Genomic DNA, 72089 nt, shown 5'->3' with positions numbered 1-72089 from the left:
CTCCTTGTTTTTAACTTTTGACAAGTTAATTATAATGTGTCTTGGTATGGTTCTTTGGGTTTATTTATTTGGGTCCCTCTCTAGGATTCCTGAACCTGGATATCTTTATCTTTCTCCAGGTTAGGGCAGTTTTCAGCCATTATTATTATTAATTTTTTACATCTTTATTGGAGTATAATTGCTTTACAATTGTGTGTTAGTTTCTGCTTTATAACAAAGTGAATCAGTTATACATATACATATGTTCCCATATCTCTTCCCTCTTCTGTCTCCCTCCCTCCCACCCTCCCTATCCCACCCCTCTAGGTGGTCACAAAGCACCGAGCTGATCTCCCTGTGTTATGCGGCTGCTTCCCACTAGCTATCTACTTTACGTTTGGTAGTGTATATATGTCCATGCCTCTCTCTCGCTTTATCACAGCTTACACTTCCCCCTCCCCATATCCTCAAGTCCATTCTCAAGTAGGTCTGTGTCTTTATTCCTGTCTTACCCCTAGGTTCTTCATGACGTTTTTTTCTTAAATTCCATATATATGTGTTAGCATACGGTATTTGTCTTTCTCTTTCTGACTTCACTCTGTATGACAGACTCTAGGTCTATCAACCTCATTACAAATAGCTCAATTTCGTTTCAGCCATTTTTAAAAATAAGGTTTCTGCTCCCTTTCTCTCTCTTTTCTCCTTGTGGGACCTCTATAATGCATATATTGGTTGGCTTGATGATGTCTTCTATCATCATCAGGCTATATTCACTTTTTTTCATTCTTTTTTATTTACTCATCTGATTGGATGAATTCCACTGCCTTGGAATTCTTTCCTCTACTTGGTCTAGTCTGCTATTGAACCCTTCTAGTGAAATTTTCAGTTTAGTTATATTTTTCATCTCTATGATTTCTTTTTGTTACTTTTTAATATTTTCTATCTCTTCATTAAAATTCTCCCTTTGTCCTTGCATTACTCTTCTGATATCAGTGAGCATCTTTATGACTATGATTTTGAACTCTCTATCAGGTAAGTCACTTATCTCCAATTCATTAAGATCTGTTTCTGGAGATTTATCTTGCTTTTTTGTTTGGTACTTACTCCTCTGTTTCTTCATCTTCTTTGACTGTGCTTGTTTCTGTGCATTAGATAAAACAGCCACCTCTCCCCATCTTGATAGAGTGGTCTTTTATAGGAGACTGAACCTCATTGATGGCTTGGCCTGAGCTCCTAGCTGTCTTTCAATCTTCTGTGACTGTCCAAGCCTCTGTCTTCATTTTCAGTGGCTCCCAGTAGTTTAGGGTATGCCAAGACATCTCAGTGTCCCAAAAGGGAGGATTTCAATCAGCATCTAGATGCAGGTTGATTAGAACCTGGATCCTCAGGTAGCAGCTGGGAAAGTATGCATTTAAGCTCCTCCAAGGGAGAAACTGGGAGATGGCCATTTTGCCTGTCCCTTCTGTACTGATCCTGATGTACAGCCACGGAGAAGGGGATGCTCCTACACCTGTTAAGAAAGTTTTTCTATATTTGTTACAGTCCTGTGGGACTCATGAATGCAAGCAGCACTAGCTATAGAGCCAAGTGATCCAGTGACCTATCCCTCATATGGGACCTGCAAATCCTGGGGCACTATATGTGTGTACAAGCTCCTTTCAGGAAGACGCAGCCAACTTCATCTTGTTATTGGATCAGGGTGTACATAAGCTTTCTTGGTCTCTGGGGAAGATGGCAGCCAGTCCCTAGTGAATGCTAAGTTAGAAGTCTGGCATTCAGACAATAGTTTTTAAAGTATGCAAATAAACCTCTTTCAGGGAAAGTTTTAGAGATGTATGATTTTGCCTGCTCCCTTTGCACTAAGCCTTGAAGGATAGCCTGTTAAGAATTGTTTCTTTATATGCTGTATGAGTCCTGTGGGACTTTTGAAGGAAGTCTCTTTGGTTATCAGAGCCACGCAATCTGGGGACATTCCCCTTTTGTGGAAGCTCTGAAAACTTTGTTGCACACATGTGTACAATCTCCTTCCAGTCAGATACTAATAATTTGGAATGGGCTGAAGGGAGATGGTGGAATGGGTGTCTGCCATTTTCCCTGGTTTTTGGGGAGAATTGCAGCCAGTCCCTAGTACCTGCAAAACTGGAAGGCTGGCCCTCAGATAGTAGATTTCAAAGTATTCCGATAAGTTTCTTTCAAGGAAATACTAGGAGATGCATGATTTTACCTGCTTCGTCTGTGCTGAGCCCTGGAGGGAGAGGCATGGTGAGTTCTCATGCACCCATTAGGAATTGCTTTTTTTTGTTTGCCATTGTATTGTGGGTCTCTTAGACACAAGCCCCACTGGGTTTCAGAGCTAGATGTTTTGGGAACCTGTCCCTCTGATGGGAGTCTCAAAAGTTGGGGTCCAAACTTTTGTGGGGTCCAAACTCTTCACTCTTTGAGAAGAATCTGGGAGTTGGGTGTTCCCTCCCAACTGTATGGCACTGTGCTAAAGGTGGGATTTATGGTGTAAGAGAGTTTCTCAGTCTTTCCTACCCATTTCAGTGTCAGTGTTTTCTCATTAGTCTGTTGTGTAGAAATCACTCAGCTAGTTTCTGGATCTCTTTCAGAGGGAATTTCTATGTGTGTAACTGTACATTCATTGCATCCATGGGAGGAGGGAAACTCAGGATCCTCTTATGTCACCATCTTGTTGAGTCCCAATCTAGAATTTCTTTTAATGAGGTTTTTCTGGTGATAAATTCCTGTATTATTTTTGCCTCAAATTGTCTTTATTTCACTTTCATTTTTTAGATTGCAAAGTTTATTTTAGAGCAGTTTTAGATTCACAGAAAAATATAGCAGAAAGTACAGAGTTTCCATATACCTCATGTCCCCATACATGCACATCCTCTCCCCACTGTTGGCACCCTTCTCCGCATACTTCTCCACAGTTGTACATTTGTTAAACTTGATGCACCTACATTGACAAATCATGATCATCCAAAGCCCATAGTTTACATAGTGTTCACTTTGGTGAACATTCTATGGGTTTTGGCAAATGTATAATGACGTGTATCAACCATTATAGTATTGTACATAATGGTTTCACTGCCCTAAAAATACTCTTTGCTCTGCCTATTCATCCTCCTTCCCCCCAACCCCTGGTGATCACTAATCTTTTTTACTGTCTCCACAATTTTTCCTTCTCCAGAATGTCATATAGTTGGAATCATACAATATGTAACTTTCAGATTGGCTTCTTTAACTCTGTAATATGCATTTAAGATTCCTCCATATCTTTTCATGACTTGATAGCTAATTTCTTTTTAGCACTGAATAATATTCTATTGCCTGGATGTACCACAGTGTGTTTATCCATTCACCTACTGAAGGACATCTTGCTTGCTTCCAAGTTTTTGCAATTATGAATAAAATTGCTATAAACCTGTGCACAGGATTTTTTGTGGGTATAAATAAATTTCAACTCCATTAGCCAGGATGTCTGAGTGACTTCAGTGAGGAGTGGCCCTCTCCCAACAATAAATATGTAATACAAGCAAGAAATAAATCTGTGTTGTTTTCTGCTAGTGTAGAATTATCTAGCTTATTCTAATAGATGATGCTCTTATTATCTGTTTAATGTCATTGAAGCATCTGTAATGATGTCCCCTTTTCCATTCCTGGTATTTGCTTTTCTCTCTGGTTCTCTCTCTCTCTCTCTCTCTCTCTCTCTCCCTCTCTTTCTCCTTTCTCCCCACCCCACCCCTAAGTCTCACCACCAGAAGTTTGTCTTTTCAAAGAACATACTTTGGACTTTGCTTATGCTTGTTTTTTTATTTTTTAACTTCTGCTCCTTTGTTTAATTTTCTTCCTTCTGCTTTAAAAAAATGTTTATGTTCAATTACTTTGCTTCTCTTTTTCTAACTTCTTGAGACGTTAGCTCATTAATTCTCATCGTTTCTTTTTTTCTAATATATGTATTTAAGGCTGTAAATTCTCTCCAAATTGCAGTGCCTTCTCATAGATCATGATATATAGTATTAGTGTTATCATTCAGTTCAAAATATATTCTAATTTATGTTGGAAAATTTATATTTAATATATATTTCTTCTCTGTTCCATGGGTTTCTAGGAAGTGTACTTCTTAAATTCTAAATGAATGGAAGTGCTTTTTTGTCTTTCTTTAGTAGATTTCCAGTCTAAATGGATTATGAGCAAGGGACATATCCTATATATTTTCATTCCTTTGAAATTTTAGATATTTCTCTTGAAAACAATATATAATTTAATGTTAAAAATTCAGTATGATAATTTGTCCTTTGACTAGTTAATATCATTCATTTACATTCAGTTTAATTACTTATAAATTAGGGTTTCTTTCTACCCTCTTATTTTGTTCTTTACATTTATCATATATGTTCACTCTGTTTTTTTTCTTGACTTTGCTTTAATTGACTAAATATTATTTTATCATTATTGTATTCTCTTGGAAGACTTAAAATGTTATTTCTCCTCTTATGGTGCCTACCCTATAAATTATAACTTGCACACTTTACTTTTCAAAGTCTGAATTTAAAAAACTATTTATCTACTTCCTAGATATACAATGAACATTTTAACTCCATTTATCCTCTTTTTGACTTGTTGTTGTCTAGTGTTTTAAATCTATCTCTTTTTCCACCCCAACAATACATTATTATAATTATTCTATAGAATCAATGGTCATTTACATTTACCCACATATTTACTATTATTTTTTTCTCCTTGATTCTATTTGTATTTCAGACCTTCAATCTAGGATCACTTTCTTTATGCCTGAAATTTATCCTTTAGAATTTTCCTTAGTGAAGATCTGCTGATGACAAATTCTCTTGACTGTTATTTCTCTAAGAACATTCTTATTTCAAACTCAGCACTTTGAAGTCCACTGTCTTCGGAGAGATTTACTGCTGATCAATGGTCAATCTGTCATTTCTTCAGAAATAATCTTTCTTTGGCTGCTGTCAAGATTTTTCTGTCTTTGGTTTTCTTCAGTTTTCATATGATAGTCATGACTGTGGATTTATTTTTACTTATCCTTAAAATTAAATGGACCTTTTCAATCTATACATTGGAGCCTTTCATCAATTCTTAGATATATTCTCTTCAAATATTTCCTTTGGCTCATTTCTCTCTATTCCTTCCAGGACTAAAATCAAATGAACTCAAACTGTATTTTATGTATCTTTTGTCCTCTGTACATTTTCTATATTTATATATATCTATGCTGCATTCTCAATATATTTTTCTCTTCTATCTTCCTGGTCACAAATTTTGTCTTTTGTTTGTATTCAATCTGTTACCACATACATCTGTTGAGGTTTTTAATTTCAGTTATTGCTTTTTGCATTTCTAGATGTTATTTGGTTCTTTTTAAAGTCTGTGGGGTTTTTTTTATAGTTTCCTATTTCTGTTAGAAATTTTAACATTTGTGACTTACTTTTATAACATGGTAAACACAATTGATTTAAAACATGTGTCTGAAAATTTCAACATCTGAACTCTGTCTCTGATGACTCTGGTTTATGTTGGTTCTTGCTCATGTTATATTGTTGCTTTCTTTTTTGGCTCAGAAACTTTGTTTGCTTTCTAGCCATTGTCCTTGAAAAATTATTTTGGGACATTTCTTGAGGCATAAGATGGATTTTACCTCCTCAATATATGTTTTTGATTTACCTCTCTTAGGTCTCTGGGCATGTTTAATTGGGACAACTTCAAACCAAATTTAAGTTCTGCGAGTCATTAGTCCACCTAGACCTTGCTTACCTAGTGTGAAACAACATGGGAGACTTGGTCTGCTGTTATAACCACACAAGTATGTTTCTTTTGCTTTTCCTGTTCTTTTTCCTTTCCTACTTGGTTCAAAACCACAGTAGTCCATTACACAGTTAATCAGAGTTTGAAGGAAATATAGTGGGTCAACCTCTGGTTTGTTATGACTGAGGGTGTGATTCAATATAAAGGTCTCCCACAAGACTTTTTCCCCACCCCCAAAAAATCAAAATGCAAGTACTTGTGGCATTAGTTCAGACCTTTGGACATAGGCAGCTTTGGTGTTCTAATATTATACTTCTGTTTGCCCATTACTAGAACCACAACTTCTATGGCTGCTTAAAAGTTCTTTTCTTTATTTTCACTGGGCGTCATCATGCTATGTCTAGGTGTGAGTTTCTATTTTCCCTCATGAAAATAATTCATTGGACTTCTTATTTATTAATTGTATTTTTCAGCATTTCTGGAATATTCTCAGCTGTTATCACTTCAAGTATTGTGTCTACCATGCTTTGTATCTCCTCTCTCTGGAACTCCAGTTACATTTACGTTAGACTCTCTAACTCAGTCCTCATCATTTCTTAACTTCACTTTTATATTTTTCACTCTTTCTGTGTGATACTGTGTTCATTTGCTAGAGCTGCTGGAACAAATTTCCATAAATTTGGTGCCTTCAAACTACAGAAATTTATTCTCTCATGGTTCTGAAGGCTAGAAGTCCAAAATCAAGGTGTCTTCAGGGTTTGTTCCTTCTGGATGCTCTGGGGAAGAATCTGTTCCATGTCACTCTCTTACTTCTTGTGGTTATTGGCAATTCTTGGTGTTCCTTGGCTTGTAGACCCATCACTCCATTCCCTGCCTCTGACTTTACATGGTCTTTCCTTATGGGTCTTCTCATCTGTATCTGTGTTTCAAATCTTCCTCTCCTTTCTCTTATAGAGACAACAGACATTGGATTTAGAGCCCACCCTAAATTTAGGATGAACTCATCTCAAGATTAACTTAATCACATCTGCAAAAACCCTATTTCTGAATAAGGTCATATTCATAGGTGCCAAGGATTTTTTAAAAGATTTGTTTATTATTAATTAATTAATTAATTAATTAATTTTTGGCTGTGTTGGGTCTTAGTTGCAGTGCACGGGATCTTCACTGAGGCATGCGAGATCTTTCATTGCAGCACACTGGCTTCTCTCTAGTTGTGGCATGTGGGTTTTTTCTTCTCTAGTTGTGGTGCACAGGCTCCAGGGTGCGTGGGCTCTGTAGTGGTGCACGGGTTCCAGAGCATGTAGACTCTGTAGTTTGTGGCACACAAGCTCTCTAGTTGAGGTGCGCAAGCTCAGTGGTCATGGCACGCTGGCTTAGTTGCCTCATGGCATGTGAGATCTTAGTTCCCTGACCAGGGATTGAACCCATGTTCCCTGCATTTGAAGGCAGATTCTTTACCACTGGACCACTAGGGAAGTCCCAGTGCCAAGGATTTGAATATATCTTTTTGGGGGACACAATTCAACACACTGCAGCTACATTCTTATTAATCTACTTGTATGAATCTTCCTGTTTATTAATCTATCTTTAGTTGAATCAAATCTGCTGTTAAACATATTAATTTATGTTTTTAAAATTTCAATGATTAAATTTTCATTATTCAAAATGCTTAGTCTTTTAGATTCTTCTCTGCACATTTTTAAAAACTGTCCTTAATTTTTGTAAATATATAAAAACATGACTATATTTTGTGTCAGGTTACTGCAATATCTGAAGTTTCATGCGTTCTTTCCTATTTTGTTTTTTCTCTTGGTTAAGAGTGCCTTGTTTTCTCATATGTTTAGTGAATCTTGTCTATGAGTAGTTAAATTTCATTGAAAATTTGCTTTTAAAGATTCATGGAGACCTGGTATTATGTGGGATCCTTCAGAAATTGTGTGATTTTGTTTCTGTTAGAGCTAAAGATAACATTTTATTTGGAACTACATTAAATTTTTAGTTTGAGAGTTTAAGAATGATTCAGACAGTATAAATTTGCACCTTAAGTGCAAATTTAATCTCACACCTTAAGCCAGATTATGAATTCAGTTTTTTAGGGCTGTTGCCTTCCTCTGGTAAACTGCCAAGTTTCAGACAGATTTTCATGTAATCTTTGGTGAAAGTGAGCAGTATTTCTAGTTCTCTCTTACACTAAGGTGAAACCCTTTGGGGTCTTTGACGTAAAGGAAGAAAGATCTCTTCTTATACTCCCCATTTTGAGCAGATCACAAAATTTTCCTCACGTACTCCATGTGCCATGAGACTACGAAAACTGATACCCAAGTTCACCTAGTTTGGCAAAGGCCCTCAAATTCCTTTTACGTCTCTGGTTCACACCATAACTATATCCCTGGATTGAGAATTTCTTACTTTCTTTGCATCTCAAAAGTGCTTTTTTAAAAAATATGGAATGCTTCGCAAATTTGTGTATTATCATTGTGCAGGGGCCATGCTAATCTTCTCTGTATCATTCCAATTTTAGCATATGTGCTGCCAAAGCAAGCATTCAACAGTGCTCATAATAAAACGTTTTAAAGTTTTTATCCAGCATCTTAGTTATTTAAAATAGGAAATATAGTCTAGTAATATTGTCTGTTGTCTTATCAGAAACAGAAATCCTCTTTTTCTTTTTTAATCAATTTGGATGATTTCTATTATTTTAGAAAATTATCTCCACCACCTACATTTAAAAAATTGATTGGCCTAATTTTTTTTTTTTTACCATATTCTCTCAAGGGCTGTAAAATTTTAACTATATCTGTGGTTATGGCCCAATGTATATTTATAGTTAATTTTTACATTTCCCCTCTCTTTTTCTAATGTGATCAGACCAATATAATTAATTTAGACAAATAATTGATAAAAGAAAATGTGATAAGAACTATGAAATTTCTATGAGTGTGTTATGGAGATAAACACAAGAGACATTTTGTTAAGATTTAAATAGGAATATGTATGTAAACCTCTTAGCACACTGTCTCATACTTGATAAAACCTCAATAGATATTGATGCCAAAAGCTCAGCCTCTGTGCACCAGTGCCAAATTGAATCTTGGAGACAGAGTTTTGGTTGGAGTAGAAAAGAATAGCTTTATTGCTTTGCCAGGCAAAGGTGGACACAGTGAGCTCCTGCCCCAACAGCTATGTGTCCCAACAGGGGAGGATTTGATGAGGAGTTTTATAGCAATGGTTCAAGGGTGAGGTTGCTGATAAGATTAAGGTGTATGCAGGGCCTCCACTCCTCTAATCTGATCTCAGGTAATCTTCTTGATGAGTTTCTCTGGTTCCTTTAATGTAGCCTCAGGGGGTCTTTCTCTGGTATGAAGAATGATGACATGTTAAAGAGCTTAAAGACATTGTTATGTGCATTCCTTGAGGTGGAACCAGGACCATGCCTTAAGGCTGCACTATTGTTTCCTGGCTGCCCCTCCCTTGTCTTTGCATCCCTTCCTTTCCCAGATTAGAAACTGTTGGAATCTGCCCTTTGGAACACAGGGAAGGTCATGGAGCCCAAGTCAAGAAACAGGAGACAGAAGGGCTTTTGTGCCCAGGAGCCCCTCCGGGTTCTGCTCAATTTCAATATTAAACTTTACAGTATTAAGGAAAACTTTCTTAGAGAAAGCAGAAGGTAAGAATTGTCCAGACAAAGGGTATCAGTGGATGAGTGGGAAAAGTTTAGTACTGATAAAGTTTAGAGCAACTAAATAAATTTTAACGTAACTAAAGCATAGAATAAAAGAGTGGTAATGGCAGGGGTTGAGGTTGAAGACCTAAGAGTAAAGCATATCATGTAGAGCCTGGTAGGCATAATAAGGAATCTGGACTTTATTCTAAGAGAAATATAATTATTGAAGGGTTTCAAACAGGAAAAACTCCTGATTTTTTTTATTGTAGTAAAAGTCACATAATATAAAACACATGATTTTAACCATATTTAACTGTACAGTTCAGTGGCACTAAGTACATTCACATTGTTGTGCAAATCTCACCATCATTCATCTCCAGAATTTTTCAACTTCCTAAACTGAAACTTTGTCCTCATTAAACACTAAATCCCCATTCTCCCTCCCCAACCCACCCATCACCCCGGCCCCTGGCATCTTTCAATGTACTTTCTGACTCTATGAATTTAACTATTATAGGTATCTCGTATAAGTGGAGTCAAACAGGATTTGTCTACAGCTACTGTATATTAGAATGCATTTTTAAGGTTACCTTAATATATGTCTTACAAACAGATGGTATCTTCTTTTTCTTTTCCCCTGTGCTATAAAGTAGGTTCTCATTAGTTATCTATTTTATACATAGTAGTGTATATATATCAATCCCAATCTCCAAATTTATCCCACCCCAACCCCTTTCCTCCCTTGGTGTCCATAAGTTTGTTCTTTATGTCTCTGTCTCTATTTCTGCTTTGCAAATAGGATCATCTGTACTATTTATCTACATTCCACATGTATGTGTTAATATACGATATTTGTTTTTCTCTTGCTGACTTACTTCACCCTGTAAGACAGTATCTAGGTCCATCCATGTCTCTGCATATGGCACAATTTTATTCCTTTTTATGGCTGAATAATATTCCATTGTATATATGTACCAGAACTTCTTTTTCCATTCCACTGTTGATGGACATTTAGGTTGCTTCCCTGTCCTGGCAATTGTAAATAGAGCTGCAATGAATATTGGGGTGCATGCATCTTTTGGAATTATGGTTTTCTCTGGGTATATACCCAGTAGTGGGATTGCTGGGTCATATGGCAGTTCTATTTTTAGTTTTTTAAGGAACCTGCATACTGTTCTCCATAGTGGCTGTCTCAGTTTGCAATCCCACCAACAGTGTAAGAGGGTTCCCTTTCTCCACACCCACTCCAGCATTTATTGTTTGTAGATTTTTTGATGATGGCAATTTTGACCAGTGTGAGGTGATACCTCATTGTAGTTGTGATTTGCATTTCTCTAACAATTAGTTATGTTGAGAATCTTTTCATGTGCCTCTTGGCCATCTGTATCTCTTCTTTGGAGAAATGTCTATTTAGCTCTTCCACCCATGTTTTGATTGGGTTTTTTGTTTTTGTGATATTGAGCTCCATGTGCTATTTGTATATGTTGGACATTAATCCCTTCTCAGCTGCTTCGTTTGCATATACTTTCTCCCATTCTGAGGGTTGTTTTTTCATCTCATTTATGGATTCCTTTGCTGTGCAAAAGATTTTAAGTTTCATTAGGTCTTATTTGTTTATTATTGTTTTTATTTTCATTACTCTAGGAGGTGGTCAAAAAGATCTTGTTGTAATTTATGTCAAAGAATGTTCTGCCTATGTTTTCATCTAAGCGTTCTGTAGTGTCTGGTCTTACATTTAGGTCTTTAAACCATTTTGAGTTTAGTTTTGTGTATGGTGTTAGGGAGTGTCTGAATTTCATTCTTTTACATGTAGCTGTCCAGTTTTCCCAGCACCACTTATTGAAGAGGCTGTCTTTTCTCCACTTATATTCTTGCCTCCTTTATCAAAGATAAGGTGACCATATGTGCGTGCAGTTATCTCTGGGCTTTCTATTCTGTTCCATTGATCTATATTTCTGTTTTTGTGTCAGTACCATACTGTCTTGATTACTGTAGCTTTGTAGTATTGTCTGAAGTCAAGGAGTCTGACACCTTCACCTCCATGTTTGTTTGTTTGTTTTGTTCCTTTTTGTTTTTTTCTCAAGATTGCTTTGGCTATTTGGGGTCTTTACTTTTTCCATACAAATTGTAAAATATTTTGCTCTGGTTATGTGAAAAATACCATTGGTAATTTGATAGGGATTGCACTGAATCTGTAGACTGCTTTGGGTAATATAATCATTTTGACAAACTTGTTTCTTCCAATCTAAGAACATGGTATATATCGCCATCTGTTTGTGTCATCTTTGAATTCTTTCAGCAGTATCTTATAGTTTTCTGCATACAGGTCTTTTGCCCCCTTAGGTAGTTTTATTCCTAGGTATTTTACTCTTTTTGTTGCAATGGTAAATGGAATTGTTTCCTTAATTTCTTTTTTTGATTTATTTTTTACATGTTTTTTTACATCTTTATTGGAGTATAATTGCTTCACAATAGTGTGTTAGTTTCTGCTTTATAAAAAGTGAATCAGTTATACATATACATATGTTCCCACATCTCTTCCCTCTTGCGTCTCCCTCCCTCCCACCCTCCCTATCCCACCCCTCTGGGTGGTCAAAAACCACTGAGCTGATCTCCCTGTGCTATTCAGCTGCTTCACACTAGCTATTTTACGTTTGGTAGTGTATATATGTCCATGCCACTCTCTCACTTTGTCACAGCTTACACTTCCCTGCCCCATATCCCCAAGTCCATTCTCTAGTAGTTCTGTGTCTTACCAGTCTTACCTGTCTTACCACTAGGTTCTTCATGAAATTTTTTTCTTAAATTCCCTATATATGTGTTAGCATACTGTATTTGTCTTTCTCTTTCTGACTTACTTCACTCTGTATGACAGACTCTAATTCTATCCACCTGATTAAAAATAGCTCAATTTCCTTTGTTTTTATGGCTGAGTAATATTCCATTGTATATATGTGCCACATCTTCTTTATCCATTCATATGATGATGGACATTTAGGTTGTTTCCATCTCTGGGCTATTGTAAATAGAGCTGCAATGAACATTTTGGTACATGATTCTTTTTGAATTATGGTTTTCTCAGGGTATATGCCCAGTAGTGGGATTGCTGGGTCATATGGTAGTTCTATTTGTAGTTTTTTAAGGAACCTCCGTACTGTTCTCCATAGTGGCTGTACCAATTCTCATTCACACCAGCAGTGCAAGAGTGTTCTCTTTTCTCCACACCCTCTCCAAAATTTATTGTTTATAGATTTTTTGATGATGGCCATTCTGACCAGTGTGAGATGATATCTCATTGTAGTTTTGATTTGCATTTCTCTAATGATTAATGATGTTGAGAATTCTTTCATGTGTTTGTTGGCAGTCTGCATATCTTCTTTGGAGAAATGTCTATTTAGGTCTTCTGCCCTTTTTGGATTGGGTTATTTGTTTTATTGTTATTGAGTTGCGTGAGCTGCATATAAATTTTGGAGATTAATCCTTTGTCAGTTCCTTCATTTGCAAATATTTTTTCCATTCTGAGGGTTGTCTTTTGGTCTTGTTTATGGTTTTTTCTGCTGTGCAAAAGCTTTGAAGTTTCATTAGGTCCCATTGGCTTATTTTGGTTTTTATTTCCATTTCTCTAGGAGGTGGATCAAAAAGGATCTTGCTGTGATTTATGTCATAGAGTGTTCTGCCTATGTTTTCCTCTAAGAGTTTTATAGTTTCTGGTCTTACATTTAGGTCTTTAATCCATTTTGAGCTTATTTTTGTGTATAGTGTTAGTGAGTGATCTAATCTCATACTTATACATGTACCTGTCCAGTTTTCTCAGCACCTATTATTGAAGAGGCTGTCCTATCTCCACTGTACATTCCTGCCTCCTTTGTCAAAGATAAGGTGACCATATGTGCGTGGCTTTATCTCTGGACTTTCTATCCTGTTCCATTGATCTATCTTTCTGTTTTTGTGCCAGTACCATACTGTCTTGATTACTGTAGCTTTGTAGTATAGTCTGAAGTCAGGGAGCCTGATTCCTCCAGCTCCGTTTTTCATTTTCAAAATTGTTTGGCTACTCGGGGTCTTTTGTGTTTCCATACAAATTGTGAAAAAAAGTTTTCTAGTTCTGTGAAAAATGCCAGTGGTAGTTTTATAGGGATTGCATTGAATCTGTAGATTGCTTTGTGTAGAAGAGTCATTTTCACAATGTTGATTCTTCCAATCCAAGAACATGGTATATCTCTCCATCTGTTTGTATCATCTTTAATTTCTTTCATCAGTGTCTTAAAATTTTCTGCATACAAGTCTTTTGTCTACATAGGTAAGTTTATTCCTAGATATTTTAATCTTTTTTGTTGCAATGGTAAATGGGGGTATTTTCTTGATTTCACCTTCAGATCTTTCATCATTAGTGTATAGGAATGCCAGAGACTTCTGTGCATTAATTTGGTATCCTGCTACTTTACCAAATTTGTTGATTAGCTCTAGTAGTTTTCTGATAGCATCTTTAGGATTCTCCATGTATAGTATCATGTCATCTGCAAACAGTGACAGCTTTACTTCTTCTTTTCCAATTTGGATTACTTTTATTTCATTTTCTTCTCTGATTGCTGTGGCTAAAACTTCCAAAACTATGTTGAATAAGAGTGGTGAGAGTGGGCAGCCTTGTCTTGTTCTGATCTTAGTGGAAATGCTTTCAGTTTTTGACCATTGAGGATGCTGTTGGCTGTGGGGTTGTCATATATGGCCTTTATTAGGTTGAGGAAAGTTCCCTTTATGCCTACTTTCTGCAGGGTTTTTATCATAAGTGGGTGTTGCATTTTGTCAAAAGCTTTCTCTGCATCTATTGAGAGGATCATCTGGTTTTTCTCCTTCAATTTGTTAATATGGTGTATCACGTTGATTGATTTGCGTATATTGAAGAATTCTTGCATTCCTGAAATAAACCCCACTTGATCATGATCCTTTTAATGTGCTGTTGGATTCTGTTTGCTAGTATTTTGTTGACTATTTTTCTGTCTATGTTCATCAGTGATATTGGCCTGTAGTTTTCTTTCTTTGTGACATCCTTTTCCGGTTTTGGTATCAAGGTGATGGTGACCTCATAGAATGAGTTTAGGAGTGTTCCTCCCTCTGCTATATTTTGGAAGAGTTTGAGAAGGATATGTGCTAACTCTTCTCTAAATGTTTGATAGAATTCGCCTGTAAAGCCATCTGGTCCTGGGCTTCTGTTTGTGGGAAGAATTTAATCTCAGTTTCAATTTCAGTGATTGTGATTGGTCTGTTCATATTTTCTATTTCTTCCTGATTCAGTCTTGGCACATTGTGCATTTCTAAGAATTTGTCCATTTCTTCCAGGTTGTCCATTTTATTGGCATAGAGTTGCTTGAGTAATCTCTCATGATCTTTTGTATTTCTGCAGTGTCAGTTGTTACTTCCCCTTTTTCATTTCTAATTCTATTGATTTGAGTTTTCTCCCTTTTTTTCTGATGAGTCTGGCTAATGGTTTATCAATTTTGTTTATCTTCTCAAAGAACCAGCTTTTAGTTTTATTGATCTTTGCTATCGTTTCCCTCATTTCTTTTTCATTTATTTCTGATCTTATATTTATGATTTCTTTCCTTCTGCTAACTTTTGGGGTGTTTTTGTTCTTCTTTCTCTAATAGCTTTAGGTGCAATGTTAGGTTGTTTATTCGAAATGTTTCCTTTTTCTTAAGGTAGGATTGTATTGCTATAAACTTCCCTCTTAGAACTGCTTCTGCTGCATCCCATAGGTTTGGGTCATCGTGTCTCCATTTTCATTTGTTTCTAGGTATTTTTTTATTTCCTCTTTGATTTCTTCAGTGATCACTTCGTTATTAAATAGTGTATTGTTTAGTTTCCATGTGTTTGTATTGTTTACAGATCATTTCCTGTAATTGATATCTAGTATCATAGCGTTGTGGCCAGAAAATATACTTGATACAATTTCAAATTTCTTAAATATACCGAGGCTTGATTTGTGACCCAAGATACGATCTATCCTGGAGAATGTTCCATGAGCACTTGAGAAAAATGTGTTTTTGGATGGAATGTCCTATAAATATCAATTAAGCCCATCTTGTTTAATGTATCATTTAAAGCTTATGTTTCCTTATTTATTTTCATGTTGGATTATTTGTCCATTGGTGAAAGTGGGGTGTTAATGTCCCCTACTATGAATGTGTTACTATCGATTTCTGCTTTTATGGCTGTTAGTATTTGCCTTATGTATTGATGTGCTCCTATGTTGGGTGCATAAATATTAACAATTGTTTTATCTTCTTCTTGGAACGTTCCCTTGATCATTTTGTAGTGTCCTTCTTTGTCTCTTCTAATAATCTTTTTTTAAGTCTATTTTGTCTAATATGAGAATTGTTACTCCAGCTTTATTTTGGTTTCCAGTTGCATGGAATATCTTTTTCCATCCCCTTACTTTCAGTCTGTATGTGTCTCTAGGTCTGAAGTGGGTCTCTTGTAGACAGAATATATATGGGCCTTGTTTTTGTATCCATTCAGCCAATCTGTGTCTTTTGGTGGGAGCATTTAGTCCATTTACATTTAACGTAATTATCGATATGTGTGTTCTTATTCCCATTTTCTTAATTGTTTTGGGTTCCTTTTTGTAGGGCTTTTCCTTCTCTTGTGTTTCTTGCGTAGAGAATTTCCTTTAGTATTTGTTGTAAAGCTGGTTTGGTGGTGCTGAACTCTGTCAGCTTTTGCTTGACTGTAAAGATTTTAATTTCTCCATGAAATCTGAATGAGATCCTTGCTGTGTAGAGTAATCTTGGTTGCTGGTTTTTCTCCTTCATCACTTTAAATAAGTCCTACCAGTCCCTTCTGGCTTGCAGAGTTTCTCCTGAAAGATCAGCTGTTAACGTTATGGGGATACCCTTGTGTGTTATTTGTTGTTTTTCCCTTGCTGCTTTTAATATGTTTTCTTTGTATTTAATTTTTGACAGTGTGATTAGTATGTGTCTTGGCATATTTCTCCTTGGATTTATTCTGTATGGGAGTCTCTGTGCTTCCTGGACTTGATTAACTATTTCCTTTCCCATATTGGGGAAGTTTTCAATTATAATCTCTTCAAATATTTTCTCAGTCCCTTTCTTTTTCTCTTCTTCTTCTGGAAACACTATAATTCGAATGTTGGTGTGATAAATGTTGTCCCAGAGTTCTCTGAGACTGTCCTCAGTTCTTTTCATTCTTTATTCTTTATTCTGCTCTGCAGTAGTTATTTGCAATATTTTATTTTTCAGGTCACTTATCCGTTCTTCTGCCTCAGTTATTCTGCTATTGATCCCATCTAGAGTATTTTTAATTTCATTTATTGTATTGTTCATCATTGCTTTTTTCCTCTTTAGTTCTTGAAGGTCCTTGTTAAATGTTTCTTGCATTTTGTCTATTCTATTTCCAAGATTTTGTATCATCTTTACTATAATTATTTTGAATAGTTTTTCAGGTAGACCATCTATTTCCTCTTCATTTGTTAGGTCTAGTGGGTTTTTATCTTGCTCCTGCACCTCCTGTGTGTTTTTCTGTCTTCTTATTTTGCTTATCTTACTGTGTTTGGGGTCTCCTTTTTGCAGGCTGCCGGTTTGTAGTTCCCGTTGTTTTTGGTGTCTGTCCCCAGTAGCTAAATTTGGTTCAGTGGGTTGTGTAGGTTTCCTGGTGCAGGGTACTAGTGCCTGTGTTCTGGTGGATGAGGCTGGATCTTAACTTTCGGCTGGGCAGGTCCACATCTGGTGGTGTGTTTTGGGGTGTCTGTGGACTTATTATGATTTTAGGCAACCTCTCTGCTAATTGGTGGGGTTGTGTTCCTGTCTTGCTAGTTGTTTGGCATAGAATGTCCAGCACTGTAGCTTGCTGGTCGTTGAGTGGAGCTGGGGGCTGGTGTTGAGGTGGGCATCTCTGGGAGATTTTCACCGTTTGATATTATGTGGAGCTGGGAGGTCTCTTGTGGACCAGTGTGCTGAAGTTGGCTCTCCCAACTCAGAGGCACAGCACTGACTCCTGTCTGAAGCACCAAAAGCCTTTCATCTACACAGCTCAGAACAAAAGGGAGAAAAAGTAGAAAGAAAGAAAGAAAGAAAGAGAGTAAGAAAGAAGGGAGGCAGTTGGTCAGAGCACCGGGAGAGGACTGGAGTTTGCGGCGTGAACACAGCCTGAAGGGGTTAGGGCACCACGGCTGGCCGGGAGGGAGTCTGGGAAAATGTCTGGACCTGCCGAAGAGGCAAGACACTTTTTCTTCCCTCTTTGTTCCTTGGTGCACAAGGATAGGAGGTTAAGAGTGCTGTTAAAGGAGCTCCAGAGAGGGGCGCAAGCCACGGCCAAAAGCGTGGAACCCAGAGACGGGTGTGGGAAGCTGAGGCTGCTCCTGCCGCCACCAAGAGGCCTGTGTGTGAGTGCAGGTCACTGTCCACGCCCACTTTCCGGGGAGCCGGTGCAGCCCGCCACTGCCAGGGTCCCGGGATCCAGGGACGGCTTCCCAGGAGAGCACACAGAGCGCCTCAGGCTGGTGCAACGTCTCACCGGCCTCTGCCGCCGCAGGCTCACCCTGCACTCCGTATCCCTCCCTCCTCCTGGCCTGAGTGAACCAGAGTCCCCGAGGCAGCTTCTCCTTTAACCCCGTCCTCTCTGTGCAAAGAACAATGCCCTCCGGCGGCCTACACGCAGAGGTGGGGCCAAATCCAAAGCTGAGACCCAGGAGCTGTGAGAATAAAGAAGAGAAAGGGAAATCTCTCCCAGCAGTCTCAGAAGCAGTGGATTAAAGCTTCACAATCAACTCGATGTACCCTGCATCTGTGGAATACATGAATAGACAACGAATCATCCCAAATTGAGGAGGTGGACTTTGAGAACAAGATTTATGATTTTTCCCCTTTTCCTCTTTTTGTGAATGTGTATGTGTATGCTTCTGTGTGAGATTTTGTCTGTATAGATTTGCTTCCACCATTTGTGCCAGGGTTCTATCTGTCCGTTTTTTTAATATGTATTTTTTATTGTAATAACTCTATTATATTTTATCATACTTAATTCTATTTTACTTTATCTTCTCTCTTTTTTTCTACCTTCCCTCCTTCCTCCCTCCCTCCTTTCTTTCTTTCTTTCCTTCTACTTCTACTACTTCTTTCTTTCTACATTTCTCCCTTTTATTCTGAGCCGTGTAGATGAAGGGCTCTGTGTGCTGAAGCCCGGAGTCAGTGCTGTGCCTCTGAGGGGGGAGAGCCAACTTCAGGACACTGGTCCACAAGAGACCTCCCAGCTACACATAATATCAAATGGTGAAAATCTCCCAGAGATCTCCATCTCAACACCAGCACCCAGAATCACTCAACGACCAGCAAGCTACAGTGCTGGACACCCTATGCCAAACAACTAACAAGACAGGAACACAACCCCACCCATTAGCAGAGAGGCTGCCTAAAATCATAATAAGTCCACAGACACCCCAAAACACACCACCACACGTGGACCTGCCCACCAGAAAGATAAGATCCAGCCTCATCCACCAGAAAACAGGCACTAGTCCCCTGCACCAGGAAACCTACACAACCCACTGAACCAAATTTAGCTACTGGGGACAGACACCAAAAACAACGGCAACTACGAACCTGCAGCCTGCAAAAAGGAGACCCCAAACACAGTAAGATAAGCAAAATGAGAAGACAGAAAAACACACAGGAGGTGCAGGAGCAAGATAAAAACCCACTAGACCTAACAAATGAAGAGGAAATAGATGGTCTACCTGAAAAACTATTCAAAATAATAATAGTAAAGATGATACAAAATCTTGGAAATAGAATAGACAAAATGCAAGAAACAGTTAACAAGAACCTAGAAGAACTAATGGTGAAGCAAGCAATGATGAGCAACACAATAAATGAAATTAAAAATACTCTAGATGGGATCAACAGCAGAATAACTGAGGCAGAAGAATGCATAAGTCATGCGGAAGTTAAAATAGTGAAAATAACTGCTGCAGAGCAAAATAAAAAGTAAGAATGAAAAGAACTGAGGACAGTCTCAGAGACCTCTGGGACAACATTAAATGCACCAACATTTGAATTTTAGAGGTTTCAGAAGAAGAAGAGAAAAAGAAAGGGACTGAGAAAATATTTGAAGAGATTATGGTGGAAAACTTCCCTAATATGGGAAAGGAAATAGTTAATCAAGTACAGGAGGCACAGAGAGTTCCATACAGAAAAAATCCAAGGAGAAATATGCCAAGACACATATTAATCAAACTGTCAAAAATTAAACACAAAGAAATCATTAAAAGCAGCAAGGCAAAAACAACAAATAACACACAAGGGAATCCCCATAAGGTTAACAGCTGATCTTTCAGCAGAGAGTCTACAAGCCAGAAGAGAGTGGCAGGACATATTTAAAGTGATGAAGGAGAAACAGCTGCAACCAAGATTACTCTACACAGCAAGGATCTCATTCAGATTTCATGGAGAAATTAAAATCTTTACAGTCAAGCAAAAGCTGACAGAGTTCAGCACCACCAAACCAGCTTTACAACAAATGCTATAGGAACTTGTCTAGGCAAGAAACACAACAGAAGGAAAATACATACAATAACGAACCCAAAACTATTAAGAAAATGGGAATAAGAACATACATATCGATAATTACCTTAAATGTAAATGGACTAAATGTTCCCACCAAAAGACACAGATTGGCTGAATGGATAGAAAAACAAGACCCATATATATTCTGTCTACAAGAGACCCACTTCAGACCTAGAGACACATACAGACTGAAAGTAAGGGCATGGAAAAAGATTCCATGCAATTAGAAATCAAAGAAAGCTGGAGTAGCAATTCTCATATCAGATAAAATAGACTTTAAAATAAAGACTATTAGAAGAGACAAAGAAGGACACTACATAATGATCTAGGGATTGATCCAAGAAGAATATATAACAATAGAAAATATTTATGCACCCAACATAGGAGCACCTCAATACATAAGGCAAATACTAACGGCCATAAAAGCAGAAATCAACACTAACACAATCATACTAGGGGACTTTAACACCCGACTTTCACCAATGGACAGATCATCCAAAATGAAAATAAATAAGGAAACACAAGCTTTAAATGAGACATTAAACAAGATGGACTTAATTGATATTTATAGGACATTCCATCCAAAAACAACAGAATACACATTTTTTTCAAGTGCTCATGGAACATTCTCCAGGATAGATCATATCTTGGGTTACAAATCAAGCCTTGGTAAATTTAAGAAAATTGAAATTGTATCAAGTATCTTTTCCAATCACAATGCTATGAGACTAGATATCAATTACAGGAAAAGATCTGTGAAAAATACAAACACATGGAGGCTAAACAATACCCTGCTCAATAACGAAGTGATCACTGAAGAAATCAAAGAGGAAATAAAAAAATACCTAGAAACAAATGACAATGGAGACACTACAAGCCAATACCTATGGGATACAGCAAAAGCAGTTCGAAGAGGGAAGTTTATAGCAATACAATCCCACCTTAAGAAACAGGAAGCATCTCGAGTAAACAACCTGACCCTGTACCTAAAGCAATTAGAGAAAGAAGAACAAAAAGCCCCCAAAGTTAGCAGAAGGAAAGAAATCATAAAGATCAGAAATAAATGAAAAAGAAATGAGGGAAACGATAGCAAAGATCAATAAAACTAAAAGCTGGTTCTTTGAGAAGATAAACAAAATTGATAAACCATTAGCCAGACTCATCAAGAAAAAGAGGGAGAAGACTCAAATTCATAGAATTAGAAATGAATAAGTAGAAGTAACAACTGACACTGCAGAAATACAAAAGATCATGAGAGATTACTACAAGCAACTCTATGCCAATAAAATGGACAACCTGGAAGAAATGGACAAATTCTTAGATATGCACAATGTGCCAAGACTGAATCAGGAAGAAATAGAAAATATGCACAGACCAATCACAAGCACTGAAATTGAAACTGTGATTAAAAATCTTCCCACAAACAAAAGACCATGAGCAGATGGCTTCACAGGCGAATTCTATCAAACATTTAGAGAAGAACTAACACCTATCCTTCTCAAACTCTTCCAAAATATAGCAGAGGGAGGAACACTCCTAAACTCATTCTATGAGGTCACCATCACCTTGATACCAAAACCGGAAAAGGATGTCACAAAGAAAGAAAACTACAGGCCAATATCACTGATGAACATAGACAGAAAAATAGTCAACAAAATACTAGCAAACAGAATCCAACAGCACATTAAAAGGATTATACACAATGATCAAGTTGAGTTTATTTCAGGAATGCAAGGATTCTTCAATATATGCAAATCAATCAACGTGATACACCATTTTAAAAAATTGAAGGAGAAAAACCAGATGATCCTCTCAATAGATGCAGAGAAAGCTTTTGACAAAATGCAACACCTATTTATGATTTTAAAAAAACCCTGCAGAAAGTAGGCATAGAGGGAACTTTCCTCAACATAATAAAGGCCATATATGACAAACCCACAGCCAACAGCATCATCAATGGTGAAAAACTGAAACCATTTCCACTAAGATCAGGAACAAGACAAGGCTGCTCACTCTCACCACTCTTATTCAACATATGTTTGGAAGTTTTAGCCACAGCAATCAGAGAAGAAAAGGAAATAAAAGGAAACCAAATTGGAAAAGAAGAAGTAAAGCTGTCATTGTTTACAGATGACATGATACTATACATAGAGAATCCTAAAGATGCTACCAGAAAACTACTAGAGCTAATCAATGGTAAAGTAGCAGGATACGAAATTAATGCACAGAAATCTCTGGCATTGTTGTACACTAGTGATGAAATATCTGAAAGTGAAATCAAGAAAACACTCCCATTTACCATTGCAACAAAAAGAATAAAATATCTAGGAACAAACCTATGTAAGGAGAAAAAAGACTTGTATGCAGAAAATTATAAGACACTGATGAAAGAAATTAAAGATGATATAAATAAATGGAGAGATATACCATGTTCCTGGATTGGAAGAATCAATATTGTGAAAATGACTCTACTACCCAAAGCAATCTACAGATTCAATGCAATCCCTATCAAAGTACCACTGGCATTTTTCACAAAAGTAGAAAAAAAATTTCAAAATTTGTTTGGAAAAACATAAGACCCCGAATAGCCAAAGCAATCTTGAGAACGAAAAACGGAGCTGGAGGAATCAGCCTCCCTGACTTCAAACTATACTACAAAGCTACAGTAATCAAGACAGTATGGTACTGGCACAAAAACAGAAAGATAGATCAATGGAACAGGATAGAAAGCCCAGAGATAAAGCCACGCACATATGGTCACCTTATCTTTGATAAAGGAGGCAGGAATGTACAGTGGAGAAAGAAGAGCCTCTTCAATAAGTGATACTGGGAAAACTGGACAGGTACATGTAAAATTATGAGATTAGATCACTCACTAACACCATACACAAAAATAAGCTCAAAATGGATTAAAGACATAAATGTAAGGCCAGAAACTATCAAACTCTTAGAGGAAAACATAGGCAGAACACTCTATGACATAAATCACAGCAAGATACTTTTTGACCCACCTCCTACAGAAAGGGAAATAAAAAAAAAATAAACAAATGGGACCTAATGAAACTTCAAAGCTTTTGAATAGCAAAGGAAACCATAAACAAGACCAAAAGACAACCCTCAGAATGCGAGAAAATATTTGCTAATGAAGCAACTGACAAAGGATTAATCTCCAATATTTATAAGCAGCTCATGCAGCTCAATAGCAAAAAAACAAACAACCCAATCTAAAAATGGGCAGAAGACCTAAATAGACATTTCTCCAGAGAAGATATACAGACTGCCAACAAACACATGAAAGAATGTTCAACATCATTAATCATTAGAGAAATGCAAATCAAAACTACAATGAGATATTACCTCACACCAGTCAGAATGGCCATCATCAAAAAATCTACAAACAATAAATGCTGGAGAGGGTGTGGAGAAAAGGGAACCCTCTTGCACTGCTGGTGGGAATGTGAACTGGTACAGCCACTATGGCGATCAGTATGGAGGTTCCTTAAAAAACTACAAATGGAACTACCATATGACCCAGCAATCCCACTACTGGGCATATACCCTGAGAAAACCATAATTCAAAAAGAGACATGTACCAAAATGTTCATTGAAGCTCTATTTACAATAGCCCAGAGATGGAAACAACCTAAGTGTCCATCATCATATGAATGGATAAAGAAGATGTGGCACATATATACAATGGAATATTACTCAGCCATAAAAAGAAACGAAATTGAACTATTTGTAATGAGTTGGATAGACCTAGCGTCTGTCATACAGAGTGAAGTAAGTCTGAAAGAGAAAGACAAATACCGTATGCTAACACATATATATGGAAGTTCAGAAAAAAAATGTCGTAAAGAACCTAGGGGTAAAACAGGAATAAAGACACATACCTACTTGAGCATGGACTTGAGGATATGGGGAGGGGGAAGGGTAAGCTGTGACAAAGCGAGAGAGAGGCATGGACATATATATAGACTACCAAGCGTAAGGTAGATAGCTAGTGGGAAGCAGTGGTCAGCACAGGGAGATCAGCTGGGTGCTTTGTGACCGCCTGGAGGGATGGGATAGGGAGGGTGGGAGGGAGGGAGATGCAAGAGGGAAGGGATATGGGAACAGATGTGTATGTATAACTGATTCACTTTGTTATAAAGCAGAAACTAATAAAAAAAATAGTGGGGGTAGAGCAGTAAAACAGAAAAAAAAGAAGGCAGGGAGGGAGGGAGGGAAGGAGGGGGAGGGAAGGAGGGAGGGAAGGAAGGAAGGAAGGAATGAAAGAAAGAAAGAAAGAAAGGAGGGAGGGAAGGAGGGAGGGAGGAAGGAAGGAGGGAAGGAAGGAAAGAAAGAAAGAAAAAATATAAAGTAAAATAAAATAAATTAAATAAATTAAAGTTATTAAAATAAAAAATAATTATTAAGAAAAAAACTTTTTTTAAGAAAAAGAAAAAAAAAACAGACGGATAGAACCTTAGGACAAATGGTGGAAGCAAAGCTATACAGACAAAATCTCACACAGAGGCATACACATACACACTCACAAAAAGAGGAAAAGGGGAAAAATCATAAATCTTGCTCTCAAAGTCCACCTCCTCAATTTGGGATGATTCGTTGTCTATTCATGTATTCCACAGATGCAGGGTACATCAAGTTGATTGTGGAGCTTTAATCTGCTGCTTCTGAGACTGCTGGGAGAGATTTCCCTTTCTCTTCTTTGTTCTCACAGCTCCCGGGCCCCGCCTCTGTGTGTAGGTCGCTGGAGGGTGTCTGTTCTTTGATCAGACAGGACGGGGTTAAAGGAGCAGCGGCTTCTGGGATTCTGGCTCACTCAGGCCAGCGGGAGGGAGGGGTACGGAGTGCGGGGCGAGCCTGCGGTGGTAGAGGCTGGCATGACGTTGCACCAGCCTGAGGCGCACCGTGCGTTCTTCTGGGGAAGTTGTTCCTGGATCCCGGGACCCTGGCAGTGGCGGGCTGCACAAGCTCCCTGGAAGCGGGGTGTGGATAGTGACCTGTGCTCGCACACAGGCTTCTTGGTGGTGGCAGCAGCAGCCTTAGTGTCTCATGCCCGTCTCTGGGGTCCGCGCTTTTAGCCACGGCTCGCGCCCGTCTCTGGAGCTCCTTTAAGCAGCGCTCTTAATCCCCTCTCCTCGCGCACCAGGAAACCAAGAGGGAAGAAAAAGTCTCTTGCCTCCTCGGCAGGTCCAGACTTTTTCCCGGACTCCCTCCTGGCTAGCTGTGGTGCACTAACACCTGCAAGCTGTGTTCATGCCGCCAACCTCAGTCCTCTCCCTGCGCTCCGAACGAAGCTCGAGCCTCAGCTCCCAGCCCCGCCTGCCCCAGCGGATGAGCAGACAAGCCTCTCGGGCTGGTGAGTGCCGGTCGGCACCGATCCTCTGTGCGGGAATCTCCCCGCTTTGCCCTCCTCACCCCTGTTGCTGCGCTCTCCTCCGTGGCTCCGAAGCTCCCCCCTCCGCCACCCACAGTTTCCGCCCTTGAAGGGGCTTCCTAGTGTGTGGAAACCTTTCCTCCTTCACAGCTCTTTCCCACTGGTGCAGGTCCGGTCCCTATCCTTTTGTCTCTCTTTATTCTTTTTTCTTTTGCCCTACCCAGGTAGGTGGGGACTTTCTTTTTTTTTTTTTTTTTTTTTTGCTGTACGCGGGCCTCTCACTGTTGTGGCCTCTCCCGTTGCGGAGCACAGGCTCTGGACGCACAGGCCCAGCGGCCATGGCTCACGGGCCCAGCCGCTCCGCGGCATATGGGATCCTCCCAGACCGGGGCACGAACCCGTATCCCCTGCATCGGCAGGCGGACTCTCAACCACTGCGCCACCAGGGAGGCCCGGTGGGGACTTTCTTGCCTTTTGGGAGGTCTGAGGTCTTCTGCCAGCCTTCAGTAGGTGTTCTGTAGGAGTTGTTCCACGTGTAGATGTATTTCTGGTGTATCTGTGGGGAGGAAGGTGATCTCCGTGTCTTACTCTTCTGCCATCTTCCCCTCCCTATATCTTCCTTAATTTCTATTTCTGCTAATTTATTGCTAGTGTATAGGAATGCAAGAGATTTCTGTGCATTAATTTTGTATCCTGCAACTTTACTAAATTCATTGACTAGCATCAGTAGTTTTCTGGTGACATCGTTAGGATTTTCTATGTATAGTATCACGTCATCTGCAAACAGTGACATTTTACTTCTTTTCCAATTTGTATTCCTTTTATTTCTTTTTCTTCTCTGTTTTCCATGGCTAGTATTTCCAAAACTATGTTGAATAAGGGTCAAGAATGGATATCCTTGTCTTGTTCCTGATCTTAGAGGAAATGCTTTCAATTTTTCACCATTGAGAATGATGTTTGCTGTGGGTTTGTCATATATGGCCTTTATTATGTTGAGGTAGGTTCCCACTATGCCCACTTTCTGGTGAGTTTTTATCATAAATGGGTGTTGAATTTTGTCAAAAGCTTTTTCTGCACCTATTGAGATTATCATATGGTTTTTATCCTTCAATTTGTTAATATGGTGTATACGTTGTTTGATTTGCATATAGTGAAGAATCCTTGCATTCCTGGGATAAACCCCACTTGATCATGGTGTATGATCCTTTTAATGTGCTGCTGGATTCTGTTTGCTACTATTTTGTTGAGGATTTTTGCATCTATATTCATCACTGATATTGGTCTGTAATTTTCTTTTTTTGTAGTGTCTTTGTCTGGTTTTGGTATCAGTGTGATGGTGGCCTCATAGTTTGAGTTTGGGAGTGTTCCTCCCTCTGCTACATTTTGGAAGAATTTGAGGATAGGTGTTAGGTCTTCTCTAAATGTCTGATAGAATTCTCCTGTGAAGCCATCTGGTCCTGGACTTTTGTTTGCTGGAAGATTTTTAATCACAGTCTCAATTTCAGTGATTGTGATTGGTCTGTTTATATTTTCTATTTCTTCCTGGTTCAGTCTGGGAAGTTTGTGTTTTTCTGTGAATTTGTCCATTTCTTCCAGGTTGTCCATTTTATTGGCATATAGTTGCTTGTAGTAATCTCTCATGATCCTTTGTATTTCTGTAGTGTCAATTGTTACTTCTCCTTTTTCATTTCTAATTCTATTTTTCTGAGTCTTCTCCCTTTTTTTTTCTTGATGAGTCTTGTTAAAGGTTTATAAATTTTGTTCATCTTTTCAAAGAACCAGCTTTTTGTTTCATTGATCTTTGCTACTGCTTCCTTTGTTTCTATTTCATTTATTTCTCCACTAATTTTTATGATTTCTTTCCTTCTACTAACTTTGGATTTTGTTTGTTCTTCTTTCTCTAGTTCCTTTAGGTGTAAGTTTAGATTGTTTATTTGAGATTTTTCTCATATCTTGAGGTAGGATTGTATTGCTATAGACTTCCCTCTTAGGACTGCTTTTGCTGCATCCCAGAGGTTTTGGATGGTTGTGTTTTCTTTGTCATTTGTCTCTAGGTATTTTTGGATTTCCTCTTTGATTTCTTCAGTGATCTCTTCATTGTTTAGTAACATACTGTTTAGCCTCCAAGTGTTTGTGTTTTTTATGCGTTTTTCCCCCCTGTAATTGATTTGTAATCTCATAGCATTGTGGTCAGTAAAGATGCTTGATAAGATTTCAATTTTCTTAAATTTACCGAGGCTGGATTTGTGACCCAAGGTGTGATCTATCCTGGAGAATGGTCAGTGTGCACTTGAGAAGAAAGTGTAATCCGCTGTTTTCGGATGGAATGGGCTATAAATATCAATTAAATCTATCTAGTCTACTGTGTTATTTAAAGCTTGTGTTTCCTTTTTCATATTCTGTTTGGATGATCTGTCCATTGGTGTAAGTGAGGTGTTAAAGTCCCCCACTATTATTGTGTTACTGTCAATCTCCTCTTTTATAGCTGTTAGCAGTTGCTTATGTATTGAGGTGCTCCTATGTTTGGGTACATATATATTTAAGATTGTTATATCTTCTTCTTGGATTGATCCCTTGATCATTATGTAGTGTCCTTCTTTGTCTCTTGTAATAGTCTTTATTTTAAAGTCTCTTTTTTCTGATATGAGAATTGCTATTCCAGCTTTCTTTTGATTTCTATTTGCATGGAATATCTTTTTCCATCCCCTTACTTTCAGTCTGTATGTGTCCTTAGGTCTGAAGTGGGACTCTTGTACACAGCATACATACAAGTCTTGTGTTTGTATCCATTCAGGGAGCCTGTGTCTTTTGGTTGGAGCATTTAATCCATTCACATTTAAGGTAATTATTGATATGTATGTTCCTAGTACCATTTTCTTAATTGTTTTGGGTTTGTTTTTGTAAGTCCTTTTCTTCTCTTGTGTTTCCCACTTAGAGAAGTTCCTTTAACATTTGTTGTATAGCTAGTTTGGTGATGCTGAATTCTCTTAGCTTTTTCTTGTCTGTAAAGCTTTTTATTTCTCTGTCGAATCTGAATGAGATCCTTGCTGGGTAGACTAATCTTGGTTGTAGGTTCTTCCCTTTCATCACTTTAAACATATCCTGCCACTCTATTCTGGACTGCAGAGTTTCTGCTGAAAAATCAGTTGATAACATTATGGGGTTTCCCTTGTCTGTTATTTGTTGCTTTTCCCTTGCTGCTTTTAATATTTCTTTGAATTTAACTTTTGTTAGTTTGATTAATAGGTGTCTCGACATGTTTCTCCTTGGATTTATCCTGTGTGGGATTCTCTGCCCTTCCTGGACTTGGGTGGCTACTTCCTTTCCCATGTTAGGAAAGTTTTCAACTATAATCTCTTCAAGTGTTTTCTCAGGTCTTTTCTCTCTTTCTTCTTCTTCTGGGACCCCTATAATTCGAATGTTGGTTCATTTAATGTGGTTGCAGAAGTCTCTGTGACTGTCCTCATTTCTTTTCATTCTTTTTTCTGCTCCTAGGCAGTTATTTCCACCATTCTATCTTCCAGCTCACTCATTCATTCTTCTCCCTCAATTATTCTGCTATTGATTCCTTCTAGTGTATTTTTCATTTCAATTATTGTGTTGTTCATCACTGATTGTTTGTTCTTTAGTTCTTCTAGGTCCATTATACATTTCTTGTATTTTCTTGACCCATGCCTCCATTCTATATCTGAGATTTTGGATCATCTTTACTATCATTACTCTGAATTCTTTTTCAGGTAGATTGCCTATTTCCTCTTCATTTATTTGGTCTTGCAGGCTTTTGCCTTGTTCCTCTATCTGTAACATATTTCTCTGTCATCTCATTTTTGTTGATAGGTGGGGCTATGTTCCTGTCTTGCTGCTCGTTTGGCTTGTGGCATCCAACACTGGAGTTTGCAGTCAGTTGTGTGGAGCTGGGTCTTGGTGCCAAGGTGAGGATCTCTGTGAGAACTCACAGAGATTAATGTTGCCTGGTGTCTGAAGTTCTCTGTTAGTCCAGTGCTCCCACCACAGGGGCTCAGGCCCAACCTCCAGCCTGGAAACTAAGATCCCACAAGCCATGAAGTGCAGCAAAAAGGAACAAAAAAGAAAAACAGACAACAAACAAAAAAGAGCAGAACAATAACAAAGAATAAAAAATAAAATAAAATTAGAAAAATAAAAAATATATTAGAAAAAATAAAAATAAAAATGAAACAAAACACAATAGCCAAAAAATTTTTTTAACTTAAGACAATTTTTAAATTAAAAAATTAAAATTCCCTTGTGCCTCTGCTATCAGTTTCATTGCCCCCACAGTGAGCTACATCCAACCCCTGTCTCCCCAGGAGGGCCTCGAATACCTTTAGGTAGTTATCTGTACCCTCTCTGTCAGCCCCACCTTTGCGTGTGTTTCTTTCACCTGTGTCTGCTCTTGAAGCTGACCCAGAGCACACGTGCTCGTGCAAGCCAGCTTGGGTGCAGGCTTCCATGTGTGTGTCCACAGGGGCCATCACGGCTTGAGGAGGCTTTGGAGAATGGCAGTGCTCGGCCTGCCTGGACCCTCACAGCCCTAGGAGGGGCTTTGTCAGGGGCAGCACATGGGCCACCAGGACCTGCGCAGCCTTTCTAGGTTTTGTGGGGGACAGTCCTCAGGTCCACCAGGACTCAAGCAGCCCCCAGAAGCCCTGGGGGGTGTTGTACTTGGGTCCATTGGGATCCGAGAAGCCAGAGGAGGCCTCAGCAGGGGCAGGGCTCAGGCATGGGACCTATATGGCCTGAAGAGACCTCCATGAGGTTAGGGCTCAGGCCCAGCACCATAGCAGGCTTGCTGGGGCCTGAGTGGTGGGGGGAAACCCTGGTTTGAGGGGTGGTTGAGCCTGCTTAGGTGTGTGCCCCTGCCACTGCCCAAGGAGGCCAGGCTGGTGGGCAGAGAATGGTGTTGCAATGGTGGCCTTGCCCTCCGCGCACCACTCAACAATTGTGCCCCACTTCGCTGGTGGCCTGGGCCTCCTACACCAACCTTCCTGGCTGTGGAACCCTTCCCCCTTGCCACCCCAGGTCATCTCCCCACCTCCCACAGTGGTCCCCTCCCTGGGCCCACCCTCCAAACCCCACTGTCCAGCACCCAGCCCTTCTCCCCACCAGGGGACACACATCCCAGGCTGGGGCATGTAGGGGCCTGGCACAGAGCACACACACAGGCCCCACCCCGTCCCTCCCCCCACAGACCTTTGCAGGGCACCCCTCTGAACCCCCACCCCTTGAAGTTCCCCCCTGTCCCTGCTGATCCCCCTGCCAGTAGTGGGTCCCCCTGAGTGCTGAAACCTCTCTTCTCCCCAAGCCCCTCCCCCTAGGGGTGCCAGCCCTGTCCCATCTCCATCACTCTTCCCTCCCTCCTTCCCTCTTTCCTTCCCTCCCATGTCCCACCAAGCTGTACACGGACCCCTCCTGTCCGCCAGGTGTCCAAGTTTCCCCATCAAAACCCAGCAGGTGCTCTGGAAGAACTGTTCTGATGCACCCCTGCTGTACCTGTGAGGAGATGAAAACTCCACTTTCTCCCACTCTGCCATCTTGACCCAGGGTTCGAAAGTCTCCTGATTATATTTATGTTTTAGAAATATTATTTTGGCTACTGTATGGAGAAAAGCTTAGATGGGGTCAATAGTAGGTACTAGGAGAACAGATAGTAGACAACTGAAGGAATATAGGCAAGAAATGAAATGGGGAGAGTGGATGAATTAGGTATTTTGTAGCTGAATCCTTAGAACTTTATGACTGACTGGAGGTTGGGAGTGAAGGGCAGGCTAGAGGTAGGACAAAGCCCTGGTTTCTGGCTACGGCAACCAGAAGGTGGTCTTATCACTCACTGATATGGGGGAACAAAGAAGAGAAACAGGCTTGGAAGATATAATAAGTTTTATTTTGTGCATGTTGAATGTGAGACATGTTTGATACTTGTGATAATCATGAGAATGTCTCCTCTGCTACTTTGCCTCAGGAAAGTGCAAAAGATATATATTTCCCTATAAACTACTATGAATTTGATCAATTTTCCTAAAAGGAAGTTGGAGATCCTACACAAATCTTTGAGAATAGAAACCAATTCTGTCACTCCTTTCTTTAATTTCTCTACATTTGACTCTGTATTAGATGTGGTCTGATCTTTTGCTTTCAAAGTATGGTTATCATATAGACAATTAAATTTAGCTTCTCCTGACCCCACAAACATGGTGTAGTTGACCACCTCTAAGATAGCCTCCAGTGATCTCCACCCCATAGTATCTACACAGTTGTGTAATTTCCTCCCCTTGAGTTTGAACTTTTCAACTTTCTTCTAAGGAATAGTATACAGCAGGACTGATGTGATGGCACTTCTGAGTTAGGTTGTAAAAGGAGTATATGGCTTGTTTTGGGTGCTGTATTTCATGCTGTTTCTTGAATACCTTGCTATGGGGAGAATCAGATTCCATGTCATAAGGCAGTGCTATGGAAAGGTGCATGTGGCAAAGAACTGATGCCTATCAGGAACCATATGAGAACTTGGAAGTGTATCCTCTTCTAGTTGAGACTTGAGATGACTGCAGCTGACATCTTGATTGTAGTCATGTGAGAGTTCACGAGCCAGAATCACCCAATAAAGCTGCTCCCAGATTCATGATCAACAAAAACTGTCAGATAATAAATGTTCATTGTTCTCAGTGACAAGTTTTAGAGTAATTCATTATGCAGCACTTGCTGGCAGGGCAATCAGGCTGAGTCATGGAAATTATATTTGAGACAAAAGAATGAGAATGTAGTGACTGACAGAGCATAAGCTATTTTATTTATTGAAGAATTAAAATAGTACATTAACAAAACCTTATCTGAAAGAGAAATAACACCAGAACTCTTTTGAATATGATTATCACCTAAACCACCAGAAATACCTATCCTGCTGAATTCCTTCATAGTTATGTAAATCAAAGGCTAAGAGATTGGCTGAAATCAGGGAGTGAGTGATTGGATAGTTTATCTTGGAAAGACTTAGATGAATCAATAAGACCCTTTAAGAAATTGAAATGAAACCTAACCTTTGGAGAAAGGGTACTCTGTCATTCCTGTAGCCAAGGCCCCCAGTCAAAAGGAAACAGAGGATTGTGACAATGATCCAGTGAACCTGGCCCCAGAGCTCCCTTAAGCTTATCTCTTGGTTGACTTTGGAGAGTGGACTGGGCAAGATTTAGAGGCCAGAGACTTGTTTGACAATGGGAAGATGCAAAAACTCAAGCTGCAGACCCATCCTTTGATCTTGAGCCATTGCTACAACAGGTTCTCTTGGACTTTCATGTCTGACAAATGCTCAGTTATTAATGAGTGACAAGGCTGCTGCCATGAATGGTAAAGGATTGTCTTGTTATCTGAGATGGGAAGTGCCTGACCAACACCCTCTTCTCTGGTTGTATGGGACAACAGGGAAGAGATGGGAGGGGGACAAAGGTACCAGTTCAGGAGGTGGTCATTTAGGGCTTCATGTTACAAGTTGTTTTGGATTTCCAGTGATGAACAAGTCTCTCCAACACAAGGCAGTCTCAGGTCATAATCCTAGGACCTGGCTGGTTTTGTCAATCTGGCAGTTCAACGTCAGTGCAAAGGACATCCCCAGTACCTGAGGAAAGAGTTGGGAAAATGTGAGGTCTTTACGGATGGAAACATCTCACCCACAGTCCCTGGAATCAGTCTCAGAGAAAAGGAAATTGTCCATCACACTGAGACTACCCTTCCTACTATCACTTCTAATTCTTTCTCAGGAGTTTTCTCCTTTAGCTTTAGAATGGCAGTGGGGAGACAAGTGGGGGTAATGATGGCAAGACAGTAGAGTATAAAGTGTTGGGACATCTTTTGTCTCCTTAAGAAATCACAGAAATCCTGCTGCTGGTATAATCAAGCTCTGCACAGGTCAACACTTTGTGCAGCGAGTGATCTCTACCCTTGCCTTAGGCCTCCTTGGTTTTCAAGTAGAGAAAAATCATTTCTCTCTGAGCTTCTTGATTAGGTCTTAGCTAATCTGTGGTACACTCAAGACACTTGGGTATCAAAATGGTAGAAATATTACATAATAAAAAAAAACAAAAAACTACCCCCCATTCACCCCTGACTTGTCAAACTAAGCAGAGAAGCAATGAGGAAATTGATTACAGTTTTCATCACCAACTCCTGCTTAGCACACAAGGCCAATTTTTCAAGTGGAATGCTTTATTCATCACAGGCTTTTCCAGACCAGCTCTGTGAGGGACCAAAGTAAGGTTCTGCTTGGTGGCTTTTAATTTGACAATGAAACACTCATTTCCCTTAGGGATAAATTGACCAGATAGATCTTACAGCATATTTTCTGTATGCCTTAAACTGGTAATAACATCATTTTCTACTTGACTGGAGGAGCTCATATATATGTACCTGGTACCGTTCTAAAAATTACATTACATCTCATTTAATCCTCAAAGTAGTCCTCTGGTTAAGCTCTTACCTGGATCACACATACACAGATAGTGATGATTCCAATATACAGGAAATTGGAGTGAAACCACAGTTTTGCTTTTACATAGCAACCCTAGAAAAAATTACAAATACAAATGACACTACTATATTACTCAACTTTATCAGGAGGCTTATTTGGGAAGACAGTTTGTATTTTGCCTTATGCCAAGAGACTTAGGCCAGGCATTATATTTTTATTTTTTTATATGGATGAAGAAATGGGCATAAAATAGAAAATATTAAACTAGAGACTTTTCTGATATTGTTATCATTACAGTGTCATCTAATGTAGAAGTCTTAGATCTTTACACACTGAATTAAACTAGATCCTAAGACACAGGTCAACAACATATGTCTTTGTGTTTTTTGAATATTCATTAGTGTCTTGGGATTGACAAATGGGAATATAGGCTATGCAATCCTAGGATTGGTTGCATTTCAGCTTCTGCTTCAAAAGCCAGTAAACATAATAGGCCTGCCAAGCTGCAGGGCAGTTGCTTGTTGGTAGGTGTCCCAGTCTTTCTTCACAGACCCTCCCAAATTCCAGAGATTTCCAAACAACTTCAAGTGAGTAACATGGGCTAACAGGACCTTAGGGACTTAGTCTAGTTGAAAGTTGATTTGGGCTTCTTCTCTGGGTCTAGTCAAAAGTTCCATCACCTCTCTCTTCCCCAACTCCTCACTCCTTCACTTATGATTCATTCTGCTAAAGTGTTGGATGCTGCCATCTCCAAGGAAGGAGAGCAGGGAAACAGGTAGAGAGAAGCTTTTCTGCTTCAACCTTACAATTTCACTTTCAACCATAAGAAGACCTAATTCTTGCTCAAGAAAAATCTAGACATAGTCTTCTGCCACTATCACATAAATCTTCCCCTCTATTGTAATAGTTTAGAGTAGCAAGATTCTTCATGGCATCTTTAATCTAGATGAACTTATTCTTTTTCTTTTTTGTTTTTCTTATTCGTTTAGTTATATGGGTTGTTTCCCTGGTCTCTCTTTTGTTTAAGGTTTCCTGTTTCTGGCTGGGAGGACTAGGTCCTGTACGACTGGAGTTTCTAAGGTAATTTAAAGTTTAACCGCAGTGGCCAATAGCAGAAAAGTTTCTAAAAATAAATTACCTTAACTTGTGGGTCTGAGGGGCAAGATGCTGGTGGGCTGCCCATCCAATCACTCGTGCCATTTACACCACAACATTGCAGCTGAAAACCAAACCCCAAACAAGTGATCGTTAGTAAGATAACAGAAAGAAAACCATGGACCTTGGAGAAATGGTAGGGCCTTCAGATCTGACTCTGTAGCAGAAAATCCAGAATTAGCCTGACTACTATGGCTCCTTAGAACTAAGTACTTTCAAACCTGTGATACCATTTCCTTCACACAAAACTTCTTGAAGTAGAGAGGGCATATTTAATTTATTCACATTTTACAAATAAAAAATTAGGCACACAGGAGACTTTATAATGGAGGGATCAGGCTGACCACACCTAGACCCATTGTATGGCTGTTAGCATAGCTGATGCTATCTTGGGCCCTTACAGTTTCTCCTGCCCTACCACTGACCCTACCCAAGGTACAGTAAATCACTTCTATGTCATAAAGAGCTTTGTAATTAATATTGTGGCCTCTATGCTCTGTTAGTCCCCAAACAATGATGATAACTTTGCTGATGTACTCCCGGTGCCCACAAGACTAGTTACCATTCATTCTGACTTAGGAATGTATGTCCTGCTTCCAAGCGTCTACCTCCATACCCTAAGTTAACTATAAAATTGTCCCAACAGCTCCTTGGCAGTGTGGAGTGTAGCTGCGAATGCTTCCTGATTGTTGTCCTCCAGATCCTAATACTACCCTGTGAGTAAGTTACCCTATAATAAACTGATCCAGTGATTACATGAAGCTGCCTGCCTTGATTTTTGGTCTCAAGATGCCTCCTCAGTTCACTGGGCACTTTTCGTTCCCTCCATCATTGGACAATTGGCAAGCCAGGCAGGAGACTTAAAATAATGCAGAAATGGGTGAAGGGGACAAACAGGGAAAAGCTTGTTGTCTGTGGGGGAAATCCCAGGCTGGCCAGCCATTTTCATGTGGGATGATCTGGCTATATTTATGGAACACTTCAGGCTGGTGCAAGAGTAGAGGGATACCCTGAAAACACCAAAGGGCATACTAGATGTATTAATGGAAGAGGTAGCAAAGCGAAAGTGGGGTGAAAAAAAAGTGAGCAAGCTATTGCAGCTGTTGCATGGCCTTTGTTATGCATTCTAAGTATTAGCACAGAAAAGGAATTACAGTTCACCTGGGAACTAGAGAAGACTAAAGAGGCGCTGGCACTAGAGAGGACTGTCTGGATGGCATGTCCTTCAACTTAGGACATTATATCAAAGAAAATACAACAAGAGGAAGAACATATTGAAGTGATGGAATGTAAGATGGCTAATCTTGACCTAGGAATGCACGTCCTGCTTCCAAGTATCTACCCCCATACCCTAGGTTACCTATAAGACCATCCCAATGGTCCCTTGGCAGTGTGGAATGCATCTGCAAATGCCTCCAAATCATCTGCCCACTCCCAATCCCACTCTGTAAGTTACCCTATAATAAGCTGATCCATTGATTATATGGAGCTGTATGCCTCGCTTTTTGGTCTCAAGATACCTTCTCAGTTTTTTGGGCAGTTTTTTTTCCCTCTGTCCTCTGACACTCACCAACAAGTCTTAAGATCACAAAAAGTAGGACAATCAGATATTCTGTGCCTGCTTACGTGATGCTGTAGGAAATATCTATGTTAGTCTCACCAAAAATGGAACCTTTATCAAGCCTCCAGATTCACAAAGGAGACAGAGACTCCCTGATGCTAAAATACTTTGAGAAGCAAATAGCCAAATCCAGAAATTGGGGAATTCTATAGGACAAACAACCTAATTTCTTTCCACAAATAAATAGCATGAACACAGAGAGATACTATCATAGATTAAAAGAGATTTAGAGACATATTATCCAAATGTAATATGTGGACCTCGTTTGGATCTTGGTTGGAAGAAACCAATTAAAAATAATATTTTTAGGTAAATGATTATAGATATTTATTAATGATATTAAGGAATTATTGTAAAATTTTAGGTGTATTAAAAATACCTTATTTTACAAGAAGATTAAACAACACACTTCTAAATAACACATGATCAGAGAAAAAATCTCAAGGGAAATTTAAAAATATTGGAAAACGTATATAAAAATGAAAACACAACATAAAAATATATGGGATGCAGCAAAAGCAGTGCTTAGAGGTAAATTTATACACTGAATAAAAATATTAGAAAAGAAAAAAGATTAAAAAATCAATAATCTCAGTGTATATCTTAGAAAACTAGAAAAAGAAGAGCAAATTAAGTTCAAAGTAAGAAGAAAAATAAATGAGAATTAAAGCAGAAATCAATGAAATTGAAAACAGGAAATCAATAGAGAAAATCATCAAAATTAAAAGGTGGCCTGGAGAGATTGATCAAGATGGTGGAGTATGAGGACATGAAGCTCACCTCCCCCTATGTACACATCAAAAATACATCTACATGTGGAAAAATTCTCACTGAAAACTAACTAAAAACTGGCAGAAGGACTCCTGTACAACCAAGGCTGTAAAAAAAAAAACACATATAATTGAGCAGGAAGGGAAAAAAAGTGATTAGGTCAGGACCTGTGCCCCTGGGAGGGAACTCAGAGTAAAACGGAGAATCATGGGTGGGATACCGAACCTGGGGAGTGAGTGGTGAGAACCACAAATTTGGAGCCCCAGTCGTGGGGTCCTATGCTTGTGAGAAAAGGTGTCTTGTCTGACTGGAGTACTGGTTGGATCAACAGGAGGGCTGTGTAAGCCTGGACTCCACTCATGAGGAGCGCATGCATGCTGGCTTGCCTCCAAGGCAGGGTGGAGAGATGTTTGCTTTAGCAGCTGCCAGATTTCTTGCAACCACCTACTCACATGCCCTAACCCAAGCCAAGCAAACGCTCTGGCCCCACTCATTCCATGTCATAGTGCAGCACTTGACCTGGGGTGGCCATGACCAAGAAGAAGATGGAAACCGTGGGACACAGAGGTGACCCAGTATCGGGGCGGAGCCTGGGTGGGGCAGCAGCTGCCATTGTTGGTGTTTACTCAACCAGTGCATCAGAAACATCCTAGATCTCTGATGGAGGCTGTTCCACCACCTTCCCCCCACCCGCCATACACTGAGAACCCATGCGGACCCCACCTGCCCTGAGGTGTGGCTCCACAACAGAGCAGGGGAAGCAGAGGCTGGGGGCAGTGATTGGCTGTGAGGGACAAGGGGATTTGCACCCAAGGCTGCTTCTGAGCAGAATGAGGGAAACAATTGCAGGTGTCTGTGAAGCAGCATATCAAAGACAGCTCAGATGTCTGTCTTCAGCTGACATGAGCCAAGAGCCCACAGAGGTCCCACTTGCTTCAGCACGTCCCCTTTCTGGGTCAAGGGTCCCAGTGCAGGCAGAGGGGAAAACACACATTTAAAGGGAACAGATCCAGTTCAGGTCTGACTCTCAGGGCTTTGGCTCCAGCAACTTGGACCAGACCCTGCCACTGATAGGGCAGTGATGATCACTGAGCAGAGGGGAAGTTCTGCCTTACATCTGGCTCTAGATCTAGCCCTTCCATCTCTAGTCCCACTCCCCACCAAAGTGATAGCTGTCAGCACACACTAAGGAAAGATGTGACTTGCATCCACATCAAATCCAGCTCTCCCACCAAAGGCTTTGGGCATGCACAGTCTATACAGGGACACTCCCACATAACAACACCCCTTCAAGACTGCAATAGGTAACACTTTCACCTAAATTCATAGAGGCAGAGAAAGTTAAGTAAAATGAAAAGGCAGAGGACCTGCTCTCAATTGAAAGGGAAAAAGAAAACCTCTGAATAAATAAATAATGCAATAGAAATAATTTACAGATAAAGAATTCAAAATATTGGTAATAAAAATGTTAACTGAATTAGGGAAAATAAGAGATGTACACAGTGAAAACTTTAGAGGGGAGCACAAAAATATAAAAAAGAAAGAAAGAAAGAGTATACAGAGTGGGAAGGAAGACATAAAACTGTTTTTGTTCACAGGTGATATGATCATCTATGATGAGAATCTGAAAGAATTGACATAAAAAATTCCTGGGACTAACAAGCGATTATAACAAGGCTGCAGAACATAAAGTTAATATACAAAAGTCAATTGCTTTCCTATATTACAACAATGAATAAGTGAAATTTGAAATTAAAAACACAATACTATTTACACTAGCATCCCCCAAAATGAAATATTTAGGTATTCAATATAAATCTAACAAAATATGTACAAGATCTGTATGAGGAAAAACTCATAAAACTCTGATGAACAAAATCAAAGAAGAACCAAGTAAATGGGGAGATATGCCATGTTCGTGGATAGGAAGACTCAATGTTAAGGTATTAGTTCTTCCCAACTTGATCTATAGATTCAGTGCTACCCCAATCAAAATCCCAGCCAGCTATTTTATGGATATGAACCAACTGATTCTGAAGTTTATATAGAGAGGCAAAAGACTCAGAGTAGTCAATACAATATTGAAGAAAAAGAACAAAGTTGGAGGACTGATGCTACCCAACTTCAAGACTTACTATAAAGCTACAGTAATCAAGAGAGTACGGTATTGGTGAAAGAATAGACAAATAGATTTAGAGAGCCCAGAAACAGGCCTGCAAAAATATAGTCATATGATCTTTTACAAAGGAGGAAAGGCAATACAATGGAAAAAAGATAGTCTGTTTAACAAATGGTGCTGGAACAACTGGTCATTCACATGCAAAAAAAAAAAAAAAGAAAAGGAAAGAAAGAAAGAAAAAAATCTAGACTGAGACCTTACACCCTTCACAAAAATTAACTCCAAATAGATCATAGACCTAAAAGTAAAACATAAAACTATAAAAATCCTAGAAGATAATACAGGAGAAAACTTACATGACCTCGGTTATGATGATATATTTTTAGAAGAAACACCAAAGGTATGACCCATGAAAGAAATAATTGATAAGCTGGACTCAGTTAAAATTTAAAACTTATATTCTGCAAAAGACAATATCAGGAGAATTAGAAGCCACAGACTGGGAGAAAATATTTGCAAAAGACACATCTAATAAAGGATTGTTGACTAAATATTAAAAAAAACTCTTAAAATTCAACAATAAGAAAACAACCAACCTGATTAAAAAATGAACCAACAACCTTAGCAGACACCTCACCACAGAAGATATACAGATGGCAAATAAACATATGAAAATCCACATCATACGTCATCAAGGAAATGAAAATTAAAACAATGAGCTACCAGTACACACCTATGAAGGTGGTCAAAATCTGGAACACTGACACTAAATACTCATGAGATGTGGAGCAACAGGAACACCCATACATTGCTGGTGGGAATGAGAAATGGTACAGATGCTTTGGAAGACCATTTGGAGGCTTTTTACAAATTATATATACTTTCACCAAATGAACCAGCAATCATGTTCCTCGGTATTTATCCAAAGGAGTTGAAAAGTTATGTCCACAGAAAAACAACTGCTCATGGATGATTATAGCAGCTTTATTCTTAATTGCCAAAACTTGGAAGCAACCAAGATGTCCTTCAGTAGGTGAATGAATAAGTAAACTGTGGTATATCCAGAAAATGGAATATTAACATTAAAAGTAAATGAGCTATCAAGCCATGAAAAGACATGGAGGGATCTTAAAAGTATATTAGTAAGTGGAAGAAGCCAGCTTGAAATGATTATATACAGTATGACTTCAACTATACGACATTCTGGAAAAGGCAAAACTATGGAGACAATAAAAAGATCAGTGGTTGCCAAGGATGAGGGTAGGAGGAGGTATAAATAGGCAGAGCACAGAGGGTTTCTAGGGTAGGGAAACTACTCTGTATGATATTATACTGATGCACATATGTCATTATAAGTTTGTTCAAATGCATAGAAGGTGCAACACCAAGAGTGAACCCTAATGTTAACTATGGACTTTGGGTGATAATTATGTGTCAATGTAGGCTCATCCTTCATCTAAAAAATTTTACCATTCTGGTGAGTGATGTTGATAATGGGGGAGGTTATGCATTTGTGGGAGTATATGGGAAATCTCTGTACCTCCCTCTCAGTTCTGTTGTAAACCTAAGACTGCTCTAAAAAAATAAAGTGTTTGGGGTTTCCCTGGTGGCGCGGTGGTTGAGAGTCCGCCTGCTGATGCAGGGGACATAGCTTCGTGCCCCGGTCCGAGAGGGTCCCACGTGCCACGGAGTGGCTGGGCCCGTGAGCCATGGCCGCTGAGCCTGCGCGTCCGGAGCCTGTGCGTCTGGAGCCTGCACGTCGGAGCCTGTGCATCCAGAGCCTGTGCTCTGCAGCAGGAGAGGCCGCAGCAGTAAGAGGTCCGTGTACCGCAAAAAATAAATAAATAAAGTGTTTGTTAAAAAAGAAGTTATTATCTTTATATTTAATTTTAAATGATATAATATCTATTATTTGCTTTAATAAATACTAGCAAAAAAAGCATAGAGGGTTAGCTAAAACAACATTGGCAAAATGTTGACTATTGAAGCTGGGTGATATGTACCCAGAGATTCATTTTTCTATTATTCTCTTTTCTTTTGTATAAGTCTAGAAATTCTATAATAAGAAGGCTTCTAAACAGGATTTAAAAAAAAAAAAAGAAAGAAAAAGAAAGAATTGGGGATCCAGAAAGGTTAAGTGACTTTTCCAAGACTACCCAATCCTGGTCTCTGGGCTTTAATTCCTGTGCTATTTCTTTTCTTTTTTCTTTCTTTCTTTTTTTTTTTGCTGTATGTGGGCCTCTCACTGTGGCCTCTTCTGTTGCAGAGAACAGGCTCCAGACGCGCAGGCTCAGAGGCCATGGCTCACGGGCCCAGCCGCTCCTCGGCATGTGGGATCTTTCCAGACCGGGGCACGAACCCATGTCCCCTGCATCGGCAGGCAGACTCTCAACCACTGCGCCACCAGGGAAGCCCTGTGCTATTTCTTTTACTCCACACTAAGCAGGCATAGCAGGGCCACAGGCGGCTCCATGTGGTCATAATGGTATTGTCTGAGACACAAGCTATGCCAGTATCATGCTGGCTCCCTGACCCCAACACCTCAAGGCAGGAATACCAAGTTAATATATATGTTTGTTAGTGGGTTAGGGCATGAGGAATGGGGTGCTGGTGAGCTAGATAACAAGAATGATTTGGGCTACTCAGAACTTCAAAAGAGATTTCTTGCATTAAACAATTTCTGTTTTCAGAAAAATTTTGGAAAATACATAAATGAATCTAGTATAACATGTTTGGGTCTTTCTTACATCTTAGTAAGGCTTAAAAAATGAACCTGAGTGGGTGAAGGGTAAAAGAGAGAATGTAGATAACTTTGTACCAATCAAGCTGATTCCTGTGCTCTCCTGTTTGTGATAGCCAAGCATTGTTCTGAACCTAGGGGCTGTGGACCTTAGATTCTGAAACTTTCATGAAAGGAAGACCTGTCTAGTCCCCAGGGACTGAGGTTGGAAAATTATGTCTGAGCTGAACTGAGGAGGATTCCACTTGTACTCACAAATGACTGGATGGAGTCCCATGCCGCCTTGGTGCTGTTGTCTGAGTAATACTGCTGGATGCTGTCCGTCAGACCCTCAGCCACACAGTCATTCAGCTGGGTGGGGCACCACCATTCCAGCAGAGAAGACATTGTAAAAAGCAAGTGAGTTCAAGGAACAAGGAATTTCTAATGTAGGCTAATAAAATGGTTCCATCTGCTCCTCCCTTCCAAATGGTCTCTTCAGAACTAGGAAGTGAGGGGAAGGATCTTATATATAAGAAGAAATGCTGAGGATGAGATGGCATTGAAGGAAGAAGTACACAGTGGTCTCTTGTCCTTCCAGAACTCTGGTTTTACAAAGGAAGAAAATGCACAATTAAAGCGTGAGTTCTCTTAGGCACTGAGACAGATATTTTGTACTGCCAAACACATGGAGAAAAGTAAATAGGTAAATAGGAGGAAGATAAACTTACTTTTTTACTGTTCTTCCTATTCATCCTTCAAAACACCACTCAAATGCAATCTCCTTCATGAATTTTTTCTCTCCCCAATTGCAATTAATCCCTCTTTCTTTCCTCCTTCTACTTTGATTCTAACTCTATTATAGGACTTATTTTGTGCCACTTTCTTCTCCACTGCACACTACCCAACCTTAGCAATACAAAAATGAGTTTGATTCTCTATAACTTACCTTCTGTTCATACACGAAGAGCAGGATGGCCAAGGTCACCTCAGAAAGGAGGATAATCAGCAGCAGGACAAAAAACTGGGGCAAAGAAGAGAGATGCTCACAGCACTGACCCTCATTCCTCCCCCACTTCTACTCCACCCTGGGAGCATCCAGGCATGTCTCTGCACATGTGCAGGAGGTTCTGTTCCTGCCTGTTTGAGCCTTCATAAGCTTTCTCTTGTTTTGTGAGGAATATTTGTTCTTTTCCTACAACTAGACTCCAAGACTCTAGAGGGCAGATCAGCTGTCTTCTAACTTTGTTCTCTTCTTCCCATTGTGCTTCTACCCATTGTACCCACTGAGCTCCATGTGCATAATGCATAGGTAATACCATTTGTTGAATCAGTGGAGAAGTTTTGGCATCAGCCTATTGAAACAACTGAGCAAAAACTAGTAAACTAAACCATGTGTCTTTAGAGTTTGGGGTCTGGTCCTTTCTGCAAGCAAAGGGCTATTTTGGGGTGGAGGAAGGTAATGGTAGTGGTTGAGAGGAGCCCTGTACAGATGGGGAGAAAAGGTGCTCTAATCATGGTCTTAACTCATATTTATCTCCAACTCTCGGTGCTTATGCCAATCACAATTAACAGAAAACACATTTTCACTTATTCACTTTCCTTCAGTTTTTACCCCAACACAAATTTTGACTACTTAAAACCTCTTTCCCAAGTCTATAATCTTCCATCTTTTGCCACTATCTGGGAACTATCTGAGAACAAGGACTTTCTTATTCTATCCCCCCTTTTTAATTAATTAATTTATTTTTGGCTGTGTTGGGTCTTTGTTGCTGTGCGCCCGCTTCTCATTGTGGTGGCTTGTCTTGTTGCAGAACATGGGCTCTAGGTGCACAGGCTTCAGCAGTCATGGCTCGCGGGGCTCTACAGTGCAGGCTAAGTAGTTGTGGCACATGGGCTTAGTTGCTCTGCGACATGTGGGATCTTCCCAGAGCAGGGCTCGAAGCCATGTCCCCTGCATTGACAGGTGGATTCTTAACCACTGTGTCACCAGGAAAGCCCTCTTATTCTATCTCTTGACTCCAGTTTAACAGTTGACCCATAATGGAAAGAAGAATAACCACATGACTTGAGGAAAAAGAAAGGTGATTGGGAACCCATATTTATGGATAGAGCGGCACTGTTATACCGAGCTTTGTTCTGAGCACACCAGAGAAACGAAGAGCTCTTCCTCCATAGATCTTACAGGAAAAACCTAAGTCTAAAGGTGCTCCTTAGGATAGGTAACTGACAGGGAGCAAGTGAAAAGCTCTAGCATCTCTCATGTTAGACCTCAATGGCTGCAGCCTAGGCCTTCACCCAGTTTGGTCACTCAAACTATGGTGTATCTAGTGCAGGTATCAGAAAGGTAAGCATCCTCTGCCATTTTAGGAGTGTTACAGCACTCAGAAGAATCTAGAGACTATATTTTCCATCAGTTAGTGACTCTGAGTCAGATCCTGGAAATATATACTAATGTGAGGAGGATTTAGGCAGACGGACGACAGTTGATTTCAACCAGATATAAATAAAAAATGGGGGGAGATAAATTGGGAAATTGAGGTTGACATAGAAACACTACTATATATAAAATAGATAACTAATAAGAACCTGCTGTATCTCACAGGGAACTCTACTCAATACTCTGTAATGGCCTACATGGGAAAAGAATCTAAAAACAACAAAAAAAGAGTGGATATATGTTTATGTATAACAGATTCACTTTGCTGTACACTGGAAACCAACACAACATTGTTAATCAACTATACTCCAATAAAATATTTAAAAATAAAATAAATGATGAAATCTATAGAAAAAAAGAAGAAATAAAAGTTATGAAGGCAAGTTATAATGATAAGGTCATCATTAACAGTGTAAAATGGATGTCAAGGAGGATAGCAATGCCCTCTCTTATCTATCCCTGGGACCCCAGTCAAGAACAAAATACTACTGGTCTAGACAGAGTGGACTGACCTGAGGTGCCAATTTTATGTTCTTATGATTTCCCTGCACTAATAGGTGAGCTGCCAGAAAACATCTTGCTTGTGGCTTAAGTGAAGGCATCATGTCACCCCACTAAGGACACCACATCAACTGTGAGAGTAACTCACCGACATAAGCAGGCACTTATTCTCCTTGATGGATCCCATGCAGCCCAGGAAGGCAACCACCATGATAATGGAACCCACGATGACAAGCACATTGCCCAGCGTGAGAGAGGGGAGGTTATGGAAGAGCACTCCAAAGTTGTTATGGATCAGGAGGTAGATCCCAAAGCCCAAAATGCAACAGCCACAGAACTGAAAGGAAGAATCACATAACATTCTGAAATAAAATGTGGTTCTTGAATATCTCCTCATACTCACTTAATTGAGATTAGAATCACCTTTTTCTATTGGTTCTACCCAACAAACTCTTTACCCAGGTTTCCCCATGCACCTAGAAAAAAAGTTATCATCTCCTGTGATGTCCCACTCATGACTCATCCTACCCATATCAGATACCAGGGAAAGCTCTTTCCTATGGGTAACACAGTATCTTCATGCTTCAGATTCCCACTCTTGCTTCCAGATCTTCATGATTCAGATCCCTACTCCTTGTTCCCTCTACTGCTTATATATGGTCTTCCCTTTGGAAACCACAAGCATGTAAAGGGAATACCCTGGTTGAGAAGTTCATCTTTCTTGGCAGAAAACTAGAGAAGCCAAACTTTTAAGAATCTTCTCATAGAAAGATGAGTACCAACCTATCCTATGTCTGAAATTCAATTGCTTAATCTGGTATAGTGACACCTCCCCAGAAAAGGTGACTTCCTCTTCAATCAGCTATTTTTTCCAAGGGGTCAGGTTTGGGCATGGGGGAGCAAGAAGAAAAGAGCCATTCAATACAGGGAATGTAGAGTCTTAGGTTTCTGACCCATAGATGTCAGCAGTGAGCAGTAATAGCCTAAAGCTCCCAGAGAAACAGTATACCCTACTGCACTGGTATCTTTGAATTTTGCAGGCTTATATTATGGCAGGATGGAAAAAGAGGGGAGAAAATTATCATTCCCTTCTTCTTAGGCTGTGTATACTGCACCTGACCTGGGCATGTGTGGGTTCCACTCCACACCAGGCTCTTCAGGAGAGGAGAGAGAAGGAGAGTGTAGCTAGGAAGAGGTGAGTTCAACCATGCTCAGAAGAGACAGACTTACCCAAAAGATCAAATTGAAGAAAAACAGGACATATTTCAGCAATTTCAAGCTACTCATGCCCATGCTGAGATATTCTTGCCCTGAAAAGTAGAAGGAAGGAAAGAGGACATAAGTGACCTGGCTCTGCAAAGTGGTACCAGAGATCAGAGGACACATATGTCCAGGGTTCAAGGATCTCCAGCATCACCTTGGGTTTGAGCTGTGAATCTTTTCTGGAAAGTTTCCCCAAACTTCTTGCTCTTTTAGTCTCTGAACTGAGGAACCAATTGGTTCATCTTGGACACCACGTTTGTTTCAATTCAGCAAGCTAAAGATGCTTAACATTGAATTAAGCACTCTAGAAGTAAGCAATAGAGCCATTCTCAGAGGAGGCTGAGTCAGTGACACATACCAGGTCAGTGCTCAGGGACTGAAGGAAGCCCTGGGATCAGGGATACATTGGTCAATCAGCTTGGAGAAGGTCAGTGACTTGATCCACCAGTTTCTTATATACCCTGAGATGCATATACACTCTACATTTGGTCTATGAACTTCTCCACATGAAAACGTGGGGAACATATCTATGCCTCATTCATTCTTCTACTGAAGAAACATATATGGTGTTTTCTGTTCTAGGTGCTGTGGGAGATATAAACATGACTAAGCAATAGCAATCCTCCAGAAAATATCAACCTTACAGCAGAGATAACACTGACCAACAAATATCCAGGGAAGAAACAAAAAGAGATTACAATGACAGCTTGAATTTTTTAAAAATAGAATTTTGTTTTTCAGTGAGGACATCAGTATCCACAGTCTGGTCCTCAATTCTAGAGATCCAGATACACAGTTTTGAATTTTCGCTCAGAAGTAATGAGTTTCTGTAGAGTGACTCATATTTTAAAACTGCACATAAGACTGATATACAAAGCAAGAAAGTCAATTTATTGCTTTTTCTCCCATTAGAACTATGTTTCTTCTAGTGCATAGATTGCTTTTATAATCCATCATACCCTCATTGCAGTGTCAAGATACCCAGAAATCAGATGGTCTTAAGGGATAGTTCATTCAGGCTATAAATAAGCCTGATGAGCTACTTATGTTACATAATAGAGTAATCTTCTCTGTTAAAAAGGTCAAATACTTATATCTATCTCATAACATTTTCCTATTTCTTTATTTTGTCCTTATCTTTTCCCTTCCTTCTTATCTTGACCCTCAGAATTATTCTTAATTGTTAATAATTACTTTAACCAAGTTAAAATAAAGGTAGATTTTAATTTTATTTGGAAATGCTTAGGAGGTAAAAAAAATAAAAGTATGATGATTTATTACATAAGCTTTGAAGTTAAACTTGAAGTCAACTTTCACATATGCCACTGAACAGATGTGTGAGATTTGTAAACCTACTTAACATTTCCAGTTACAATTTATCCCTGTGTAAAATGGGGTAATACTTATACATTATAGGGTAGAAGTAAAGGGTAAATCATCTTACCACAGAGACTGATATGTGACCAGTACTCAATAAATGGAACCCATGTTTATTTAGATGGATTTGAGTATTTCCCAGGCCTCATAGTCAAGGGTTAGCTGCTCAAAAAGACTACACTCATTTGAAAGTGTTTCTTTGAATGTCACCTCCTTCATCAATCCAGCTGAAAATCTTTGTATTTCCATGGCAGTTAGTACTGTTCTTTGGGACTTGACATATTCATTTTTCATTACTTGATATTGCCTGTGCAAAGGGCTATCATAAGGAATCTCAAAAATTTGGAGATAAGGCCTGGTAAATTTCACATCTTAAGAGTTAAATTAATTAAAAATTCTAGTTAAACAAATAATTTATCCATAGATATATCTTAGCCTTGGAGATACTTGGTCAATGTACAGAGAAAAAAGAACAAACTGAGATTATAACCCTCCCAGACTTCACACATACTATTGGGTTGGCCAAAAAGTTCTTGTGGGCTTTTCTATAATATTTTATCCATAAGATCAATACAAAGTTACAGTAATCAAAACAGCATGGTATCGGCCCAAAACCAGATACATAGATCAATGGAAATGAATAGAGAACCCAGAAATAAACCTATGCACCTATGGTCAATTAATCTATGGCAAAAGAGGCAAGAATACACAATGGAGAAAAGACAGTCTCTTCAAAAAGTTATGCTGGGAAAACTGGACAGCCACATGTAAAACAGAGAGCTTAGAACATTCTCTCACACCATATACAAAAATAAATGCAAAATGGTTTAAAGACCTAAATGTAAGACTGGAAACTATAAAACTCCTAGAGGAGAACATAAGCTGAACACTCTCAACATAAATCATAGCAATATTTTCTTATATCAGTCTCCTAAGGCAAAAGAAATAAAAGCAAAGATAAACAAATGAGACCTAATTAAAGTTAAAAGTTTTTGCACAGCAAAGGAAACCACCAACAAAATAAAAAAAACAACCTATGGGATGGGAGAAAATATTTGCACATTATGCAACCAACAAGGGGTTAGTATCCAAAATATATAAACAGCTCATACAACTCAATATCAAGAAAACAGATAATCCAATAAAAAATGGGCAGAAGACTTGAACAGACATTTTTCCAAAGAAGACATGCAGATAGATGGCTAACAGGTGCATGAAAAGATACTCAGCATCATTAATTATTAGAGAAATGCAAATCAAAACCACAGCGAGGTATCACCTCACATCTGTCAGAATGGTTGTCGTCAAAAACTCTACAAATAACAAATGTTGGCGAGGATGTGGAGAAAAGGGAACACTTTTACACTGTTGGTGGGAATGTAAATTGGTGCAACCACTAAGGAACTATGGAGGTTCCTCAAATAATTAAAAATAGAACTACCATATTATCTAGCAGTTCTACTCACGGTTATATACCAAGAAAAAACAAAAACTCTAATCCAAAAAGATAATTGCACCCTAATGTTCATAGCAGCACTATTGAAAATAGCCAAGACATGGAAGCAACCCAAGTGCCTATCAACAGATGATTGAATAAAGAAGATATTGAATTGAATAAATAAATATATATATATAATATATATATATATATATTAGCTATAAAAAAGAATGAAATACTGCCATTTGCAACAATGTGGATGGGCCTAGAGAATACTGTGCATAGTTAAACATGTCAGAGAAAGTCAAATACTATATGATATCACTTACATGTGGAATCTAAAACATAATACAAATGAATGTATATGCAGAAGAGAAACAGATTCATAGATATAGAAAATAAACTTGTGATTACCAAATGGGAGAGGGAAGATGGAGGAACAAATTAAAGTTATGGGATAACAGATACAAATTACTATTTGTAAAATACATAAGAAGCAAGGATATACTGTATAGCACAGGGAATTATACCCATCATCTTGTAATAACGTATAATGAGTATAATCTGCAAAAATACTGAATCACTATGCTGTACACCTGAAACAACACAATATTATAAATCAACTATACTTAAATAAAGAAAGAAAATCCATAGTACTTCTGTAGATTAGCAACAAATAATCAGAAGTCAATTTTTAAAAAATACATTTACAATAGCATCAAACTATGAAATATTTAAGGATTAATCTTACAAAAGATGTGAAACACCTACACACTGAAAACTAAAAAACAAACATAAATAAACAAAAAAACATTGCTGAGAGAAATTGAAAAAGATATAAATAAATGGAAAGATATACCATGTACATGGGCTAAGAGACAGTGCTGTTAAAATGTCAATTCTTCCCAAATTTATTGATAGATTCATTGCAATTGCAATCAATGTCACAGCAGACTTATTTGTAGACATTCGAATATTGATTCTAAAATTCACTTGGGAATGCAAAGGTCTTAGAATAGCAAAAAAAAAAAAATTGATAAAGAACAAAGATGGAGGACAAGCATTACCCGATTTTGCTACTTTCTATGAAGTTACAACAAAAAAGAAGGCATAGTATTGGCATGAAAATAAACAAATAGATTAATGGAACAGAATAGAGAACTAGACATATGTGAACAACTGATTTGCAACAAAGATAAAAAGTTAATACAATAGAGAAAGAATATTTTTTCAACATGATACTGGAACAGTTGGATATTGCAAATATGCAAAAGAAATTAATTTGGATATATATATATATATCTCAAAAATTAAGTAAAAAAATAGATCATAGACCTAAATATAAAACCTACAACTATAATACTCCAGAAGAAAATATAGGAGAAAGTATTTGCAACCTCGTTAGGCAAAGAATACTCTGATAAGGCACCAAAAGCACAATCCATAAAAGAACTGATAAATTGGACTTCTATAAAAATTTTAAAAACTTCTGCTGTTCAAAAGACACTGTTAAGAGAATGAAAAGACAAGCCACAGATGAGGAGAAAATATTCCAAATCACATATGAGATAAAGGGCTTCTACCCAGATTCCAAAAAGAAGTTATGGGAACTTCTGACTTATAGGAAGTAGGTCAGAAGCACAGGTTACAACCTGGGTTTGGGACTGGTATCTTAAGTGGAAGGAAGTCTTGTGGGACTGAGCCCTTTACCCATGGGATCTGATTCTATCTCTGGGTAGACAGTATCAGAATTGAGTTAATTCTTGGACACTCTGCTGGTCTCCAAGAATTGCTTGTTAGTGTGGGGAAGCCGCCACACACACATGTGTTTGAATTAGGTCCAGGAAGCTAATTTACAACCTAGAGCTCTAACAACAGGTGAATGGATAAACAAACAGTGGTATAACTATATAGTGGTATACTACTCAGGAATAAAAAGGAATGAACTGTTGGTAAACTCTAGAGCATAGATGAATCTCCAAATGATTAAGGTGAGTGAAAGAAACAAGACAAAACAGGAGTACCTAATGTGTGATTACAGTTATATAACATTTTAGAAAATGAAAACTATAGCAACAGAAAGCAGATGGATGATTGCCTGAAGACCGGGGTAGAGGAGTATGGGGTGGGGTAAATAGAGGGGGAGCAGGGAAGGACAGGAAGAAGAGATCACAAAAGACCATGAGTAATCTTTTGTGAGTGATGAATATGTTTGTTACCTTGGCTGTAGTGACGGTTATTTTATTTTATTTTTTTAGGTAGCTACTGCATGCAGTCTGTATTCTTTTCCTATTGTTGTCACAACTTAGCATCCTTTTTTCTTGATTTTTGAATTTTATTTTATCTTTTTATACATCAGGTTCTTATTAGTGATCAATTTTATACACATCAGTGTATACATGTCAATCCCAATCACCCAATTCATCACACCACCACACCCACCCACCCGTGGCTTTCCCCCCTTGGTGTACATCTGTTTGTTCTCTATATCTGTGTCTCAATTTCTGCCCTGCAAACTGGTTCATCTGTACCATTTTTCTAGGTTCCACATATATGCGTTAATATATGATACTTGTTTTTCTCTTTCTGACTTACTTCACTCTCTATGACAGTCGCTAGACCCATCCACGTCTCAAAAAATGACCCAATTTCGTTCCTTTTTATGGCTGAGTAATATTCCATTGTATATATGTACCACATCTTCTTTATCCATTCATCTGTCGATGGGCATTTAGGTTGCTTCCATGACCTGGCTATTGTAAATAGTGCTGCAGTGAACATTGGGGTGCATGTGTCTTTTTGAAATGTGGTTTTCTCTGGGTATATGCCCAGTAGTGGGATTGCTGGATCATATGGTAATTCTATTTTTAGTTTTTTAAGGAACCTCCATACTGTTCTCCATAGTGGCTGTATCAGTTCACATTCCCACCAACAGTGCAAGAGGGTTCGCTTTTCTCCACACCCTCTCCAGCATTTGTTGGTTGTAGATTTTCTGATGAAGCTGATTCTAACTGGTGTGAGGTGATATCTCATTGTAGTTTTGATTTGCATTTCTCTAATAATTAGTGATGTTGAGCAGGTTTTCATGTGCTTCTTGGTTATCTGTATGTCTTCTTTGGAGAAATGTCTATTTAGTTCTTCTGCCCATTTTTGGATTGCATTTTTTGTTTTTTTAATATTGAGCTGCATGAGCTGGTTATTTATTTTGGAGATTAATCCTTTGTCTGTTGATTCATTTGCAAATATTTTCTCCCATTCTGACGGTTGTCTTTTCATCTTGTTTGTGGTTTCCTTTGCTGTGCAAAAGCTTTGAAGTTTCATTAGGTCCCATTTGTTTATTTTTGTTTTTATTTCCATTACTGTAGGAGGTGGATCAAAAAAGATCTTGCTGTGATTTATGTCAAAGAGTGTTCTTCCTATGTTTTCCTCTAAGAATTTTATAGTGTCAGGTCTTACACTTAGGTTTCTAATCCATTTTGAGTTTATTTTTGTGTATGGTGTTAAGGAGTGTTCTAAATTCATTCTTTTACATGTAGCTGCCCAGTTTTCCCAGCACCACTTGTTGAAGAGACTGTCTTTTCTCCATTGTATATCCTTGCCTCCTTTGTCATAGATTAGTTGACCATAGGTGCGTGGGTTTAACTCTAGGCTTTCTATCTTGTTCCATTGATCTATATTTCTGTTTTTGGGCCAGTACCATATTGTCTTGTTTACTGTAGCTTTGTAGTGTAGTCTGAAGTCAGGGAGTCTGATTCCTCCAGCTCCGTTTTTTTCCCTCAAGACTGCTTTGGCTATTCGGAGTCTTTTGTGTCTCCATACACATTTTATGAGTTTTTGTTCTAGTTCCATAAAAAATGCCATTGGTAATTTGATAGGGATTGCACTGAATCTGTAGATTGCTTTGGGTAGTATAGTCATTTTCACAATATTGATTCTTCCAATCCAAGAACATGGTATATCTCTCCATCTGTTGGTATCATCTTTAATTTCTTTCATCGGTGTCTTATACTTTTCTGCATACAGGTCTTTTTTCTCCCTAGGAAGGTTTATTCCTAGGTATTTTATTCTTTTTGTCACAATGGTAAATGGAAGTGTTTCCTTAATTTCCCTGTCAGATTTGTCATCATTAGTGTATAGGAATGCAAGAGACTTCTGTGCATTAATTTTGTATCCTGCAACTTTACCAAATTCATTGATTACCTCTAGTAGTTTTCTGGTGGCATCTCTATGTATAATATGTCATCTGCAAACAGTGGAAGTTTTACTTCTTCTTTTCCACTTTGTATTGCTTTCATTTCATTTTCTTCTCTGATTGTCATGGCTAGGACTTCCAAAACTGTGTTAAATAATAGTGGTGAGAGTGGACATCCTTGTCTCGTTCCTGATCTTAGAGGAAATGCTTTCAGTTTTTCACCATTGAGATGATGTTTGCTGTGAGTTTGTCATATATGGCCTTTATTATGTTGAGGTAGGTTTCCTGTATGCCCACTTTCTGGAGAGTTTTTATCATAAATGGGTGTTGAATTTTGTCAAAAGCTTTTTCTGCATCTATTGAGATGATCATATATTTTTATTCTTCAATTTGTTAATATGGTGTATCACATTGATTGATTTGTGTATATTGAAGAATCCTTGCTTCCCTGGGATAAATCCCACTTGATCATGGTGTATGATCCTTTTAATGTGTTGTTGGATTCTGTTTGCTAGTATTTTGTTGAGGATTTTTGCATCTGTGTTCATCAGTGATGTTGGCCTGTAGTTTTCTTTCTTTGTGACATCGTTGTCTGGTTTTGGTATCAGAGTGATGGTGGCCTCATAGAATGAGTTTGGGATTGTTCCTTCCTCTGCTATATTTTGGAAGACTTTGAGAAGGATAGGTGTTAGCTCTTCTCTAAATGTTTGATAGAATTCGCCTGTGAAGCCATCTGGTCCTGGGCTTTTGCTTGATGGAAGATTTTTAATCACACTCTCAATTTCAGTGCTTGTGATTGTTCTGTTTATATTTTCTATTTCTTCCTGGTTCAGTCTCAGAAGGTTGTGCTTTTCTAAGAGTTTGTCCATTTCATCCAGCTTGTCCATTTTATTGGCATAGCGTTGCTTGTAGTAATCTCTCATGATCTTTTGCATTTCTGCAGTGTCTGTTGTTACTTCTCCTTTTTCATTTCTAGTTCTATTGATTTGAGTCTTCTCCCTTTTTTTCTTGATGACTCTGATTTATCAATTTTGTTTATCTTCTCAAAGAACCAACTTTTAGTTTTATTGATCTTTGTTATCATTTCCTTCATTTCTTTTTCATTTATTTCTGATCTGATCTTAATCATTTCTTTTCTGCTGCTAAATTTGGGGGGTTTTTTGCTCTTCTCTAATTGCTTTAGGTGCAAGGTTAGGTTGTTTATTTGAAATGTTTCCTTTTTTTTAAGGTAGGATTTTATTCCTATAAAAATCCCTCTTAGAACTGCTTTTCCTGCATCCCATAGGTTTTGGGTCATCGTGTCTCCATTGTCATTTGTTTCTAGGTTTTTCTGTTTTCAGTATGTGGGCCTCTCACTGTTATGGCCTCTCCTGTTGTGGAGCACAGGCTGCAGTTGCGCAGGCCCAGCGACCATGGCTCACGGGCCCAGCCGCTCCCCAGCATGTGGGATCCTCCTGTACCGGGACATGAACCCGTGTCTCCTGCATCGACAGGCGGACTCTCAACCACTGTGCCACCAGGGAAGACCCCTCTAGGTAGTTTTTGATTTCCTCTTTGATTTCTTTTGTGATCACTTCGTTATTAAATAGTGTATTGTTTGTGTTTGTATTTTTTACAGATCTTTTCCTGTAATTGATATCTAGTCTCATAGTGTTGTGGTCGGACAGATACATTATACGATTTCAAGTTTTTGAAATTAACCAAGGCTAGATTTGTGACCCAAGATATGATCTATCCTAGAGAATGTTCCATGAGCACTTGAGAAAAATGTGTATTCTGTTGTTTTGGGATGGAATGTCCTATAAATATCAATTAAGTCCATCTTGTTTTATGTATCATGTAAAACTTGTGTTTCCTTATTTATTTTCATTTTGGATGATCTGTCCATTGGTGAAAGTGGGGTGTTAAAGTCCCCTAGTATGATTGTGTTAGTGTCAATTTCCCCTTTTATGGCTGTTAGTATTTGCCTTATGTATTGAGGTGCTCTTATGTTGGGTGAATAAATATTTACAACTGTTATATCTTCTTCTTGGATCGATCCGTTGATCATTATGTAGTGTCCTTCTTTGTCTCTTCTAATAGTCTTTATTTTAAAGTTTATTTTGTCTGATATGAGAGTTGCTACTCCAGCTCTCTTTTGATTTCCATTTGCATGGAATATCTTTTTCCATCCCCTCACTTTCAGTCTGTGTGTGTTCCTAGGTCTGAAGCGGGTCTCTTGTAGACAGCACATATATGGGTCTTGTTTTTGTATCCATTCAGCAAGCCTGTGTCTTTTGGTGGGAGCATTTAATCCATTCACATTTAAGGTAATTATCGATATGTGTGGTCCTATGACCATTTTCCTAATTGTTTTGTGTTTGTTTTTGTAGGTCCTTTTCTTCTCTTGTGTTTCCCACTTAGAGAAGTTCCTTTAGTATTTGTTGTAGAGCTGGTTTGGTGGTGCTGAATTCTCTTAGCTGTTGCTTGTCTGTAAAGCTTTTGATTTCTCCATCGAATCTGAATGTGATCCTTTCCGGGTAGAGTAATCTTGGTTGTGGGTTCTTCCCTTTCATCATTTTAAGTATGTCATGCCACTCCATTCTGGCTTGTAGAGTTTCTGCTGAGAAATAAGCTGTTAACCTTATGGGAGTTCCCTTGTATGTTATTTGTCATTTTTCCCTTGCTGCTTTCAATAATTTTTCTTTGTCTTTAATTTTTGCCAAGTTGATTACGATGTGTCTCAGTATGTTTCTCCTTGGGTTTATCCTGTATGGCACTTGCTGCGCTTCCTGGACTTGAGTGGATATTTCCTTTCCTATGTTAGGGAAGTTTTCGACTATAATTTCTGCAAATGTTTCCTCTGGTCTTTTCTCTCTCTCTTCTCCTTCTGGGACCCCTATAATGTGAATGTTGTTGTGTTTAATGTTGTCCCAGAGGTCTCTTATGCTGTCTTCATTTCTTTTCATTCTTTTTTCTTTATTCTGTTCTGCAGCAGTGAATTCCACCATTCTGTCTTCCAGGTCACTTATCCGTTCTGACTCAGTCATTCTGCTATTGATTCCTTCTAGTGTAGTTTTCATTTCAGTTATTGTAGTATTCATCTCTGTTTGTTTGTTCTTTAATTCTTCTATGTCTTTGTTAAACATTTCTTGCGAGGGCTTCCCTGGTGGCGCAGTGGTTGAGAGTCCGCCTGCCGATGCAGGGGACACGGGTTCGTGCCCCGGTCCGGGAAGATCCCACATGCCGCGGAGTGGCTAGGCCCCTGAGCCATGGCCCCTGAGCCATGGCCGCTGAGCCTGTGCATCCGGAGCCTGTGCTCCGCAACGGGAGAGGCCACAACAGTGAGAGGCCCGTGTACCGCAAAAAAAAAAAACATTTCTTGCATCTTCTCGATCTTTGCCTCCGTTCTTTTTCCGAGGTCCTGGATCATCTTAACTATCATTATTCTGAATTCTTTTCCTGGAAGGCTGCCTATCTCCACTTCATTTGGTAGTTTTTCAGGGGTTTTATCTTGTTCCTTCATCTGGTACATAGGCCTCTGCCTTTTCATCTTGTTTATCTTTCTGTGGATGTGGTTTTTGTTTCACAGGCTGCAGGATTGTACTTCTTCTTCCTTCTGCTGTCTTCCCTCTGGTAGATGAGGGTATCTAAGAGGCTTGTGCAGGTTTCCTGATGGGAGGTACTGGCGGTGGGTATAGCTGACTGTTGCTCTTCAGTTTTTTTTTTTAAGAGGAAAATTTTAAACTTTATTTATTTATTTATTTATTTTTTGTATTAAAGTATTGTTAATTTACAGTGTCTGTAGTTATGGTTTTATGCATGTATACGTATGTTAAAATGTCCTTCCTAATTTGCTCCTGTCCATCTCTCCAAATTCATAGCAACGTTCTTGGTCTTATACTTTAAAATCTAGCAAGTAACATTGAACATTTTTCTCCATGCTTCCTTCCTTACATTTGCTCAGCAGTCCTTTGCTGGAATTTGCCCCTTTCTTTCCCTCTGACTCCTTAATTAGGTTATCTACTAATCATCCTGAGACTCAGCTCACTAGACTGTCAGCTCCTTGAGGGATTCATCTTTGAATCCTCGAGGCCTAACACAGTACCTAATTACACTAAAAAAGTAAGATGGTTGAATGAACAAATGACTGGAACTTTGCTCATTAACTCTAAGTTATCTTGTGTCGTGGAATGAACATGACACTGCAGAGTGAGGAGGTTTGGGCTTGAGATTTATTGTGCCATTAATCTAATCTTTTACACATGGAAAATAACCGACCAAGAAGAAGACTGGGCCAGATGCCTCCTAGAGTCACCTCATGTCCAGCATCTTCAGATCCTGTGACAGCTGCTTCAGGACCCTGTAATCTAATTGTCCACAGAGCACCAACTAACGAGGTGCCCACAAACCTGTGGATATCCCCACTGATTCTTTCTTTCACAGACAGGAAAAACAACCTCTTTCTCCTTCCTGATTTTCCACTTAGACTTGCACCAAACTGAAGGAGAAAAGCCGCCCATTTTGTGAAGATCATTATCACTTTTACCATATGCAACAATGAACCCAGCTTTTACATAAATCAAGAGAGAATTCCCCTTTCCTTTCTTCACTGTAGCTGGTCAGTTATTGAGTTTCCACCCCTTCCAACCCCACTGGAAAAACTGACACCCCTCTGCAGTCAAAATCTGTGACTAATGTGGCCCTGTGAAGAAAGTCCCTGACGTCAGCTTCCAGGAAACCTCCGTGACTGAACTGCAGTTAATTGCAGCACCTCCCACACCCAACGTGGAGGCCAGGGAGGAAGTTCACCCTTTACTAATTTTCCTCCAAGCAAAGAGCTCGGGCTGATAAGCTGTCTCATGGATTTCTAGTTCAATCTCTTTCTTTTCTTTAACCCATACTTGCAGGTCATCTAATACAGTCTTGAAGGTAATCAAGCTTAGAAGTGGCTAAAGTTGGACAGAAGTTCCAAGAAACTATCAATTCTTGCTCTCCAGCCTTATCTGATCCAATTTTAGATTTGGAGTCACAGCAAGACATCTTTAGTGTTACATGGACTATTAGATTTATGAGATGTTAATAAACATTCCTTAAACAAACAAACAAACAAAAAACAAACAAAACCATAGGGAGTGAGAGGAATCCATGGTCAATAAATTTGGAAGTGAGATTAAACAAAAATAAAACATAAAATAATAAACAGTTTTTTTAATGAGTGACTTCCGTGAAAACTGATATGTACTAATGTACATTGTGGGTGTCTAAGAGAAAAGTCTACTTATATAACTACAAACCTTTTCATATATTACAGATTACTTATTAACAGCTCAGAGAACATAGTGTTCCATGGAATACAGTTTGACAAACACTAGTAATGGATACAGGCAAGTTTAGTTTTGAATTCTAGCAGTGGTACATACCAGAAGTATGGCCCTGGGCAACTTCCTTAATCTCTCTAACTTTTCCAATTTCCTCATCTTTAAAATGGTGATACATTAATACATACCTTATAGGTTGTTCTGAGAGTTAAATGAGATAATATTTCCTGGATTGTTCAGTATCAGAGTGCCTGGTTCAGTGAAAACTGAGGAAAAGATCAAGTTCAGAGTTTCTCTAACAGTCCATTCTTAAAGGTAACTCTGAAATTTCTGCTAGATTTTCAGGAATAAAATTCATTAGGTGCCAGAACACCTTTTTAGTAATCCTTTGCTTGTTTCAGTTTTTGTAAATATTTTTTAAAAAATGTTTTGTGTGTTCTTGTGAAAAAATTTAAACCATAAAGAGAGTACAAAGAAGAAAACATAAAATATTCTGAAATGCCACATCCCAGAGATAACCACCATTAACATTTTTGGTGAACATCTTTCCAGACATTTCTTGATATACAGATCTATTTGCTAATTTACATAGAAGAACATGTAATGTTCTTACATCCAGCAAAGTAATTATTGGCTTCCCATTTATTCCTACACAGAGTTTGTGGAGGTCTTTAATTCATCGCTGAACAATATTGGGGCCATTATTAACATAAGTTTTTTTTCTAAATAGGAAAGGAAATCTGTTCTCCATGAGGGCTCCCAAATTATGGCCGTCTTGATAAAATAAATTTAGATAAATGATATAGTTCACTGAACTCTGCGAAATGCCAAGCTCTTCATAAATAAATTTTATTTATAATCCTCATATCAACCTCGTAATTTAGGTGTCAATAGCCCTACTTTTCAAACAGGAAGTCCAAGACTCAGACAGCCTATGTAACTGGCACAAGATCACCAGCTAATAATCAACAATGACAGGGCACAGGCCAAGGTCTTTCAGTCTCCCAAGCCTATGTTCCTTCCATTGTCCCAGGTTCTGAGTTCTTACCTCCCACTTCCCAACTCAATTCCCCCCACTGCAATGTGATGAGCCTCCAGGAGGACTCCTTCCATCTTTCACAGTTTTAACCCCTGTGAGCAGTGGCTGAGGTAGGATATGGGTTTTGCATGTCTGTCTATTCATGGAGTAATAAGTAGTTACAGGGGGAGGAGTGATACTAAAATTAAACCAAATCAAACCATCAACTTTCATGCATTAGTTTCCTCTCACCTCTCCATCACTTTGTCAAAGGAATGTGTCTGTCATTTTATTCTTCCCTGAAATTGTGTTCCAGTGAAAATTTCCTTTCAAGGCTGTCCTCAAGTGAGAGGAATTGGTGATTTATAAAAGAGAGGAAGAAGGAAGAAGCAAAGAGAAGAGAAAAAATGAGGGAAAAAAATCCAGATGATCTTGGGTGTCTCATTTTCCTCCATTTGGGAGCTTAGGAAGATCATCGCTCAACAGAAAAATCATAGATGTTCCTAGCAGCTGAACTGAGACAGGGACTTATATAACAAGGCCTCTCTGTAAATCAGGAACAGTTACATAAAACAGTTACCATTGTTCCAGAGTCAGTGGACTAGTGGTTCTCTTTCCTTAGCATAAAATATGTAGAATTTTACTGTGGAGGGTCCCTGTCCTAGAGACCTGTTCATGGTGTGTTCAGGCAAGATATGCCCACGGTGGACAAGGCTCTCTGTGGGATAATGAAAGCCGTTTCTCTGATATTCCTATCAAAAGTTGGTATAGCCTGAATCTAGTCACAAGGAAACATCAGAAATTTTAAAAGATGTGAGTTTTCAAAATCATTTCTCACCTTTATTTTTCAATCTAGTTCTCCTGAAATATAAAATGTCAAACAAATTAAATTGACAAATTAAATAAATATTAAATACTTGATTTGTTAGCATATTGATTTCAGATCATCTGGATTTATAGTTAAGTTATATTTTCATGTCTACCTATGTTAAAAGCACTGGAAACTTCTTTATGTGAACAAATAACACAGTTTAATGATGCCTATTTAAAAAGAAGTCTATAAGAAAAGGTGTATAGTGTAGTGTGGAGAAAAGAACATTTCACAGAGACTCAGGAAACATTCTAGATAACTAGTTAAGTAATTTTATGACTTTGGACAAGTCACCTGACCTGAAAAATACACAGATTGGAATGTTATAATAGCAAAACAGGGCTCCCACTATGAGTTGGACAATTTATTTAAGCTTAAATAATCTCTAAGTTCCCTTTAAGCATCAACATTCTAACACTTGGAATATAGTGCATTTATTTTAAATGGCTATGGAAATGTATCCTTGTGGCTGAACAACTTTTGGCCATAGCTAAGATGTATTTATTGTTGCTACTGCTTGGGTAGGAACTCTACTGTGAAATGGGAAATGAATAGAGGAATTGCCTCTATATCCCAACACAGAGATGAACGGCCTGAGGGCTCACCCACTGGCTTTGGAAAAATGTTATCTTCCTCTTTCAGAAGGCCTACTTCCAGACGGCCTTCCCAAACTGACCAACCAACCTCCAGTTGCAATCCTCTCCTCCTCTGTCCCAGCAGCCACCCTGGAGGCCCACTCTGCAGAGCTGTCTAATGTCTCTGCATTACTCTGCTTCGGTGCTCTGCACCTGCAGTGGCAGCTGGGTCCTGGAGGTTCCTGAAGGCAGGTGTCCAGTCTCTAGGCCCATGGTGATCTGCACACATTGGATGCTCACTCGGTACAGGAAGTACTGTAGGCTGACTAATTCAGGAATATAAACCAAACCACCATGACTAAATCAACACAGCATTTCCGGAAACAGAAGCTGAGAGAAAGAGAAGGGCTGTAACCTTGCAAAAAGCTCCACCTTTCACTAAAATCTAGGGGGGAAACCTAGGTTGAAGAAGAAGAAATCTGACTCTCACCCTCATTTCAAGCCACATTCCATCAAGCCTGTCAAGTGAAGGTTTCAGGCATAGCTCCATCCAGGGCTGGGCTTGGGACCCTCCTGGTTAGAGATCTTGCCTTCCACTTTCAGGTGTTGGGGTTCTAGAACCAAGTAGGAAAAATTCCTACTTCCTGTGGTCCTGCAACCATGGTTTGTTATAGTCCAATCTTATTTGCTTACTCTCATTTCTAGCATGCCTGGGTGTTCACATTTCTTTGAGTTTGCATATACTGTGTCTTGTCCGAAATGCCATTACCCCCAGTCTCCATAGTAAACTCATCCTTCCTTGAAAATGAACCCAAGCAGTCACCTCTCCCAGGGAGTCTTTGGCACACTCCTGAACCCCTACATTTTGTGCACACGCTTGCTCCATTATAGAAAAGATCACATTGTGTCATATTTGTGTATTGCTGTGTCTGTCCTTCATGTTACTCTACAAATGCTCTGAAATTGATAACCACAACAGTTATCCTTGGGTCTCCAGTGTTTAGCATATGCCTAGCTGCTGGCATGTTGCAAAGTAGGAGTGAGGAAGTTTAAACAGACCTCACGTCCTAGTCTGAAGCCCTCTGCACGGTCAGAAGTCAACCTGAGGACATAAGAAACTAAAGATCAACAGAGTTTGAAGTTTCCAGTGTGTGTCTCTTGTCAATTACCAAATGCAAGGTCACTTTGATAGTAGTAGGTGTAAAAGGCTGGGCTTTGAATCATTCCTTGCTGGTATAAAGGTGTCCAATCCTTTCATTTAAAGCATAAATATTCTAATTGGCCCACACAGGAAACATCATAGGAAATCATGTTTCAGTTCAGCCTCTGCTCTAATTCAACCACAATTTCAAAATAGTGCAGATTCTGGTAGAGATTGAGAAAGCAAAACATCTTTGTTTAGCCAGCAGCTAAGATTCTGCTTTTGCTCAGTTCTCTTCCAAAGTCCTTGCATACATATCTGATATTTCTTATCTCCCAAGGGAGTTCCTTAAAGGCAAGATTTTTTGCTGGACAAATATTTTCTTTCTACTTTGCCCCCTTCCTCCCAGGCACAGTGCCTGGTCCTAGAGGTACTTAACATCTGATTATTTTTTAAATTCAAAGCGCAATAGCCCCTGAGGTTCTTTGGGAATCTAGAGCCATTTTCCCCATTCCCATGCCTCATTGTTAGGTGGGTGAGTGTGGTTCTAGGGGACTTTCCTCTCCATTCCCAGTAAGATCCTTGCAAATATTGGAAGGAGAAAGCTTTCATCTAGAGTTCCCTGTGGTAACCTTACCCCCAGTGACTATAGTGGTTACAGAAAGCCAGGAGCAAAGCTTAGCTATCACTTTCTGAGTCCATAAGACCTCAGTTATTAGTTATGGGGCCTGAATTAGAAATCATTGCAATATCAAGTTTGTTTTGCAAGTCATGCAAAGTTGGTGCATGTCATATTATATTTATCAATATTCTAGTTTTGAATACTAAGGACAATTTTATTTGGGGGAAACCTGAGGATCACAGTGGTCTTCCTGCCCTTTAAAAACAACCAATCTAAGTATCTCTTAGTGGTGTCTAGCTTTTACTTCTCGAAATACAGTTTCTGAGTATGTCCTGTGTCCTTGACTCTGAGCTGAGTATTGTGATATATATTAGTTCTTCTGTTTAGTGTCTCTGAGGAATCGCAGTGGGAGTCACTAACTTTACTTTTGAAAATTTCTCAAATGAAGAAGATCTGCATCTCCCAGCTACCTTTTAAAATAGCTATGACTTTTGGTTCTCTGCTCACTTTAAAATCACAAGACAAATCTTCTGAAGATCAGCACATGTAGGAAACCTCCCCAACTTCATCTTGTACAGATGGCTCTGGTCAACAGAAATGACCAAACAGAGAAATTCAAGTTCTGAAGCAATTTAAGCGCATAAATGCCCTGATCCAAAGAAATATCAGATAATGGGAATCCGGTTAATTGAAACTCCTCTGGCCTCATTGCCTTTTGAGGGTCACTAGAATCTTGTTCATAATTTTACCACTTGCAGTAAATATTTGCAAAAGTTTCAGGAAATTGTAGTTACTAGAGAGGTATATAGAGACTCCTAAGAAGATATCCTAGCCCACATAATATGGTTCAGGTCTCTGCTCTCAAACCAGATTAAAATATCACCAATCTTACCTTTTGCAGGCTCCTTTCCTCAGTCCTTTAGGCAGAATTGGTGATTATCAATGAGGCGCCGAGACAAGGCTGGTAACACGGATGTCGGGGCTATTTGTGTAAAAGGAGAAGTGAAGGGGGAATAAATGTGATCACACTGTGACGACAGGAAGCCCAGATGAGGAGACAGAGGAAGTGGGGCTGGGCCCGCCCTCTTTAGCCTCAAAGATACAATCCTTCCCCCGTGGCTTTTTAGAAGCTTACTCCACAACCCACCCAAATGTCTAAGCCAGTTTCTCTGCAACTCAGGAGAAACTCGAAGACCAAGTTGGTTCAGGCAGGAATCTATGAGAACTGGTGGGTTCTGGGGAGATTTTGACATTGGTTTTTGTCTAGAAAAGGGCAGTGCTTCTCAATCAAGGTGACATCTCAGAATTACCTGTGGATCTGTTCAAGAATAAGTAGGCCTGACCCCACCATACTTCTTCAGTCCCATTCAGGTAGAGAGACTGGAGTGGAACCCAAGAATCAATATTTTAAGAAGTTTTCTAGGACTGAGACTTAGGAATGTCTCTTAAGCCACTCCACCTTCTCTCCACCCTCCCTCCAGCTTCCTTCCAGAAGATCTGTAGTCTCCAGTTTGATTGGGTCACTATTTTCAGATTTCCATGTCTCAAAAGCTGGACTGTCCTTATGTAAGGGTACTGTCAGGAGCAAACTCCAAGGTGCAATCCAGCAGGCACTAGTAGAAATGATTTGGTTAGTAGAGGGAGCTCCAGGTTTAGAGTCCCAAGATCTGGGTTTCAGTCTCAGCTTTATTTCTGTTAGCTGTGAGATACTGAGAAACCCTCAACCTCTCAGCTTCAGTTTATTAATAATAACATCCAAGAATAATTCTACTATCTTCCTTTGCCCTGAGACATTAAGATTCTGGAATAATTTCTGGCCAGGTTTGGCTCATCGGGAAAGCTGAGTTAAACAAAGAAGAAAATGTTCTTTACTGCAGACTGTGCTGTGTCACTCCTTAATATTCTCTTAACATTCCCTAAATATGTAGCTTTTCCCAAACTGGTTATATCATAGAACAATGTGTGTGTGTGTGTGTGTGTGTGTGTGTGTGTGTGTGTGTGTGTGTGAGAGAGAGATATTTCTCAGGGAACAATTTTTCAGTGTAACTATACTTCAGGAAATGCTGTTATAAACTCTCCTCCCTTCAGCTGGCATCACTCTGAGAAATCACTGCCCCTCACCCGAGGCTGCTGTCACACTGACAGGCCCCTGAAGTGGAGTAATTGAGGAAAGACTTCTTGATGAGTTTGATTACTATAGCTCTGTGTCAAAGATGCACATCTCTATGTGCAACCTGGTCTCTCACTTGAGCACCACGCAGGCACCTCAAGTACAGTATCCAAAATTCAGCTTAGTGAACTCAGCTTCCTCCCACTCAGCCTGATTTCCACCCCCTCACCCCCGTTACCACCTCAGGGAAAGCTTGACTAAACTCTCAGTTGCCCAAGTCAGATTCAAAGCATCCTTTTAGACTACTCTCTCTCCCACACTACCACATATTATTGCTAAAAAATGATTAAAGAAGACAATTTTGATGACAGGAGCAAATTTTATTTAACACTTCTTGAAGTACACAGTCTCCATTCAGAGAACTTCAAAGTGGGGCAGAAAGCAGGAAGCTTTTATAGAATAGAAAATAAAGAGCAAAGAAGAGAAAAATATCTGGTTGACTGGGGCCACATAGCCAAACTTGTTTGGGGTGAGAAGGAACAAGGAAATAAGTATAGAGCCTAGAGTTGATGTGTTGACCAGTCAAGCAAAGCATTTACCAGAACACAAAAGCTATAAAAAATTTCAGTTTGCTGACATGGCACCTGGGGCAGGAGCAGCTCCATCCTGGGCCTAAAGAGTTATGTTAATGTTATCAACCACCAAGTGTTTTAAATTATAACTTTGCCTAAATGTTTTTCAAATCAGCCTACTTCTTATCACTCCAGGGCCATTACACTAATCCTTATCTCTCACCTGGGTCACTGGATACCAGCCTCCTTTAAGATCAGCTTGGATGTTTTCTGCCTCAGTCCTGAAGAGCGCCTTTAAAAATGCATATTTAATCATGTCACTCCCCAGTTTAAAACTCTTCAATGGGACAGACTCTGGGAGGGCTCATGCCAAGGAGTACGTCCCAGAACTTCTGCTGCCAGTGTCCTTGTCCCCACGGTGAAACAGAGCCACTCCCAGCCTCTGCAGGAGACCCTCCAACACCAGCAGCCATTTCAGGGGAAATGAAAGCAATCTGTCCTGTTCCTCTGATCTTAGCCTGGAGTTCTGGTGTCTAGAAACACTTATCTCTCAGAAAGCTGCCTCTCCAAGAGCAGATGCAGAGAGAGGACGTGTGTACCCCGGTCCACATGGGGAAGCAGTAGGGATGGAGCCTGGCACCACCTCCTAGTTCTCCATCCAGGGAAATCAGGAAAACAAGAACTAGCAAGAGGTTGACAAATGCCTGGCTTTGAATTGGAGACCATTCACCTGCCTATTGCTTCATTCCTGGAAATTTCATTGCTACTAAGTAAGGAAAAAAAAATGCTTGAAAGGAAGAAAACAAAGAACAATATACCACAGAATTCCTAAAGAACACTGTGTGGATGAAAGGCTCTTGGTGCACCGGCCAGGAAGCAGTGCTGTGCCTCTGAGGTGGGAGAGCCAACTTCAGGACACTGGTCCACAAGAGACCTCCCAGCTCCATGTAATATCAAATGGTGAAAATCTCTCAGAGATCTCCATCTCACGCCAAGACCCAGCTTCACTCAACGACCAGCAAGCTACAGTGCTGGTCACCCTATACCAAACAACTAGCATGACAGGTACACAGCCCCATCCATTAGAAGAGAGGCTGCCTAAAATCATAATAAAGCTACAGACAACCCAAAACACACCACCAGACGTGGACCTGCCCACCAGAAATATAAGATCCAGCCTCATCCACCAGAACACAGGCAGTAGTCCTCTCCACCAGGAAGCCTACACAACCCACTGAACCAAACTTAGTCACTGGGGACAAACACCAAAAACAACAGGAACTAAGAACCTGCAACCAGCAAAAAGGAGACCCCAAATACAGTAAGTTAAGCAAAATGAAAGGACAGAAAAACACACAGCAGATGAAGGAGCAAGGTAAAACCCACCAGACCTAACAAATGAAGAGGAAATAGGCAGTCTACCTGAAATATACTTCAGAATAATGATAATAAAGATGATCCAAAATCTTGGAAATAAAATAGACAAAATGCAAGAAACATATAACAAGGACCTAGAAGAACTAACAAGAAAGCAAGCAATGATGAACAATACAATAAATGAAATTAAAATTACTCTAGAAGGGATCAAGAGCAGAATAAATGAGGCAGAAGAATGGATAAGTGACCTGGAAGATAAAATAGTGGAAATAACTACTGCAGAGCAGAATAAAGAAAAAAGAATGAAAAGAACTGAGGACAGTCTCAGAGACTTCTGGGACAATATTAAACACACCAACGTTCGAATTATAGGGGTCCCAGAAGAAGAAGAGAAAAAGAAGGGACCTGAGAAAATATTTGAAGAGATTATAGTTGAAAACTTCCCTAATATGGGAAAGAAAATAGTTCATCAAGTCCAGGAAGCACAGAGAGTCCCATACAGGATAAATCCAAGGAGAAACACTCCAAGACACATATTAATCAAACTATCAAATATTAAATACAAAGAAAGCATATTAAAAGTAGCAAGGGAAAAACAATAAATAACACACAAGGGAATCTCCATAAGGTTAACAGCTGATCTTTCAGCAGAAACTCTGCAAGCCAGAAGGGACTGGCAGGACATATTTAAAGTGATGAAGGAGAAAAACGTACAACCAAGATTACTCTACCCAGCAAGGATCTCATTCAGATTTGATGGAGAAATTAAAATGTTTAGAGTCAAGCAAAAGCTGAGAGAGTTCAGCACCACCAAACCAGCATTATAACAAATGATAAAGGAACTTCTCTAGGCAAGAAACACAACAGAAGGAAAAGACCTACAATAACAAACCCAAAACAATTAAGAAAATAGGAATAGGAACGTACATATCGATAATTACCTTAAATCTAAATGGATTAAATGCTCCAACCAAAAGACACAGACTGGTTGAATGGATACAAAAACAAGACCTGTATATATGATGTCTACAAGAGACCCACTTCAGACCTAGGGACACATTCAGACTGAAAGTGAGGGGATGGAAAAAGACATTCCATGCAAATGGAAATCAGAAAAAAGCTGGAGTAGCAATTCTCATATCAGACAAAATAAACTTTAAAATAAAGACTATTAGAAGAGACAAAGAAGGACACTACATAATGATCAACAGATCGATCCAAGAAGAAGATATAATAGTTGTAAATATTTATACACCCAACATAAGAGCACCTCAATACATAAGGCAAATACTAACAGCCATAAAAGGGGAAATTGACACTAACACAATCATACTAGGGGACTTTAACACCCCACTTTCACCAATGGACAGATCATCCAAAATGAAAATAAATAAGGAAACACAAGTTTTACATGATACATAAAACAAGATGGACTTAATTGATATTTATAGGACATTCCATCCCAAAACAACAGAATACACATTTTTCTCAAGTGCTCATGGAACATTCTCTAGGATAGATCATTTCTTGGGTCACAAATCTAGCCTTGGTTAATTTCAAAAACTTGAAATCGTATAATGTATCTGTCCGACCACAACATTATGAGACTAGATATCAATTACAGGAAAAGATCTGTAAAAAATACAAACACAAACAATACACTATTTAATAACGAAGTGATCACAAAAGAAATCAAAGAGGAAATCAAAAACTACCTAGAGGGGTCTTCCCTGGTGGCACAGTGGTTGAGAGTCCGCCTGTCGATGCAGGAGACACGGGTTCATGTCCCGGTACAGGAGGATCCCACATGCTGGGGAGCGGCTGGGCCCATGAGCCATGGTCGCTGGGCCTGCACGTCCGGAGCTTGTGCTCCGCAACAGGAGAGGCCACAACAGTGATAGGCCCATGTACCAAAAAAAAAAAAAAAGCCTAGAAACAAATGACAATGGAGACACGATGACCCAAAACCTATGGGATGCAGGAAAAGCAGTTCTAAGAGGGAAGTTTATAGGAATAAAATCCTACCTTAAGAAAAAGGAAACATTTCAAATAAACAACCTAAACTTGCACCTAAAGCAATTAGAGAAGAACAAAAAAAACCCCAAATTTAGCAGCAGAAAAGAAATGATTAAGATCAGATCAGAAATAAATGAAAAAAAAACGAAGGAAATGATAACAAAGATCAATAAAACTAAAAGTTGGTTCTTTGAGAAGATAAACAAAATTGATAGATCAGAGTCATCAAGAAAAAAAGGGAGAAGACTCAAATCAATAGAACTAGAAATGAAAAAGGAGAAGTAACAACTGACAGCAGAAATGCAAAAGATCATGAGAGATTACTACAAGCAACGCTATGCCAATAAAATGGACAAGCTGGATGAAATGGACAAATTCTTAGAAAAGCACAACCTTCTGAGACTGAACCAGGAAGAAATAGAAAATATGAACAGACCAATCACAAGTACTGAAGTTGAAACTGTGATTAAAAATCTTCCAACAAACAAAAGTCCACGACCAGATGGCTTCACAGGCGAATTCTATCAAACATTTAGAGAAGAGCTAACACCTATCCTTCTCAAACTCTTCCAAAATATAGCAGAGGGAGGAACACTTCCAAACTCATTCCATGAGGCCACCATCACCTTGATACCAAAACCAGACAAAGATGTCACAAAGAAAGAAAACTACAGGCCAATATCACTGATGAACATAGATGCAAAAACCCTCAACACAATACTAGCAAACAGAGTCCAACAGCACATTAAAAGAAGCATACAGCATGATCAAGTGGGGTTCATTCCAGAAATGCAAGGATTCTTCAATATATGCAAATCAACCAACGTGATACACCATATTAACAAATTGAAGGAGAAAAAACAGATGATCATCTCAATAGATGCAGAGAAAGCTTTCAACAAAATTCAACACCGATTTATGATAAAAACCCTGCAGAAAGTAGGCATACAGGAAACTTTCCTCAACACAATAAAGGCCATATATGACAAACCCACAGCCAACATCATCCTCAATGGTGGGAAACTGAAACCATTTCCATTAAGATCAGGAACAAGACAAGGCTGCCCACTCTCAGCACTCTCATTCAACGTAGTGTTGGAAGTTCTACCCACAGCAATCAGAGAAGAAAAAGAAATAAAGTGAATCCAGATCGGAAAAGAAGAAGTAAGCTGTCACTGTTTGCAGATGACATGATACTATACATAGAGAATCCTAAAGATGCTACCAGAGAACTACTAGAGCTAATCAAAGAATTTGGTAAAGTAGCAGGATACAAAATTAATGCACAGAAATCTCTGGCATTCTTATACACTAATGATGAAAAATCTGAAAGTGAAATTAAGAAAACACTCCCATTTATCATTGCAAAAAAAGAATAAAATATCTACGAATAAACCTACCTAAGGAGACAAAAGACCTGTATGCAGAAAATTATAAGACACTGATGAAAGAAATTAAAGATGATACAAATAGATGGAGAGATATACCATGTCCTTTGATTGGAAGAATCAACATTGTGAAAATGACTCTACTACCTAAAGCAATCTACAGTTCAGTGCAATCCCTATCAAATTACAACTGGCATTTTTAATAGAACTAGAACAAAAAATTTCACAATTTGTATGGAAACTCAAAAGACCCCGAATAGCCAAAGCAATGTTGAGAACGAAAAATGGAGCTGGAGGAATCAGGCTCCCTGACGTCAGACTATGCTACAAAGCTACAGTAATCAAGACAGTATGGTACTAGCACAAAAACAGAAAGATAGATCAATGGAACAGGATAGAAAGCCCAAAGATAAACCCACGCACATATGTTCACCTTATCTTTGATAAAGGAGGCAAGAATATACAGTGGAGAAAAGACAGCCTCTTCAATAAGTGGTGCTGGGAAAACTGGACAGGGACATGTAAAAGTATGAAATTAGAACACTCCCTAACACCATACACAAAAATAAGCTCAAAATGGATTAAAGACATAAATGTAAGGCCAGACACTATCAAACTCTTTGAGGAAAAAATAGGCAGAACACTCTATGACGTAAATCAAGCAAGATCCTTTTTGACCCACCTCCTAGAGAAATGGAAATAAAAACAAAAATAAACAAATGGGACCTAATGAAACTTAAAAGCTTTTGAATAGCAAAAGAAACCATAAACAAGACCAAAAGACAACCCTCAGAATGGGAGAAAATATATGCAAATGAAGCAACTGACAAAGATTAATCTCCAAGATTTACAAGCAGCTCATGCAGCTCAATAACAAAAAAAAAAAACAAAAAAACCAATCCAAAAATGGGCAGAAGACCTAAATAAACATTTCTCCAAAGAAGATATACAGATTGCCAACAAACACATGAAAGAATGCTCAACATCATTCAGCATTAAAGAAATGCAAATCAAAACTACAATGAGATATCACCTCACACCAGTCAGAATGGCCATCATCAAAAAATCTAGAAACAATAAATGCTGGAGAGGGTGTGAAGAAATGGGAACACTCTTGCACTGTTGGTGGGAATGTAAATTGATACAGCCACTATGGAGAACTGTATGGAGGTTCCTTAAAAAACTAAAAATAGGGCTTCCCTGGTGGTGCAGTGGTTGAGAGTCCACCTGCCGATGCAGGGGACACGGGTTCGTGCCCTGGTCCAGGAAGATCCCACATGCTGTGGAGTGCTGGTCCTGTGAGCCATGGCCGCTGAGCCTGTGTGTCCGGAGCCTGTACTCTGCAATGGGAGAGGCCACAACAGTGAGAGGCCTGCATACCACAAAAAAAAAATCTAAAAATAAAACTACCATACAACCCCTCAACCCCACTACTGGGTATATACCCTGAGAAAACCATAATTCAAAAAGAGTCATGAGGCTTCCCTGGTGGCGCAGTGGTTGAGAGTCTGCCTGCTGATGCAGGGGACATGGGTTCGTGCCCCAGTCCAGGAAGATCCCACATGCCGTGGAGCGGCTGGGCCCGTGAGCCATGGCTGCTGAGCCTGCACGTCTGGAGCCTGTGCTCCGCTACAGGAAAGGCCACA

The 72089-nt window shown here is 39.2% G+C and overlaps 1 protein-coding gene across 1 annotated transcript; it reads right to left on the bottom strand.

Annotated features, from left to right (window-relative positions):
* Positions 1-32160: 32160 nt before the first annotated feature.
* Positions 32161-63960, bottom strand: CD53 (CD53 molecule). The gene is made up of 8 exons (XM_082614100.1): positions 63873-63960; positions 46414-46493; positions 45332-45520; positions 43192-43266; positions 42519-42614; positions 34996-35076; positions 33867-33950; positions 32161-33008 (listed from the first exon to the last, which is right to left on the bottom strand). Exons 2-8 carry the CDS (start codon positions 46474-46476, stop codon positions 32937-32939), a joined length of 660 nt encoding a protein of 219 aa, XP_082470226.1. The 5' UTR covers positions 46477-46493; positions 63873-63960; the 3' UTR covers positions 32161-32936.
* Between the last annotated feature and the right edge of the window lie 8129 nt (positions 63961-72089).

Source organism: Mesoplodon mirus (assembly GCF_964341445.2).
Source record: "Mesoplodon mirus genome assembly, chromosome: 3".
Lineage (NCBI taxonomy): Eukaryota > Metazoa > Chordata > Mammalia > Artiodactyla > Ziphiidae > Mesoplodon > Mesoplodon mirus.
Note: the sequence above shows the minus strand (reverse complement) of the source record. Positions and strands in the feature narration are given on the sequence as shown.

Excerpts from the sequence above, each read along its gene's own strand:
- CD53 (XM_082614100.1), bottom strand. The coding sequence starts at position 46,476 with ATGGGCATGAGTAGCTTGAAATTGCTGAAATATGTCCTGTTTTTCTTC. Across the intron at positions 42,615-43,191 it reads TCTTCGTGTATGAACAGAAG|CTGAATGACTGTGTGGCTGA; the intron begins GTAAGTTATAGA and ends TGCCCCACCCAG. Across the intron at positions 33,951-34,995 it reads CCTCAGACCCACAAGTTAAG|GGTTGCTATGTAAAAGCAAA; the intron begins GTAATTTATTTT and ends AATTTTTTCTAG.